We start from the raw sequence: 72,089 nt of genomic DNA, 5'->3' as shown, positions 1-72,089 counted from the left end.
TCTTTAACCACTGGACAACACAGCCTCCTTGCTCAGTATTGACTGGCTATGATTCCTTGAGCTTACTTCTGTGACTGTTTACTCACTTCTCATTGAATTGTAAACCCATTTATCGTGCATGTATAATATCTAAGATTAAGCATTACTTTTAGCACATTACAATACGTATTTAAAAGAAGGTTGGGATTTCATTCCACGATGGGACTTTTTTTTTTAAAGTGTTTTTTCCTGTTTTAATTAAATCCATGGCAATGCCTTGTTGACATTACATCACTTGTGATATGATTGACTGGAATAAACAAAACCAGAAAAGTGTTTCTTCATTTTCTTATTCTGTACTCCCCAGTATTTCCCCATTGTGTCACAGTGCTGTGGTGCTAATTCTGTGGACATGGTCTCATAGGCATGTACACCCATATGTACTGAATAACACAGCTCAAAAACACATGGGGGACTGTCACAAGGATGGCTGGTGGATGACGTCACAGACCCAGAAGGAGCACACAGACAGGCAGTACTGGGGTTGAAACTGAGGCGCTGCAGTGTTCAGTTTTATTAAATAAACAAAAATAAAGATTTAAACAAACAAAACACACAAAAGAAAAGGGCACGTTGGCCAACAAAACAGATTTCAATAACGAGTACCTTTTTGCAATACTAACACCGGTATCAATCGCCTCTTTGTTTTTGCTCCTCTCTACTTTGAGTTCTCCCTTAGCTCTTCCCCGTGCAGTAGACTGTAGCTCTTATTCTCTGGCCGAGGGTTAACTAGCAGTTATCTTACTACATTAAAATATCGGCTTTTCACCGGTCATATTTACAATAACATAATACACAAAAGTAAATAATAACAGCGCACATATACTATATACATAGGGGACGGGCACTTTGCCACTGGGATATACCTTAAACCCACCCACACAAAAGGTTGTCATCATGATGGTATATGGCCAGATCTCCCATCAAGACACTACTGTATATCTGATGAAAACACAACTCCTTTTCATGTGAGTTATCAAACTGCATCTGCTGTGCACTACTACAATATAAGCACACAAACCGATTCTGCCAGATTTATTTTGTCTTCTTTTGCAGCATAATTCTCGTCCTCAACCATTTCCTGGAGACATCTTTGAGTTTCCCAGGTCAAAGCATTTTTCCCACTTTGGCATTTATTATGGTGAGAGATATGGAGTTCCCTATGTGGCACACTTAACAGCCCGTGGTAAGTTCCACAGTATTAAGTGAGGCTTTAAAATGTATGTTCTTATTACTGGCGTGATGAACTGGTCCCTCCTTTGTCATAATTAAAATCATTAAGTTCTTGGCTTGTTTTTACTTAGATTCAGCATACTACAGAGCTATACTGTAGAAGATCATAAAAATGATCTGATTCTTCCTGTGCTGTGCTGTAAGTCACATGGTTTAGACCAGTGGTTCCCAACCCTGGTCTTGGGGACCACCTGTGTCTGCTGGTTTTCATTCCAACTGAGCTCTCAATTACTTAACTAGATCCTTAATTGAACTTATTTGCTTAATTAGACCTTTTTAATTGTTTTCAGCTCTTAAAAAGTTGCGGAGTTCAAGTTACTTATACAATGCTATACCTAACTTGAAATCTGCAACTGTTTGAGCTGACAACAAGTTCAATTAAGGGTCTAGTTAAGTAATTGAGAGCTCAATTGGAATGAAAACCAGCAGACACAGAGGGTCCCCAGGCCCAGGGTTGGGAACCACTGGTCTAGATGACTGAAGTGAAATCAACCTACACTGGACAGTGATTACAGTAGGTGTCAGGAAGCATCTTTTCATTTACAGTATATCTATCAGGGCAGAGGAGAGCGCTGCGTGTAATTAGTGGGGCAGGGCAAAGTCCTGCTGTTAAATATATTATTGCGGGGTGTATTATGACTTAAAAAAGAAATGTATTTGTTTGGGATTAAAAACATGATGTATTGGTATTATTTGAATGTATTTTGTGTTTATTTAAAAAGTAGTGTTTTGTTTGTTATTGTTTGGCAGCGTGGATGGGGTTAAAGCCCCGTCCCACTAAACTCGTGTGGAATGTGACCATATCCTGATTGATTAATTTATTGCTAATCCGGAGATGGTCACATGTATAAAAACGCGCAGCTTTTGCTGGTCGTGGTGGGTGTTTGACAGGAGGAACAAGAGCAAGAGAGAATGAGGTAAAAAGTAGTACGAAAGCAAAACTGGATTATGGGATCAGTGAAGGTGACTGCTCAGACTGATCGAGGTCTTGTTTTGTTTTATGTGTTCGTTATTTGTTTTGTTTAAATATTTATTTTGCTCTGTGAGCATTGTTTGTGACTGTATTTTTTATTTTATTTTTGTTTGAATAAAAACGCGTACCAGCGCTTTCAACATGCAAGTACCTGCCTGTGTCTCTGTCAGCTTCCTAGTCTGGGGACATCATCACAAAGCCATCCTGTCACAGTATAGAATATTATATTAACAAATCCCAAATTAAAATCTAAAACCAAAAGATCTTACGATAGCTTTCGGCTATTAAATGCCACCTGTTGTATGGGGACTAGGTGGCATAGTGGGCTAATTCTCCAGTCCACATCATATCACCGTCAGACAATTTAGCACAACTGGCCATTCCAGTGTAACATTTCCATGTTTTACTTTCGATACCAGGAACAATGTTTATGTTTTCAGTATTAAAAATATGCCTCCTCATTTTCTGCATTTTCTTTAGTGTTGCCTTTCATTTATGACTTTAAAAAATCACATATAGGTTAAGTTGAGCAAACAGTTAAAACACAATAACATGCTGGTTAGCTTCCCAGGTGTGACAAGACCTTGAATCAAGTAGCACAGTTTTATATTAAAACCTTTAATTATATATATATATATATATATATATATATATATATATATATATATATATATATATATATATATATTCAGATTCCAATATCCTTCTCTTTGGCAGGGCACTGCTAAGAAATAAATAATATTTATTATTGTTATTTTTTTCTTTTTTTTTTTTTTTTGGATGTTAGGAGTTAGGATGGTATTTACTCGGGCATAGTTTTTAATGTTATTTCCGAATCTCTCCTTTAACATGTCTGAAGGGGACACTGTATTACTTAAAACGTGATTTAACGTCTTCAAACGTGTTATCAGTGAGCAGTTACCCTGAGATTACACACCAGGTTCAGACGCATTGATTGGACTACTGTATCCTCAGGCGACCTAAGACTCACCGTTTCAAAGGTGTCAGTAGTGCTCAACAGAAAATAATGCATACAGAAAAATATTGTATAATGGCCATGGGCTTTGGTTTTGCCCAGAGCCGTAGCTAAGCATTTAGCTACCGGGGCATAGAAATATATATATATAAATTGCATGCACCTCCGGTTGAAGCAACCGGAGATGAAGCAACCGGAGGTGGATGGAAAGACTCCATATCATAGCTACCGGGGCATACAAGACTCCATATCGTAGAAACCGAGGCATGTAATAGGAGTGTAGCGTAGTGGTTAGGGCTCTGGACTCCTGTTTGCAGGGTTGTGAGTTCAATCCCCAGTAGGGGACACTGCTGTTGTACCCTTGAGCAAGGTACTTTACCTAGATTGCTCCAGTAAAAACCCAACTGTGTAAAATAGTTAATTGTATGTAAAATAATGTGATATCTGTATAATGTGAAATAATGTATAATGTGATATCGTGTAACAATTGTAAGTCGCCCTGGATAAGGGCGTTTGCTAAGAAAGAAATAATAATAAATAATATATATTATTGTTATTTTTTATTTTTTTTTTTTTTTTTTGGATGATAGGAGTTAGGATGGTATTTACTCGCGCATAGTTTTGAATGTTATTTCCGAATCTCTCCTTTAACATGTCTGAAGGGGACACTGTATTACTTAAAACGTAAATTAACGTCTTCAAACGTGTTAACAGTGAGCAGTTACCCTGCGATTACACACCAGGTTTAGACGCATTGATTGGACTAATGTATCCACAGGCGACCTAAGACTCACCGTTTCAACGGTGTCAGTAGTGCTCAACAGAAAATAATGCATACAGAAAAATATTGTATACTGGCCATGGGCTTTGGTTTTGCACAGAGCCGTAACTAAGCATTTAGCTACCGGGGCATGCAAATATATATATATATATATATATATATATATATATATATATATATATATATATATATATATATATATATATATATATAAATTGCATGCACCTCCGGTTGAAGCAACCGGAGATGAAGCAACCGGAGGTGGATGGAAAGACTCCATATCAAAGCTACCGGGGCATACAAGACTCCATATCGTAGAAACCACGGCATGCAATAGGAGTGTAGCGTAGTGGTTAGGGCTCTGGACTCCTGTCTGCAGGGTCGTGAGTTCAATCCCCAGTAGGGGACACTGCTGTTGTACCCTTGAGCAAGGTACGTTACCTAGATTGCTCCAGTAAAAACCCATCTGTGTAAAATGGGTAGTTGTATGTAAATAATGTGATATCTGTATACTGTGAAATAATGTATAATGTGATATCGTGTAACAATTGTAAGTCGCCCTGGATAAGGGCGTTTGCTAAGAAAGAAATAATAATAAATAATATATATTATTGTTATTTTTTTTTTTTTTTTTATTTTTTTTTTTTTGTATGTTAGGAGTTAGGATGGTATTTACTCGCGCATAGTTTTGAATGTTATTTCCGAATCTCTCCTTTAACATGTCTGAAGGGGACACTGTATTACTTAAAACGTGATTTAACGTCTTCAAATGTGTTAACAGTGAGCACTTACCCTGCGATTACACACCAGGTTCAGACGCATTGATTGGACTAATGTATCCACAGGCGACCTAAGACTCACCGTTTCAACGGTGTCAGTAGTGCTCAACAGAAAAGAATGCATACAGAAAAATATTGTATACTGGCCATGGGCTTTGGTTTTGCACAGAGCCGTAACTAAGCATTTAGCTACCGGGGCATGCAAATATATATATATATATATATATATATATATATATATATATATAAATTGCATGCACCTCCGGTTGAAGCAACCGGAGATGAAGCAACCGGAGGTGGATGGAAAGACTCCATATCAAAGCTACCGGGGCATACAAGACTCCATATCGTAGAAACCAGGGCATGCAATAGGAGTGTAGCGTAGTGGTTAGGGCTCTGGACTCCTGTCTGCACGGTTGTGAGTTCAATCCCTAGTAGGGGACACTGCTGTTGTACCCTTGAGCAAGGTACTTTACCTAGATTGCTCCAGTAAAAACCCATCTGTGTAAAATGGGTAATTGTATGTAAAATAATGTGATATCTGTATAATGTGAAATAATGTCTAATGTGATATCTTCTAACAATTGTAAGTCACCCTGGATAAGGGCGTTTGCTAAGAAAGAAATAATAATAAATAATATATATTATTGTTATTTTTATTTATTTATTTTTTTTTTTGGATGTAAGGAGTTAGGATGGTATTTACTCGCGCATAGTTTTGAATGTTATTTCCGAATCTCTCCTTTAACATGTCTGAAGGGGACACTGTATTACTTAAAACGTAAATTAACGTCTTCAAACGTGTTAACAGTGAGCAGTTACCCTGCGATTACACACCAGGTTCAGACGCATTGATTGGACTAATGTATCCACAGGCGACCTAAGACTCACCGTTTCAACGGTGTCAGTAGTGCTCAACAGAAAAGAATGCATACTGAAAAATATTGTATACTGGCCATGGGCTTTGGTTTTGCCCAGAGCCATAACTAAGCATTTAGCTACCGGGGCATGCAAATATATATATATATATATATATATATATATATATATATATATATATATATATATATATATATATATATATATATATATAAATTGCATGCACCTCCGGTTGAAGCAACCGGAGGTGGATGGAAAGACTCCATTTCATAGCTACCGGGGGATGCAAGACTGCATATCGTAGATACCGGGGCATGCAATTATATATATATATATATATATATATATATATATATATATATATATATATATATATATAATTATTATTATTATTATTGTTATTATTTTTTTTTTTTTTGTATGTTAGGAGTTAGGATGGTATTTACTCGCGCATAGTTTTGAATGTTATTTCCGAATCTCTCCTTTAACATGTCTGAAGGGGACACTGTATTACTTAAAACGTGATTTTACGTCTTCAAACGTGTTATCAGTGAGCAGTTACCCTGGGATTACACACCAGGTTCAGACGCATTGATTGGACTACTGTATCCGCAGGCGACCTAAGATTCACCGTTTCAAAGGTGTCAGTAGTGCTCAAGAGAAAACAATGCATACAGAAAAATATTGTATACTGGCCATGGGCTTTGGTTTTGCCCAGAGCCGTAACTAAGCATTTAGCTACCGGGGCATACAAATATATATATATATATATATATATATATATATATATATATATATATATATATATATATATATATATATATATATATATATATATATAAATTGCATGCACCTCTGGTTGAAGCAACCGGAGGTGGATGGAGACTCCATATCATAGCTACCGGGGCATGCAAGACTCCATATCGTAGAAACCGGGCATGCAATAGGAGTGTAGCGTATTGGTTAGGGCTCTGGACTCCTGTTTGCAGGGTTGTGAGTTCAATCCCCAGTAGGGCACACTGTTGTTGTACCCTTGAGCAAGGTACTTTACGTAGATTGCTCCAGTAAAAACCCAACTGTGTAAAATGGGTAATTGTATGTAAAATAATGTGATATCTGTATAATGTGAAATAATGTATAATGTGATATCGTGTAACAATTGTAAGTCGCCCTGGATAAGGGCGTTTGCTAAGAAAGAAATAATAATAAATAATATATATTATTGTTATTTTTTTTTATTTTTTTTTTTTGGATGATAGGAGTTAGGATGGTATTTACTCGCGCATAGTTTTGAATGTTATTTCCGAATCTCTCCTTTAACATGTCTGAAGGGGACACTGTATTACTTAAAACGTGATTTTACGTCTTCAAACGTGTTATCAGTGAGCAGTTACCCTGGGATTACACACCAGGTTCAGACGCATTGATTGGACTACTGTATCCGCAGGCGACCTAAGATTCACCGTTTCAAAGGTGTCAGTAGTGCTCAAGAGAAAACAATGCATACAGAAAAATATTGTATACTGGCCATGGGCTTTGGTTTTGCCCAGAGCCGTAACTAAGCATTTAGCTACCGGGGCATACAAATATATATATATATATATATATATATATATATATATATATATATATATATATATATATATATATATATATATATATATATATATATATAAATTGCATGCACCTCTGGTTGAAGCAACCGGAGGTGGATGGAGACTCCATATCATAGCTACCGGGGCATGCAAGACTCCATATCGTAGAAACCGGGCATGCAATAGGAGTGTAGCGTATTGGTTAGGGCTCTGGACTCCTGTTTGCAGGGTTGTGAGTTCAATCCCCAGTAGGGCACACTGTTGTTGTACCCTTGAGCAAGGTACTTTACGTAGATTGCTCCAGTAAAAACCCAACTGTGTAAAATGGGTAATTGTATGTAAAATAATGTGATATCTGTATAATGTGAAATAATGTATAATGTGATATCGTGTAACAATTGTAAGTCGCCCTGGATAAGGGCGTTTGCTAAGAAAGAAATAATAATAAATAATATATATTATTGTTATTTTTTTTTATTTATTTTTTTTTGGATGATAGGAGTTAGGATGGTATTTACTCGCGCATAGTTTTGAATGTTATTTCCGAATCTCTCCTTTAACATGTCTGAAGGGGACACTGTATTACTTAAAACGTAAATTAACGTCTTCAAACGTGTTAACAGTGAGCAGTTACCCTGCGATTACACACCAGGTTTAGACGCATTGATTGGACTAATGTATCCACAGGCGACCTAAGACTCACCGTTTCAACGGTGTCAGTAGTGCTCAACAGAAAATAATGCATACAGAAAAATATTGTATACTGGCCATGGGCTTTGGTTTTGCACAGAGCCGTAACTAAGCATTTAGCTACCGGGGCATGCAAATATATATATATATATATATATATATATATATATATATATATATATATATATATATATATATATATTTATATATATATATATATATATATATATATATATATATATATATATATATATAAATTGCATGCACCTCCGGTTGAAGCAACCGGAGATGAAGCAACCGGAGGTGGATGGAAAGACTCCATATCAAAGCTACCGGGGCATACAAGACTCCATATCGTAGAAACCACGGCATGCAATAGGAGTGTAGCGTAGTGGTTAGGGCTCTGGACTCCTGTCTGCAGGGTCGTGAGTTCAATCCCCAGTAGGGGACACTGCTGTTGTACCCTTGAGCAAGGTACGTTACCTAGATTGCTCCAGTAAAAACCCATCTGTGTAAAATGGGTAGTTGTATGTAAATAATGTGATATCTGTATACTGTGAAATAATGTATAATGTGATATCGTGTAACAATTGTAAGTCGCCCTGGATAAGGGCGTTTGCTAAGAAAGAAATAATAATAAATAATATATATTATTGTTATTTTTTTTATTTTTTTTTTTATTTATTTTTTGTATGTTAGGAGTTAGGATGGTATTTACTCGCGCATAGTTTTGAATGTTATTTCCGAATCTCTCCTTTAACATGTCTGAAGGGGACACTGTATTACTTAAAACGTGATTTAACGTCTTCAAATGTGTTAACAGTGAGCACTTACCCTGCGATTACACACCAGGTTCAGACGCATTGATTGGACTAATGTATCCACAGGCGACCTAAGACTCACCGTTTCAACGGTGTCAGTAGTGCTCAACAGAAAAGAATGCATACAGAAAAATATTGTATACTGGCCATGGGCTTTGGTTTTGCACAGAGCCGTAACTAAGCATTTAGCTACCGGGGCATGCAAATATATATATATATATATATATATATATATATATATATATATATATATATATATAAATTGCATGCACCTCCGGTTGAAGCAACCGGAGATGAAGCAACCGGAGGTGGATGGAAAGACTCCATATCAAAGCTACCGGGGCATACAAGACTCCATATCGTAGAAACCAGGGCATGCAATAGGAGTGTAGCGTAGTGGTTAGGGCTCTGGACTCCTGTCTGCAGGGTTGTGAGTTCAATCCCTAGTAGGGGACACTGCTGTTGTACCCTTGAGCAAGGTACTTTACCTAGATTGCTCCAGTAAAAACCCATCTGTGTAAAATGGGTAATTGTATGTAAAATAATGTAATATCTGTATAATGTGAAATAATGTCTAATGTGATATCTTCTAACAATTGTAAGTCACCCTGGATAAGGGCGTTTGCTAAGAAAGAAATAATAATAAATAATATATATTATTGTTATTTTTTTTTTTTTTTTTTTTTTTTTGGATGTAAGGAGTTAGGATGGTATTTACTCGCGCATAGTTTTGAATGTTATTTCCGAATCTCTCCTTTAACATGTCTGAAGGGGACACTGTATTACTTAAAACGTAAATTAACGTCTTCAAACGTGTTAACAGTGAGCAGTTACCCTGCGATTACACACCAGGTTCAGACGCATTGATTGGACTAATGTATCCACAGGCGACCTAAGACTCACCGTTTCAACGGTGTCAGTAGTGCTCAACAGAAAAGAATGCATACTGAAAAATATTGTATACTGGCCATGGGCTTTGGTTTTGCCCAGAGCCGTAACTAAGCATTTAGCTACCGGGGCATGCAAATATATATATATATATATATATATATATATATATATATATATATATATATATATATATATATATATATATATATAAATTGCATGCACCTCTGGTTGAAGCAACCGGAGGTGGATGGAGACTCTATATCATAGCTACCGGGGCATGCAAGACTCCATATCGTAGAAACCGGGCATGCAATAGGAGTGTAGCGTATTGGTTAGGGCTCTGGACTCCTGTTTGCAGGGTTGTGAGTTCAATCCCCAGTAGGGCACACTGTTGTTGTACCCTTGAGCAAGGTACTTTACGTAGATTGCTCCAGTAAAAACCCAACTGTGTAAAATGGGTAATTGTATGTAAAATAATGTGATATCTGTATAATGTGAAATAATGTATAATGTGATATCTTGTAACAATTGTAAGTCTCCCTGGATAAGGGCGTTTGCTAAGAAAGAAATAATAATATATATTATTGTTATTTTTTTCTTTTTTTTTTTTTGGATGTTAGGAGTTAGGATGGTATTTACTCGCGCATAGTTTTGAATGTTATTTCCGAATCTCTCCTTTAACATGTCTGAAGGGGACACTGTATTACTTAAAACGTGATTTAACGTCTTCAAACGTGTTATCAGTGAGCAGTTATCCTGGGATTACACACCAGGTTCAGACGCATTGATTGGACTAATGTATCCACAGGCGACCTAAGACTCACCGTTTCAAAGGTGACAGTAGTGCTCAACAGAAAAGAATGCATACAGAAAAATATTGTATACTGGCCATGGGCTTTGGTTTTGCACAGAGCCGTAACTAAGCATTTAGCTACCGGGGCATGCAAATATATATATATATATATATATATATATATATATATATATATATATATATATATATAAAACGTTTTTTTACGTCTTCAAACGTGTTATCAGTGAGCAGTTATCCTGGGATTACACACCAGGTTCAGACGCATTGATTGGACTACTGTATCCGCAGGCGAACTAAGACTCACCGTTTCAAAGGTGTCAGTAGTGCTCAACAGAAAATAATGCATACAGAAAAAATATTGTATACTGGCCATGGGCTTTGGTTTTGCCCAGAGCCGTAACTAAGCATTTAGCTACCGGGGCATGCAAATATATATATATATATATATATATATATATATATATATATATATATATATATATATATATATATATATATATATAAATTGCATGCACCTCCGGTTGAAGCAACCGGTGATGAAGCAACCGGAGGTGGATGGAAAGACTCCATATCATAGCTACCGGGGCATGCAAGACTCCATATCGTAGATACCGGGGCATGCAATAGGAGTGTACCGTAGTGGTTAGGGCTCTGGACTCCTAACTGCAGGGTTGTGAGTTGAATCCCCAGTAGGGGACACTGCTGTTGTACCCTTGAGCAAGGTACTTTACCTAGATTGCTCCAGTAAAAACCCAACTGTGTAAAATGGGTAATGTATGTAAAATAATGTGATATGTGAAATAATGTATAATGTGATATCTTGTAACAATTGTAAGTCGCCCTGGATAAGGGCGTCTGCTAAGAAAGAAATAATAATAAATAATATATATATATATTATTGTTATTTTTTTCTTTTTTTTCTTTTTTTTTGGATGTTAGGAGTTAGGATGGTATTTACTCGCGCATAGTTTTGAATGTTATTTCCGAATCTCTCCTTTAACATGTCTGAAGCTGAGACTGTATTACTTAAAACGTGATTTAACGTCTTAAAACGTGTTATCAGTGAGCAGTTACCCTGGGATTACACACCAGGTTCAGACGCATTGATTGGACTAATGTATCCACAGGCGACCTAAGACTCACCGTTTCAACGGTGTCAGTAGTGCTCAACAGAAAAGAATGCATGCAGAAAAATATTGTATACTGGCCATGGGCTTTGATTTTGCCGAGAGCCGTAACTAAGCATTTAGCTACCGGGGCATATATATATATATATATATATATATATATATATATATATATATATATATATATATATATATATATATATATATATATATATATAAAATTATTATTATTATTATTGTTATTTTTTTTTTTTTTTTTTTTTTTGATGTTAGGAGTTAGGATGGTATTTACTCGCGCATAGTTTTGAATGTTATTTCCGAATCTCTCCTTTAACATGTCTGAAGGGGAGACTGTATTACTTAAAACGTGATTTAACGTCTTCAAACGTGTTATCAGTGAGCAGTTACCCTGAGATTACACACCAGGTTCAGACGCATTGATTGGACTACTGTATCCTCAGGCGACCTAAGACTCACCGTTTCAAAGGTGTCAGTAGTGCTCAACAGAAAATAATGCATACAGAAAAATATTGTATACTGGCCATGGGCTTTGGTTTTGCCCAGAGCCGTAGCTAAGCATTTAGCTACCGGGGCATAGAAATATATATATATAAATTGCATGCACCTCCGGTTGAAGCAACCGGAGATGAAGCAACCGGAGGTGGATGGAAAGACTCCATATCATAGCTACCGGGGCATACAAGACTCCATATCGTAGAAACCGAGGCATGTAATAGGAGTGTAGCGTAGTGGTTAGGGCTCTGGACTCCTGTTTGCAGGGTTGTGAGTTCAATCCCCAGTAGGGGACACTGCTGTTGTACCCTTGAGCAAGGTACTTTACCTAGATTGCTCCAGTAAAAACCCAACTGTGTAAAATAGTTAATTGTATGTAAAATAATGTGATATCTGTATAATGTGAAATAATGTATAATGTGATATCGTGTAACAATTGTAAGTCGCCCTGGATAAGGGCGTTTGCTAAGAAAGAAATAATAATAAATAATATATATTATTGTTATTTTTTATTTATTTTTTTTTTTTTTGGATGATAGGAGTTAGGATGGTATTTACTCGCGCATAGTTTTGAATGTTATTTCCGAATCTCTCCTTTAACATGTCTGAAGGGGACACTGTATTACTTAAAACGTAAATTAACGTCTTCAAACGTGTTAACAGTGAGCAGTTACCCTGCGATTACACACCAGGTTTAGACGCATTGATTGGACTAATGTATCCACAGGCGACCTAAGACTCACCGTTTCAACGGTGTCAGTAGTGCTCAACAGAAAATAATGCATACAGAAAAATATTGTATACTGGCCATGGGCTTTGGTTTTGCACAGAGCCGTAACTAAGCATTTAGCTACCGGGGCATGCAATATATATATATATATATATATATATATATATATATATATATATATATATATATATATATATATATATATATATATATATATAAATTGCATGCACCTCCGGTTGAAGCAACCGGAGATGAAGCAACCGGAGGTGGATGGAAAGACTCCATATCAAAGCTACCGGGGCATACAAGACTCCATATCGTAGAAACCACGGCATGCAATAGGAGTGTAGCGTAGTGGTTAGGGCTCTGGACTCCTGTCTGCAGGGTCGTGAGTTCAATCCCCAGTAGGGGACACTGCTGTTGTACCCTTGAGCAAGGTACGTTACCTAGATTGCTCCAGTAAAAACCCATCTGTGTAAAATGGGTAGTTGTATGTAAATAATGTGATATCTGTATACTGTGAAATAATGTATAATGTGATATCGTGTAACAATTGTAAGTCGCCCTGGATAAGGGCGTTTGCTAAGAAAGAAATAATAATAAATAATATATATTATTGTTATTTTTTTTTTTTTTTTTTTTTTTTTTTTTTTGTATGTTAGGAGTTAGGATGGTATTTACTCGCGCATAGTTTTGAATGTTATTTCCGAATCTCTCCTTTAACATGTCTGAAGGGGACACTGTATTACTTAAAACGTGATTTAACGTCTTCAAATGTGTTAACAGTGAGCACTTACCCTGCGATTACACACCAGGTTCAGACGCATTGATTGGACTAATGTATCCACAGGCGACCTAAGACTCACCGTTTCAACGGTGTCAGTAGTGCTCAACAGAAAAGAATGCATACAGAAAAATATTGTATACTGGCCATGGGCTTTGGTTTTGCACAGAGCCGTAACTAAGCATTTAGCTACCGGGGCATGCAAATATATATATATATATATATATATATATATATATATATATATATATATATATATATATATAAATTGCATGCACCTCCGGTTGAAGCAACCGGAGATGAAGCAACCGGAGGTGGATGGAAAGACTCCATATCAAAGCTACCGGGGCATACAAGACTCCATATCGTAGAAACCAGGGCATGCAATAGGAGTGTAGCGTAGTGGTTAGGGCTCTGGACTCCTGTCTGCACGGTTGTGAGTTCAATCCCTAGTAGGGGACACTGCTGTTGTACCCTTGAGCAAGGTACTTTACCTAGATTGCTCCAGTAAAAACCCATCTGTGTAAAATGGGTAATTGTATGTAAAATAATGTGATATCTGTATAATGTGAAATAATGTCTAATGTGATATCTTCTAACAATTGTAAGTCACCCTGGATAAGGGCGTTTGCTAAGAAAGAAATAATAATAAATAATATATATTATTGTTATTTTTATTTATTTATTTTTTTTTTTGGATGTAAGGAGTTAGGATGGTATTTACTCGCGCATAGTTTTGAATGTTATTTCCGAATCTCTCCTTTAACATGTCTGAAGGGGACACTGTATTACTTAAAACGTAAATTAACGTCTTCAAACGTGTTAACAGTGAGCAGTTACCCTGCGATTACACACCAGGTTCAGACGCATTGATTGGACTAATGTATCCACAGGCGACCTAAGACTCACCGTTTCAACGGTGTCAGTAGTGCTCAACAGAAAAGAATGCATACTGAAAAATATTGTATACTGGCCATGGGCTTTGGTTTTGCCCAGAGCCATAACTAAGCATTTAGCTACCGGGGCATGCAAATATATATATATATATATATATATATATATATATATATATATATATATATATATATATATATATAAATTGCATGCACCTCCGGTTGAAGCAACCGGAGGTGGATGGAAAGACTCCATTTCATAGCTACCGGGGGATGCAAGACTGCATATCGTAGATACCGGGGCATGCAATTATATATATATATATATATATATATATATATATATATATATATATATATATATATATATATATATATATATATATATATATAATTATTATTATTATTATTGTTATTTTTTTTTTTTTTTTTGTATGTTAGGAGTTAGGATGGTATTTACTCGCGCATAGTTTTGAATGTTATTTCCGAATCTCTCCTTTAACATGTCTGAAGGGGACACTGTATTACTTAAAACGTGATTTTACGTCTTCAAACGTGTTATCAGTGAGCAGTTACCCTGGGATTACACACCAGGTTCAGACGCATTGATTGGACTACTGTATCCGCAGGCGACCTAAGATTCACCGTTTCAAAGGTGTCAGTAGTGCTCAAGAGAAAACAATGCATACAGAAAAATATTGTATACTGGCCATGGGCTTTGGTTTTGCCCAGAGCCGTAACTAAGCATTTAGCTACCGGGGCATACAAATATATATATATATATATATATATATATATATATATATATATAAATTGCATGCACCTCTGGTTGAAGCAACCGGAGGTGGATGGAGACTCCATATCATAGCTACCGGGGCATGCAAGACTCCATATCGTAGAAACCGGGCATGCAATAGGAGTGTAGCGTATTGGTTAGGGCTCTGGACTCCTGTTTGCAGGGTTGTGAGTTCAATCCCCAGTAGGGCACACTGTTGTTGTACCCTTGAGCAAGGTACTTTACGTAGATTGCTCCAGTAAAAACCCAACTGTGTAAAATGGGTAATTGTATGTAAAATAATGTGATATCTGTATAATGTGAAATAATGTATAATGTGATATCGTGTAACAATTGTAAGTCGCCCTGGATAAGGGCGTTTGCTAAGAAAGAAATAATAATAAATAATATATATTATTGTTATTTTTTTTTATTTTTTTATTTTTGGATGATAGGAGTTAGGATGGTATTTACTCGCGCATAGTTTTGAATGTTATTTCCGAATCTCTCCTTTAACATGTCTGAAGGGGACACTGTATTACTTAAAACGTAAATTAACGTCTTCAAACGTGTTAACAGTGAGCAGTTACCCTGCGATTACACACCAGGTTTAGACGCATTGATTGGACTAATGTATCCACAGGCGACCTAAGACTCACCGTTTCAACGGTGTCAGTAGTGCTCAACAGAAAATAATGCATACAGAAAAATATTGTATACTGGCCATGGGCTTTGGTTTTGCACAGAGCCGTAACTAAGCATTTAGCTACCGGGGCATGCAAATATATATATATATATATATATATATATATATATATATATATATATATATATATATATATATAAATTGCATGCACCTCCGGTTGAAGCAACCGGAGATGAAGCAACCGGAGGTGGATGGAAAGACTCCATATCAAAGCTACCGGGGCATACAAGACTCCATATCGTAGAAACCACGGCATGCAATAGGAGTGTAGCGTAGTGGTTAGGGCTCTGGACTCCTGTCTGCAGGGTCGTGAGTTCAATCCCCAGTAGGGGACACTGCTGTTGTACCCTTGAGCAAGGTACGTTACCTAGATTGCTCCAGTAAAAACCCATCTGTGTAAAATGGGTAGTTGTATGTAAATAATGTGATATCTGTATACTGTGAAATAATGTATAATGTGATATCGTGTAACAATTGTAAGTCGCCCTGGATAAGGGCGTTTGCTAAGAAAGAAATAATAATAAATAATATATATTATTGTTATTTTTTTTATTTTTATTTTTATTTATTTTTTGTATGTTAGGAGTTAGGATGGTATTTACTCGCGCATAGTTTTGAATGTTATTTCCGAATCTCTCCTTTAACATGTCTGAAGGGGACACTGTATTACTTAAAACGTGATTTAACGTCTTCAAATGTGTTAACAGTGAGCACTTACCCTGCGATTACACACCAGGTTCAGACCCATTGATTGGACTAATGTATCCACAGGCGACCTAAGACTCACCGTTTCAACGGTGTCAGTAGTGCTCAATAGAAAAAAATGCCTATAGAAAAATATTGTATACTGGCCATGGGCTTTGGTTTTGCCCAGAGCCATAACTAAGAATTTAGCTACCGGGCATGCAAATATATATATATATGCCCCGGTAGCTAAATGCTTGGTTAAGGCTCTCGGCAAAACCAAAGCCCATGGCCAGTATACAATATTTTTCTGTATGCATTACTTTCTGTTGAGCACTACTGACACCGTTGAAACGGTAAGTCTTAGGTCGCCTGTGGATACATTAGTCCAGAGGTTCCCAAACTTTTGATTGCCGCGTAACCCCTTCCAGACCTATCACCTGTCTGCGTGCCCCTAGCATTCAGATTTATATGCTCATGTTGTTTTTAATATATTCTTTCATAACACATATTATACACACACAATAATATACTTACAATATAAATGACTATAATAATATAATTACGGCTTCTGATTTTAGGGTTAAACCGATAAAACACCCCTGATACACACAAAAAAAAAAAAAAAAAAAAATCTGTCTATATTGAACACCAGAAAAACACTGGAAAAATACTCAATTCACATAACTCAAAAACCTAATACATAAAAAACAAAAACAAACGACCTTTCCCTAACTTGTATTGATTAGTTCTGAATACTTTCTCGACTGGAGGCTTGTTCGCGGGATTTAAAGCTATATTACAGTTACGATACGTAGGATTTAAAACAGAATTGCAAATTGTGGCGAAATGTAAAAAAAATGCCTAAGCACAAAAAACCCAGAAGAATGTGTCCATGACCACAGGGATTTCGTTGTGGAAGACAACAAAGGAAAGAAGGTACAAAGTGTGGTACTGTACAGTTACTACTTTGTGACAGAAAAAAAAAGCATTTTGTAAAGTACAGTAACAGAAAACAATAATTTCATACAGTACATAAAAATCGAAAATAGCTCATAATAAGCACCAAAAAAATTTAATTAATAAAAAACTAAAAACATACGTCATAAATATAATGCATTTAATTCGCGTTGTGCAGTTATTGGTGGTGAGAGTTCTGTACGTCACTGTCCCTATGTATCTTTGTTCTCATTGTTACCACTTGGAGGTTTGCAATAAACGAGCACACCACAGCGTTGATCCCAAGTGTCCCGCTGCTGCGACATTGTCTTGCACGGCTCTCTGTTTGTTTCTCCATTTCACGGCAGAAATTAAAACGAATTTCCAATGCGTTTTAAAGTTTATTGTGAGTATGACAAGTCTTATGAAAATGCAAAAAAAAAAAAAAACTAAAAAAAAAATGTTCGCCATTACACAATTTGTCACGCGTACCCCCTAAACACGTCTCGCGTACCCCTGGGGGTACGCGTACCACAGTTTGGGAACCTCTGCATTAGTCCAATCAATGCGTCTGAACCTGGTGTGTAATCGCAGGGTAACTGCTCACTGTTAACATGTTTGAAGACGTTAATTCACGTTTTAAGTAATACAGTGTCCCCTTCAGACATGTTAAAGGAGAGATTCGGAAATAACATTCAAAACTATGCGCGAGTAAATACCATCCAAATTCCTAACATCCAAAAAAAAAAAAAAAAAAGAAAAAAATAACAATTATATATATATATATATATATATATATATATAATTTATTTCTTAGCAGACGCCCTTATCCAGGGCGACTTACAATTGTTACGAGATATCACATTATTTTACATACAATTACCCATTTTACACAGTTGGGTTTTTACTGGAGCAATCTAGGTAAAGTACCTTGCTCAAGGGTACAACAGCAGTGTCCCCTACTGGGGATTGAACTCACAACCCTGCAGTCAGGAGTCTAGAGCCCTAACCACTACGCTACACTCCTATTGCATGCCCCGGTATCTACGATATGGAGTCTTGCATGCCCCGGTAGCTATGATATGGAGTCTCCGTCCACCTCCGGTTGCTTCACCTCCGGATGCTTCAACCGGAGGTGCATGCAATTTATATATATATATATATATATATATATATATATATATATATTTGCATGCCCCGGTAGCTAAATGCTTAGTTACGGCTCTGGGCAAAACCAAAGCCCATGGCCAGTATACAATATTTTTCTGTATGCATTCTTTTCTGTTGAGCACTACTGACACCGTTGAAACGGTGAGTCTTAGGTCGCCTGTGGATACATTAGTCCAATCAATGCGTCTGAACCTGGTGTGTAATCGCAGGGTAACTGCTCACTGTTAACACGTTTGAAGACGTTAATTCACGTTTTAAGTAATATAGTGTCCCCTTCAGACATGTTAAAGGAGAGATTCGGAAATAACATTCAAAACTATGCGCGAGTAAATTCCATCCTAACTCCTAACATCCAAAAAAAAAAAAAAAAGAAAAAAAATAACAATATATATATATATATATATATATATATATATATATATATATATATATATATATATATATATATATTATTTATTATTATTTCTTTCTTAGCAGACGCCCTTATCCAGGGCGACTTACAATCGTAAGCAAAAACATTTCAAGCGTTACAATACAAGTAATACAATAAGAGCAAGAAATACAATAACTTTTGTTCAAGTAAAGTACAAGTTTGACAAACCACAATTCAATAATACAGCAGGTAATAGTGATAGTTACATCAGGATATGATTAAATAGTGATTGTTACATCAGGATGTGATTAAATACAAAGTACTACAGGTTAAAAACTTGGCAGATTACAGTATTCTGAAGTACAGGATTAAATGCAGTAAAATAGGGGCCGATAAGAGCAAAATAAAGCACATTTACATGAAGGGTGATAGTGTCCCAGGATACAAACAGAGGAGTTCTACAGGTGCTCTTTGAAGAGGTGAGTCTTAAGGAGGCGCCGGAATGTGGTCAGGGACTAGGCAGTCCTGACATCTGTTAGAAGGTCATTCCACCACTGCGGAGCAAGGGTGGAGAAGGAGCGGGCTTTGGAGGCAGAGGAGCGTAGCGGTGGTAGAGCTAGTCTTCTAGTGCAATACCACATTATTTTACATACAATTACCCATTTTACACAGATGGGTTTTTACTGGAGCAATCTAGGTAAAGTACCTTGCTCAAGGGTACAACAGCAGTGTTCCCTACTGGGGATTGAACTCACAACCCTGCAGTCAGGAGTCCAGAGTTCTAACCACTACGCTACACTCCTATTGCATGCCACGGTAGCTATGATATGGAGTCTCTCCATCCACCTCCGGTTGCTTCACCTCCGGTTGCTACAACCGGAGGTGCATGCAATTTATATATATATATATATATATATATATATATATATATATATATATATATATATATATATACAGTGCCTTGCGAAAGTATTCGGCCCCCTTGAACTTTGCGACCTTTTGCCACATTTCAGGCTTCAAACATAAAGATATGAAACTGTAATTTTTTGTGAAGAATCAACAACAAGTGGGACACAATCATGAAGTGGAATGAAATTTATTGGATATTTCAAACTTTTTTGACAAATAAAAAACTGAAAAATTGGGCGTGCAAAATTATTCAGCCCCTTTACTTTCAGTGCAGCAAACTCTCTCCAGAAGTTCAGTGAGGATCTCTGAATGATCCAATGTTGACCTAAATGACTAATGATGATAAATAGAATCCACCTGTGTGTAATCAAGTCTCCGTATAAATGCACCTGCACTGTGATAGTCTCAGAGGTCCATTTAAAGCACAGAGAGCATCATGAAGAACAAGGAACACACCAGGCAGGTCCGAGATACTGTTGTGGAGAAGTTTAAAGCCGGATTTGGATACAAAAAGATTTCCCAAGCTTTAAACATCCCAAGGAGCACTGTGCAAGCGATAATATTGAAATGGAAGGAGTATCAGACCACTGCAAATCTACCAAGACCTGGCCGTCCCTCTAAACTTTCAGCTCATACAAGGAGAAGACTGATCAGAGATGCAGCCAAGAGGCCCATGATCACTCTGGATGAACTGCAGAGATCTACAGCTGAGGTGGGAGACTCTGTCCATAGGACAACAATCAGTTGTATACTGCACAAATCTGGCCTTTATGGAAGAGTGGCAAGAAGAAAGCCATTTCTTAAAGATATCCATAAAAAGTGTCGTTTACAGTTTGCCACAAGCCACCTGGGAGACACACCAAACATGTGGAAGAAGGTGCTCTGGTCAGATGAAACCAAAATCGAACTTTTTGGCAACAACGTTATGTTTGGCGTAAAAGCAACACAGCTCATCACCCTGAACACACCATCCCCACTGTCAAACATGGTGGTGGCAGCATCATGGTTTGGGCCTGCTTTTCTTCAGCAGGGACAGGGAAGATGGTTAAAATTGATGGGAAGATGGATGGAGCCAAATACAGGACCATTCTGGAAGAAAACCTGATGGAGTCTGCAAAAGACCTGAGACTGGGACGGAGATTTGTCTTCCAACAAGACAATGATCCAAAACATAAAGCAAAATCTACAATGGAATGGTTCACAAATAAACATATCCAGGTGTTAGAATGGCCAAGTCAAAGTCCAGACCTGAATCCAATTGAGAATCTGTGGAAAGAACTGAAAACTGCTGTTCACAAATGCTCTCCATCCAACCTCACTGAGCTCGAGCTGTTTTGCAAGGAGGAATGGGCAAAAATTTCAGTCTCTCGATGTGCAAAACTGATAGAGACATACCCCAAGCGACTTACAGCTGTAATCGCAGCAAAAGGTGGCGCTACAAAGTATTAACTTAAGGGGGCTGAATAATTTTGCACGCCCAATTTTTCAGTTTTTTATTTGTTAAAAAAGTTTGAAATATCCAATGAATTTCGTTCCACTTCATGATTGTGTCCCACTTGTTGTTGATTCTTCACAAAAAAATTACAGTTTCATATCTTTATGTTTGAAGCCTGAAATGTGGCAAAAGGTCGCAAAGTTCAAGGGGGCCGAATACTTTCGCAAGGCACTGTATATATATATATATATATATATATATATATATATATATATATATATATATATATATATATATGCCCCGGTAGCTAAATGCTTAGTTACGGCTCTGGGCAAAACCAAAGCCCATGGCCAGTATACAATATTTTTCTATATGCATTATTTTCTGTTGAGCACTACTGACACCTTTGAAACGGTGAGTCTTAGGTCTAAGGCGTCTGAACCTGGTGTGTAATCCCAGGGTAACTGCTCACTGATAATACGTTTGAAGACGTTAAATCACGTTTTAAGTAATACAGTGTCCCCTTCAGACATGTTAAAGGAGAGATTCGGAAATAACATTCAAAACTATGCGCGAGTAAATACCATCCTAACTCCTAACATCCAAAAATAAATAAAAAAAATAAAATAAATAACAATAACATATATATATATATATATATATATATATATATATATATATATATATATATATATATATATATATATAATTGCATGCCCCGGTATCTACGATATGGAGTCTTGCATGCCCCGGTAGCTATGATATGGAGTCTTTCCATCCACCTCCTGTTGCTTCAACCGGAGGTGCATGCAATTTATATATATATATATATATATATATATATATATATATATATATATATATATATATATATATTTGCATGCCCCGGTAGCTAAATGCTTAGTTACGGCTCTGCGCAAAACCAAAGCCCATGGCCAGTATACAATATTTTTCTGTAGGCATTCTTTTCTGTTGAGCACTACTGACACCGTTGAAACGGTAAGTCTTAGGTCGCCTGTGGATACATTAGTCCAGAGGTTCCCAAACTTTTGATTGCCGCGTACGCCCTTCCAGACCTATCACCTGTCTGCGTACCCCTAGCATTCAGATTTATATGTTCATGTTGTTTTTAATATATGCTTTCATAACACATATTTATACACACACAATAATATACTTACAATATAAATGACTATAATAATATAATTACGGCTTCTAATTTTAGGGTTTAACCGATAAAACACCCCTGATAAAAAAAAAAAAAAAAAAAAAAATCTGTATATAATGAACACCAGAAAAACACTGGAAATATACTCAATTCACATAACTCAAAAACCTAATACATAAAAAACAAAAACAAACGACCTTTCCCTAACTTGTATTGATTAGTTCTGAATACTTTCTCGACTGGAGGCTTGTTCGCGGGATTTAAAGCTATATTACAGTTACGATACGTAGGATTTAAAACAGAATTGCAAATTGTGGCGAAATGTAAAAAAATGCCTAAGCACAAAAAACCCAGAAGAATGTGTCCATGACCACAGGGATTTCGTTGTGGAAGACAACAAAGGAAAGAAGGTACAAAGTGTGGTACTGTACAGTTACTACTTTGTGACAGAAAAAAAAAGCATTTTGTAAAGTACAGTAACAGAAAACAATAATTTCATACAGTACATAAAAATCGAAAGCTCTGAAAAAACGATTTACATAAAAATCGAAAATAGCTCATAATAAGCACCAAAAAAATGTAATTAATAAAAAACTAAAAACATACGTCATAAATATAATACATTTAATACGCGTTGTACAGTTATTGGTGGTGAGAGTTCTGTACGTCACTGTCCCTATGTATCTTTGTTCTCATTGTTACCACTTGGAGGTTTGCAATAAACGAGCACACCACAGCGTTGATCCCAAGTGTCCCGCTGCTGCGACATTGTCTTGCACGGCTCTCTGTTTGTTTCTCCATTTCACGGCAGAAATTAAAAGGAATTTCCAATGCGTTTTAAAGTTTTGTGTGAGTATGACAAGTCTTATGAAAATGCAAAAAAAAAAAAAAACTAAAAAAAAAATGTTCGCCATTACACATTTTGTCACGCGTACCCCCTAAACACGTCTCGCGTACCCCTGGGGGTACGCGTACCACAGTTTGGGAACCTCTGCGTTAGTCCAATCAATGCGTCTGAACCTGGTATGTAATCCCAGGGTAACTGCTCACTGTTAACACGTTTGAAGACGTTAAATGACGTTTTAAGTAATACAGTGTCCCCTTCAGACATGTTAAAGGAGAGATTCGGAAATAACATTCAAAACCATGCGCGAGTAAATACCATCCTAACTCCTAACATCCCAAAAAAAAAAGAAAAAAATAACAATAATATATATATATATATATTATTTATTTCTTAGCAGACGCCCTTATCCAGGGCGATTTACAATTGTTACGAGATATTACATTATACAGATATCACATTATTTTACATACAACTACCCATTTCACACAGTTGGGTTTTTACTGGAGCAATCTAGGTAAAGTACCTTGCTCAAGGGTACAACAGCAGTGTCTCCCACTGGGGATTGAACTCACAACCCTGCTGTCAAGAGTCCAGAGCCCTTACCACTACGCTACACTCCTTTTGCATGCCCCGGTATCTACGATATGGAGTCTTGCATGCCACGGTAGCTATAATATGGAGTCTCCATACACCTCCGGTTGCTTCACCTCCGGATGCTTCAACCGGAGGTGCATGCAATTTATATATATATATATATATATATATATATATATATATATATATATATATATATATATATATATATATATATATATATATATATATGTATATATATATATATATATTATATATATATATATATATATATATATATATATATATATATATATATTATATATATATATTTGTATGCCCCGGTAGCTAAATGCTTAGTTACGGCTCTTGGCAAAACCAAAGCCCATGGCCAGTATACAATATTTTTCTGTATGCATTCTTTTCTGTTGAGCACTACTGACACCGTTGAAACGGTGAGTCTTAAGTCGATACATTAGTCCAGTCAATGCGTCTGAACCTGGTGTGTAATCCCAAGGTAACTGTTCACTGTTAACACGTTTGAAGACGTTAAATCACGTTTTAAGTAATACAGTGTCCCCTTCAGACATGTTAAAGGAGAGATTCGGAAATAACATTCAAAACTATGCGCGAGTAAATACCATCCTAACTCCTAACATCCAAAAAAAAAAGAAAAGAAAAAAAATAACAATAATATATATATGCCCCGGTAGCTACGATATGGAGTCTTTCCATCCACCTCCTGTTTCTTCAACCGGAGGTGCATGTGTAACATGTGTAAGAAATTGCAATATTGTTATATTTTTCGCTTCCCATTATAGCGGGGCGGACGTTGCATGGGCGGCGCTGATTTTTCTTTTTGCTCACGGAAAGAACTTTTTATTTACCGCGTTGCTATCAACCAATGGGAATACATAAGCAAGCTGTACTTGCTCAACCCCAAACACAGATGCATGAAACATATAGGCTATGATTACTGTATATGCTATGTACCCTGTCTACTACACACATAGATGTGGTAGAGGACATCTACTATGAAATGAGTAGCCTATGTATTTACATAGAATGCACTCGCCTCATGACATATCTTATTGCCACTGACCTCTCCAGCAGCCAGCCTACTAATAAGATTATCATTTTTCACGGATTGTGCAGCCAGCTTCATCAAGGGACGGTAACCAAGTCCATCCAGGTCTTGGAGATGGAGTGGTAAATGTACAACCTGTCTGACCTGTTGAATAACTAAAGAAATAAATCAGAACGAAAACAGTTCTGGACGCTGCTGAGAGAAAACCGGCAAAACTGTTTCAATTCCTGAGTTCGGTTACCTACTTGTTTTCATTCTGATTATTTGTTTAGGCTACAGCGTGTCCGTCAGCTCAACTAGCGAATGTCAGTGCAGTGTGATTTTTGTTTTTAGGCGCTGTAGTTATACAATGTAGTTAATGCAACTGTGTGCACAAGTCCCTCGAAGATTAGGTACCATCGGCAGTCCTGCGTCAGTCAAAGAGTAATTACATTAGTCAGGATTTGTGAAATTAAATAAAATGGTTTGCTTTGCTTTGAACACCAAATGTGAAATGAACAACCATAAGTACGAATTAAATTATATATAGTTATTTATTATCATAATGTGAAATTGAAATCTGATGCGCATGTTAAAAGTTCAAGTCCTTTGCTTCGTATTTCCTTTTTTGTTTTTAAACGGAAGTGTTCTGAACTGAATCTCTCTTTTTAACTATTTTGCACAACAGTGTATTTGGTTATTGGATCTTCTGTTAAAAAAAAAAAGTTCTTTAAGAAATCAGGTTGCCAATTTCACCACTGTGACTATTCACCTTAAAAAAGTTACCATTGCCACCCTCTCCCGAAAAAAAATCCTGGCTACGCCACTGTTGCCAGGGTTTATTATTTAAAAATGCGCAGTTTATTTCAAACTTTCAAAACATAATAACATAACAAAGAGTGTCTAAGACCCTTCACCGTTATATTTGTTCTCGTGTGAGACTTTCACTTTTTCAGTTAGCGAAAATATGTGCTAAAACGGAGTGAATTTGAGCCCTGTTCAAATGGCAAAAAGACAGCTACGTTTCGAGTTTTTCTACAACAAAAAAGCTAAACCTCCAACGCCAGAGACATCAACAGAAACCGAACCTGACTCTTCTGTAGTTCAGAATGTTACGAACAGCACAAGAGTGTGACGATACTTCCATTTCAAACGCTCAGGTTAGTGCAGGTGTAGCTGTCTGTGGATAAGAGACTCTTGCCTGTAAAGTGTTGTTTGCAGCTCTCTTGATTGTGACAATCTGGCGTAGAACTGTTTGTGATGAAATATCTGGTAATGTTAGAAAGCTAGCTTAATGTTTACATAAAAATGGTTAAAATCGGGCATCGGGTTTCAGCACGTTTTTTTTTTGGGGGGGGGGGGGGGGGGGGGGGGGCTGTGCTCCACCAGTTTTTCAAGCCATGAGTCGCCAATGTCTGTACCTTATTTTAGAATGGCACAGTATTGAAAGTTTGTTACAGCTGCATAATACATTTTGGTAGAACTCAGTTGTTTGTATGGTTGTCTGAACACGGTTATAACAGTGTCTCACCAATTTTAAAATATTTATATAATATTATATTTATATAATACTTGTGTATGCAAATAAATTATAATTGTGAGATTTGTCCAATCATGTTGAGTTAATTGCTGTTTAATGATATATTGTTATTTTCACAATTATACAAGGTGTAAATTAAGTAACAGTAAATACTAAAAGGAATGTTTTTTCTGCTACCATCACCATGTTTCATTACATTGTCCACGTCTGTACATAAACATAAAAAATAGAATGTGTTAGATTATTATCATAACCCTGGTTACCTGAAATAGAAATGTAACCTCCTAAAGACCCGAAACCTGAATAAGATATACCAAAGCTGCTTTCTGATTCAGTGACGCAGTCATGGCATGTCACCAAGGGCACACAAGGACTGTGCTCCAGATCTCATCATAATTTTTCCTCTAAGCCTGCTGCAATCATGCACGCAGTGACCTTGAAGATTAATGGTTACATTTCTAACCTAACATTCACTTTCAAGTAATAAATGTAACCATTACCGTTATGGGTGAGTGTACCAAAGCCGTCGCAAGGGCAATATTGCAGACGACTGGAATGCTACAGTGCTACGCCGAGAGGCTGCCTTGTGCATTACCATATGGAACCCAGTAACAAGTAGCTAGGGTGAAAAATTTGAGGGAGAAACTCACCTCTATGTCTGTGTTGTAAGGGTCGACTGGGAAGCCCCCCCTTTACACTAGTTCCAAAACCAGGGTTTTAAGGATCCAGACCATCAGCTGAATGTATGGACTGAAATGAAGGCTTCATGAGTGCATTAAGCACCACATTTAGCCTCCAGCAATGCCCTTGTGAACGGGAGAGAATTAATCTGAACTGTAAATCTAAGGTTGGTGGTACCTGCAGGTAAACTGACTGCAGCTCTAAAACACGGATTTGGAGACCCTGCCAAGGGGGGTTCCACACACCTTGCGCACCCCTGCCATTCAACACAGTGCCCCAGCCCAGACTGACGTGTCCGTGGTGACGACCTCTCTTCTGGTGACACTGCCCAGTGCTACGCCAAAGCGTAGATGGTCTGGCTGTTTCCACCGAGACAGTGTCTTTAGACACTGTCAATATACGGTAGCAGTTCAATGCGGGCTGAAAAATCCTGCTGTTAAACAAGGCCTGCAAAGGGCAGGAGACCCAATGGAAGGGTCTGGGAAGTTGCTGCCATCACTACCAAACATCATGGCCCTGATAGGAGGCTGTCTGAGAAGTCGTGATCTGGCTCTTCACATGATTCACTGAAAGGCCCAACCATTGAAGGTGGCAGGTTACAAGTTCCATGTGGGCCTCTGCTTGTGTTGGAGACTGGGCACAAATGAGCCAGTCGTCCAAATAATTGATCACTATGATGCCTTTGAGTCTCAATGGGGCCAGGATAGCTTCCATGCACTTCAAGAAAGCATGGGGAGCTAGGGGGAGGCCAAATGGTAAGACACATAACTTGTATGCTGTTCCCTGAAAGGCTAACGCAGGTACTTTGACGTCCACCGTGGTGAACCAGTCGCCTGATTGACTGCAACAACTGTTGCATCGTCAACATTTTGAACCTCCTTCAGCTCAGATACAGGGTGACCAGTCTGAGGTTGAGGATCGGTCTGAGGCCATCATCCATTTAAATGCCTTGTGGATGCAGGCTTTTTTTTTCAGATCATCCTTCTCATGGTGGGAATGTTCACTGACCAATGTTCTTGCACCTGCCCTGCAGCACTGGCAGTGCCACTGATGGTTCACCCCTTGCAGAATGCTCCCCAGAGAATACATGTGAATTTTGTAACCAGAGATATAACAATGCCCTGACAGTGGTGTATGTACAATGTATCAAAACTTGGGCAGATCTCTACAATTTAAACAATTAAAACAGGACTATCTTCGATATACCTTTAACTACAAAAATACACTTGAAAATGCAAAAATACAAATTAATGATATAAGTGGCAGCAGTATTTAGATCCACAACTGTTTAGATAAATTCAGTAAACTCCTGCAAAAGCCACATGTGCCATATTTTTAAAGGAGCCTATGGCAGGGTAGAACAGAGCCCTGCATGTAAATAGGAGCCAGGGCTAAGCCCCGCAAGAAATGGATTATTTTGGAGTTTAAGAAGGGGTGATTTAATGTATTGTTTTGTGTGTATTTAAAAAAGAATGGTTTCTGTGTTGTATGACTTAAATGTATTGGTTTGTTTAAAATATGTCATATTTTAATTTAAAATATGATGTTATATTTATTTTTGTACAGTTAAATGCGGTCTGGCAGAGGCGATGGTAGCAGCTCGTCTCTGTTGGACACTTTGTGAGGATGTTAATTAGTTCGCTGCGGACTGATCAGAGTGGCTGTCGACCACGCAGATACCAATCTCATGCAGAATGTGACAATCTCCAGATTTATTAATTTATTACTAATTTGGAGATGGTCACATTTATAAAAACCTGCAGCTTTGGCTGAACAGGGTGAGTGTTTGAGAGGAAGGAGAAGGAGAGCGAGACCATGAAATATTTAAAACAAAAAACGAACGTAAAATGAAAATATCATCGCTGATCGTCCTGGAAAGACCAGCACGATACAGACTTTTTGGTGGAGGTATTATTTACTTGTGTTTGAGACTTTGTTTTGGTTCAACCTTTTATTTTGAATTATTTTATTTTGAATACAAACGCGCCACAGCGCATCAACCCGTTAGTACCTGCCTGTCAGTGTCTCTGTCAGCTTCCTGGTCTGGGTACGTCACCATTCAGCCGTCCTGTCACAGAGCCATTTTACTGTAGTGTGACATCAACTGTTAAATGAATACTTAATTCCAAAGACAAAAACTCATTCATTTTAATGAGTTACCGATATTCTGAGTTCATTAATCAAATAACTGTGGTGGAAAGTACCACTACAAGCATACTGCAACAATGGTTGTTTCTTCGCTTTTCAAAAACGACCCACACATACATTACCACCTGTTATTCTGACTAGATCTCCCGAGTTATCACATACCTTTTAAAACCTCAAGGCTTAAACAGGTTGCCTAGCTCAGACATACTCTTAAGATTCTTTCAGTAAGACTTATTTATTGAGAAGGCCGGTGCTGTTGGCAGCTTGTGAAAAACAATTACAACTCCTCCACTCCATTTACAAACAGCATACCAATACTCCTTGAAATATCTATGAAAAAGATAAATGGTGTTCAAAACTGTATAGTGCCTCATATCAATAGCAATTATCCATTACAGATTTGGAATCCCAATAAAGGTAAATGGCAGATATTCCACGTGTCACCTAAATAAATTAAAGAGAGCTTAAATCCAGAGGACGATTTGTCTGCTTCATGTACAGAGTTACCAGACATCTCAGGGAAAACTGGGATGCCCCAGTTTTCAGCTTTCATTTTTTGTCCCGGTCAGAAACTGTATTGTCCCAGTTTTGCTATTGTATTAAAAATAAATAAATAAATAAATAAATAAATAAATAAATGTAAAGTGCAGAACTGTATCAGTGTGCTCAGCAAGTTAACAGCAAAGTAATTTATTAAATTGTGTTAGTGTAGCAGACGTAGTTCGGTAGCTGCTACAAAATACTATTCACAGTGCTGCTTCAAACACCACACAGGACACCCGAGTGCAGATTCAGTTTTCTTTATTCTGTATAACAAAGAAATAATATCATTAACTGGCACATGTAGACTGTTCCCGACACTCTCTCCCCTCAGTGGAAGTAACAGCACACACGTGTGTGTAACAATTTACAATTACTACAATACAAATGAAAAAGTTTTCTGGATCGTGTAGTGGTATTAACATATATCTTATTTAAACACTGCAGATCATAGGTTTACAGTACTGTTTTTTCACACACACAAGCCTACTACTAAAGACTGATCACACTGTTGATTTACATTTGCTTAACGCAATTGCACAAAACAATATTATAAAAAACAAAATGAAGACAAATTGGGAAGCATACCTGTTGTGGTAAAGTATGAGGTAGAATAGCAGAGGAGAGATATATTGGTTGCCATATCGCTAAGAGTGTATACCCCATGTAACACTGAAGGTGCAGTGCAGACGGAGAGATGTAGCTCAGGAGGTACAGAAAACTACATCTCCCAAATGCAATCGTCTAATGAGGCCAATTAGGTATAACACATTAGTTAATTGTACAGCTGGTATAAAAAACCTTGGTTGTTGGTGTTAGCATGGGGGTGTGGTTGCAGACACTGCTGAAGGAAACCAAGGAGTAGGTACTTAAACTGGATATACAAAGGTAAAACAAAAAATTGCCTTTTGGTGTAGAAAGAGGGTAGCAGAAATTAGCCCTACTTCTTTTATAGTAAGGGACTAAATAGGTGAAATCACTCAAGTTAAGGCAGAATTCAGAGAGAGCTTGGTTTTTGTTAGAATTTTGTTCCGCGTATTGTTTGCATTTAAAGTGCCAGTCGCTCTAGTTCTGTGTTTTGGACTTTGAATACAAGAACATTTCAGTAGTCTGTCTATAACCCGGAAACCTCGGAAATTACATGACTTGAGCGAGGATAGCAGCCTAGCCACACTACCAAAAGGGGGCGCTATATCACCCTGTATAACAGAAATAATATCACTAACTGGCACATGGACTGTTCCCCACACTCTCTCCTTGTATAGATAAACACTGTTTGTTCACTCCTTATGTTAAATACAATTAGTTTTATACAACAGTGATGGTACTGTGAACTGGGATGCTAACGAAAAATATATTTTTTAACTTTTACAAGTGAAGGGAAGGGTTAATTACCTTCCCTGCCAAATGAGTTCACGTGTAGAATGTGCCTGAGCCAGATTGAATGATTGACAAGCAGTCGAGCTCAGGCACAGCTGCACACGAGGCAGGAGCCTCTCAGTCTCGGTTGGGTGTTCAGGGAGTAAGAACAAGACAGAACGAGAGAAAGAGGAACGTATTGAACTAAGCTAAATAATTGCTGTCAGGCTGGCTGCAACCCATATGCGGAAACACTAACGCAGAAGAGTGGAGACTGGGAAGCTGCAGCCACGGCGCCAGCACAAAAATCCAGGGCACTTTTCCCCTGCACAGCACAACACTGCACCACTGCGAACCTGGATATACACCCAGAGGACTTTTACGTGCACATGGGGAGTATACATATCGTGTTATCATTTGGCGGGTTGTAATGGCAGAATAGTGAAGACTTGGGAACTGTCGCAACTGAGCCAGCACACACCCCCGGAGCTCCACTACCCCTGAACAGCACTCAGCACTGGGAGCACTTTGTCGTGCACTCCAGTCGATACCTGTTTAATTATTGTCTGTTTATTTTGGTCACCGTGTCGTTTTGTATAGTGTTTTTGTGTCTGTTTGTTCAAACCTTTTACTTATAATTAAATACGCGCAGCAGCGCTTCAGCACGCAGTAATAATGTCTGTCTCTTCCTGGTCTGACATCACCACCAAGCCATCCTGCCACAACCTATGGGTGCGTTCACGGAGATGATTCTACACAGAATTAATTCCGTGAACGCATCCATTAATTCTGATTATGTGTATATCGCATGTTTAAAATTTAAATTTAATGGTAATAGCTGATCTATTTTTTTCTAATCTGTCTAACATGTTTTGATTTATACCACAACAAAAAGAAAACAATGAGTTGTTATGATCTGCAATACATACACCCGGTGTCTAATTTTTTTAATATGATTGTGCTATTATATACTGCTATTTTAACGGCTTCTGTGAAATGAAGAAGAAAAACGGCCCAGTTCACCCTGGAAATCTGGTAACCCTAAGATTGTCAGTATACATAGCTTTTTAGTTTTTTTTAAAAGTTGTGAGTCTAAGTTCACACAGGAAAAAAAAGACAAACAAATCACATGATAAAAAATACATTTCCTCTTATAGGAACTAAACTCAATCAATAGTAATGCTGCGACATGTAAAATGAAAGGTAGACGCATATAAAATCATCTAAACGTATAAATCATTTGCCTTTTCCATACACTGCATGCGTAATTATAGTAATACGAGTACAATCAGAGGTGTAGCCAGGCATACGCAGTGTATACAATTGTGTACAAAACTTGCAATGGGGGGGCAACATTTTGAAAGGTTTCCCATTAGCCTGTTTATTTTGTATGCTGAGTTTTTGCTTCAACTTAACCCATAAAATGCCTACATATTTGCCAGATGACTTTGAAAGATTCTCACATACTTTGCATTACACGAAAAATTTACAGCCACTCAAGTTTATGAAGAGATGGACGAGATAGTGTTGGCGCCAAGGTGGTACTGCGTGGCATACTCTGCTCATTCTGCTCTGAGTTGTTGTTGTTTGTCGGCATCGCATTACTCTTAAATTATTCTTTGACAAGATGAAGCCAGAAAGTAAAAAGTAACAATTGTCAGGTACCTTGCATAGGAAGGCAAAACGCGCTCGACAAGAGGAAAAAGTACAGCTGTCTAAGGTTTTGAGCTCTTTTCTGATACAGTAAGTGCAAGTATAAAGTATAAAGCTGCCTGGATTCTGTTAACTCCTTTAAAGGTTATTAGGTTAAGTTTCATTTCTAGTAGTTTCAATTTGTTATTTTTGTACACATGCGATTTTGTTGTGCAAAATATATTGTGATTATCTGTACTTTGGAGAAAATTGCTGAATTCGACAACGATGCAGTAAGATTTCTGTATTCCATTTCTAAGTTTTACTTCCTTGTCAGTCTGGTATGTGCAGAGTCAAACCTGCAACTCACAAAGCCGGAACATTCTCGACTTGATTCAAGCATGTGAAGAAACAAATGTTGTGTTTGATGTACTAAAAAGCATGTGACAGGATGCTACCACCATTCTTTCTAAACTCAATTAGGTGAAATGTCTAGCAAATTGTGCATTTGTTGAAGAATTCATGCCATGGATTTGTGGAAGACAAACTCAGAGGAGCAATGTTAGTGCTTTAAATCCACTAGATTACTACAAGAAAAATATCTTTATTCCTTTCTTGGCCCATGTAATTTCAGAACTGACAGAGCAACTCATTGAATGCCGCCCACGCTTGCTCAGTATTTCATACCAATTAAATTGCATGGTATTGTAAAATAAAAGCATGGCATGACCTGGAACTGCCAGAGCCCCCGACCGGATGAAAACGCATTTTTTGGCCGTGCGTCATTCCAGGTCTACCTGCCAGTAACGGCTCGAGATCCAGTGAGGAGAACAACATGGATCCGGCTACCAAGTCCAACAACTCATCATTTCCCTCCGTACCTCTCCTGGCGTGCCAGTGGCAGGCGGCGGGGATGCAACTTAATAGGTGTAACCTCCCCCGTATCGATGCGGTGCTGCACCAGGTGTGGCCGTCCAGCTCCCTCCTCAGTGGCGGCGAAGCCCTTCACAGCTGTGGTGCCAGGCAGCAGTCACTGCTGCATGAGTTGCATCCCCTCGCTGGCTTGGCTGCTGCTGTACGGAGGCTGACTGTAGGACCGGCTTGCGCTGGGCTGGTGATGGGGCTTCACTCATGGGGGGAGGGGTAAACACTTTTCATTCTGCGCTGCCGACCCTGCACTCAGATTGTGCTAATTAAAATATATGACAATGTGCTTGCTGTGGTGTATTTAATATCAAAAATAGCAAAAAGAAGATGCTGCAATTTAAATTTGTTTTTACTCAAAAACAAACAGTAACATGTAATCATAAGAGCTGTCTGTTACAGTACATGCTGTCAGATCAGGACTTGACTAATGCTGAAGCATCAGAGCTGCAACATGCTGTTTCTCGTATTACAACTGTACACAAGTAAAGGTGCGGTCACCAATTCCACACACATTTTCAGCCAGTCTTGTATTGCAGGGGCCTTGATGCTCCAGAAGTCCATGTTTCTTCTTGTTGATCTTGCCTTGTTGTGAGCAGTGCTGAAATAAAACTCCTTCATTGCACTAATGGAGTACTTTGTCAGACACTAATAGTCTAGCACATGCTTAAACATCCAAAATTGTGCCAGAATGCACCATTTAATGACTTTTTTTCAAAAATGGGGCGGACGACACCCCCCTCCCACACTTCGCCATCGGCCCTGCACGCCACGATGAGATCAGTGCCCTCTACTATCTTGTAAGTGCCACACACCTTAAAACAAATTGAAAACCCTGCATACGGGGTGGTGGACTGTCCGGCCAGCCACCTGGACTGCCATGGTTCCTCTTCCCTTCTTGTGCAGCATCTTCTATGATGTGTGGAGTAGTGGTTAGGGCTCTGGACTCTTGACCGGAGGGTCGTGGGTTCAATCCCCAGTGGGGGACACTGCTGCTGTACCCTTGAGCAAGGTACTTTACCTAGATTGCTCCAGTAAAACCCCAACTGTATAAATGGGTAATTGTATGTAAAAATAATGTGATATCTTGTAACAATTGTAAGTCGCCCTGGATAAGGGCGTCTGCTAAGAAATAAGTAATAATAATAATATATTTTTTATAAATCATACGATAACAAAATTACCAGCACAGAACCAACAGGCAACTTTTAAAGCTAAGCAATCTGCACCTGTGGTGTGCAGACCCAGTACCAAATAAAGCCTTATTTTTAAGCTTATATATAAGTTCAGAACACACAGGAGATAATATAATAAGACATTACTGATCCCACAGCCTTGATGTATCAATCTTGGAGTCTTAACACAGATATCAGTCACACAGTTTGATACATTGTGCACTATTCTTAGTAGAGATAAATCATTTTGTTTTATAAAGTACATTCTACTTACCCCTGCAATGATTGTTTTTGTAAACTTTTATCATGTCCCAAATTGAAGCATTTGTGTTCATCCATGCAAGCTAACCCCTCCCACTGGATAAGTAATGTAAGCAATTACTATATTTTGTTGATCTAGTCTTGTGATGCACGACATCTCAAGTGGTATAAAACACTCGGGTTGGGCCCCTCCGAAATGGCGCCCCTGCCATGCCCAAATCTCAAAATAGTGCAAAATTCAGCAAGGAAAAAAATTGGCATGACAGCGACGCGAAGCAGACAGGGTGAGGGGTCTGAGGCTAAGTGTGCAGACGTGGAAAATTATAGTCTTGTGCTGCGCACTGAGACCAGGAACCTACAGTTTGTATGCATGTATTGACCACAAACATTTGTTATGCTTTTTACTTTTGACATAAGCGACCAGCAACAGAAAAAATCCCCAAATGCGTGCTAAAATAGACGAATGAAAATTAAGCGACTGGTAAGCCCAATTCCGCTAGTTTTAAGCGGAACTGACATCCCTGCTTTGGTTACGTCGCCCGGAAATGTACGTGAAGAAACTGGCGGCAGATGCAAATTGTGTAGTGAAAGTTTTGACACGGACGGATTTTCATAACATTAAACAAATAATAATAGTCGGGTCCTGGTGAATGTATCTAATTTAAACAAATCCGGTAAGTTATTATTTAGCTTTTCAGAATTGGTTTGTGTGGCTATTGTGATAAGTTACACTACACAAAACTTACACAAAACGTGTTGTTTTTTATTTGCAAACAAGAGTATATATTTTTAGTTCAAAGCACAAGCAACATTAAATGGAGCATGGGCAAGTTAAAATGTGGAGAATCTACAGTATAGTGTTTTGTTCCAACTAAACGTGCTTAAATGTGACCCCATGTAGTGTTACTGAACATTCACAGCTGTGTCGCAGCAATTAAAAAACAAAAAGGCGGAAGCATTGGGACTGGGGAAAATGTATTTATTTTTAAAATAATTATGGACGGGACATTAGCATATAAACAACAGCCTAGAGATATTTACAGTAAAAACCTGAATTTTTGGTATCCATGTATTTACTGTATGACAGCATCTGTTTATTTCTCCAGGTTCAAGATGCTTTTAAATTCAGACCAGGTTGCCTTCATAGGGCAGGTGTTTGAATCATATGTGATTGAACATCACAAAAGCAATGTCCTCCAGATTCTACAGGAACCAGATGACGATGCGCACTATGCAGTTGTGGTGAATGCCATGACCCTTTTTGAGACCAACATGGAGGTTGGAGAATACTTCAATGCGTTTCCGAATGAAGTGCTCCCCGTTTTTGATAATGGTTTACGTAGAGCTGCCATGGCTGTTTTGCAGTCTGTTTCCAATCAAAGTGGCCACTCAATGAAACAAAATCTCCATGCTAGAATATCAGGTGAGTAGCTTTTGTTGTGACAATGTAATTGTTTATATTAACATTACAGAGTAAGTAGCGGGGTTCCGAAAAATATATGGTGTTACACGTCCCCACATGTAGCTACAACTGTTTGTCATGTACCTGTCATTTATTTTCATTGTAAACATCCTGACAACTTTTTACACTTATACCTTTTAAAGTCTGTTTCAAAGCTCTTTTCAAAAGGGCTGCTCGCACTGATAGTGTAAGGATTATTGTCAAGAATTTCAAACAGGTAACACAGCAATAACCATCCATGATGTAGTATGAAAAAGGAAAGCCAGAACACTTGTTGTAATGTGTTTTTAATCACTCTTCCTGCAGTGATTTAGAGAACAGATCTCAAACCCCAGTGCACTAGTGGCCATTTTGAAAATGGCTTTGAAACAGACTTTAAAGTTATAAGTGTAAAACGTTGTCAGGATGTTAACAATGACAAGAAAAATTACAGGTACATTATTTAAACAGGTGGACGTATAACAGTATTTTTTGCAATCCCGCTATTTACTTTTTAAAAGGACATTACATTTGGAGAGACTGCTCACATAGCAATACTGATCCCTAAATTCCTTACCATTTGAATCAATAAAATAGGACTCCCTATTACATACCTTTTCAGGCAAAATGACACCAAAATGCACTGGTAGTTGTACACAAAGAGGTTTATTTTTTTGTAACTATACAGGCCTGAAGTATTTGGATCCACAGCTACTGTATTTAGACCAATTATGATAGAACCCTGTATCAGTGAGATGGAATCTGTGGTCTGGATTCCAGTGAAGTTCTGGGGTAGAAGTTGGCACGTGTAGTTTAAAGTCTTTGTAGATGCATTTGAGATGATAATACATACAAAAAACATATACATATGCATTTAACATGCAAGGCTGGAAATATTTAAATTTCACCGAAAATGTAGAGGTCAAAGAGGCCCTTCGGTGAAACTGGGAGCATACTATACCAGGAGTGGAAAGACGGTGCCAGCCTAGCTTTAAGCCTTTGGAATGAAATGTGTGATCCTGAGGCTAACGCAAGATGCCACAGAGCTGATTTCTATTCTAATCAGGTCAGGTCTCTTTCAGGTTTGTAGTGCTCCTTCATGTGCTGTTTAAGTAACAGAACCCTGATTAAAAAGTTGTTCTGTATGTAGTGGAGGTGGTTACACTTTACATTTTTTCCATATAGCTAGAGAACCGCTTATCCAATTTTCATGAAACGTTATTTATTTGGCATAAGTTATTTAGAGTATCAGATTCTGGGGATAAATGGAGGTGTCTGTGTCAGTTTATTCATCATTTTTTACATATACCTGGAGAATCACTTGACAAATTGAGATTAAACATTGCATTGCTATATATAAATAACTACTGGTGAAGTCCTTTTCCTTAGGCTTCTTGCTATACTGAACATCAAAATAAACTTATCACTTATATTTGGATAAAATTCACTAGATATGATCGAAAAATGACAAACTCTGTTTTAGAGCAGGTGCAGTGAGTTTTTATTGTGCTGATTTAACAATTAACATCACAAAGATGATGCAAAATGATCTGTCGATCTTGGGCAGGTGTTGTGACTCTTGGACAGAGTGAGTCTGGTTATTCCATCTCGCCAGGTTTGAAATTGCTGGCTGTGAGCACCCAAGACGGCAAGCCACAGTACGCTGTCCTAGTCCAGCCTCCAACATGCCGATTACACGAAGGCGCTGCTCTTGACAGACGTGATATATTGTTTTTCTTTATTGTGATTTTCTTTATTGCTTTTATTCAAGCTTGCAATTCAACAGCTGAAATCACTCCATATCCAGTATCCAATCAACTGTCTCACTAATTAGATGATTAAGTGCATATGCTTCAGTCAGTCACTCAAGCGTGTCATGGTCAAGGATGAATGATTGCGTGATTAAAAAAAAATCCAAAAACATTTTGTCAATGTCCATCATTTATATACATTTTTTAAAAAATAAAATAAATGTGCTAAGTTTCTTTTGATGCTTGGTGTATTTGTTTTCCAAGCTCCTGTGTATTTACCATTTTTGTTTATTAAAGTTTTAATAAACTCAATGGGCAGCAGTGTGGAGTAGTGGTTAGGGCTCTGGACTCTTGACCGGAGGGTTGTGGGTTCAATCCCAGGTGGGGACACTGCTGCTGTACCCTTGAGCAAGGTACTTCACCTAGATTGCTCCAGTAAAAACCCAACTGTATAAATGGGTAAATGTATGTAAGAAATAATGTAATTGTATGTAAAAAAAAATAATGTGATATCTTGTAGCAATTGTAAGTTGCCCTGGATAAGGGCGTCTGCTAAGAAATAAATAAATAAAGTGAAAAACAAATTAAATGGGGCTGTACTATTGTGCTACTATGAGCCATTGAGAGGTGTATTGTCAAAATATTTGAGAAGTAGTTTTAGGTTTCTTTGTGCTGCAGTAAGTAAATAGTAGTAAGATGTTTACAAAATGTCATCTCTGTAGGCTTTTTTTCCTTTTCTTAAGGACAGTCCTGTAGGTTTTTGAATAAATGTGATTTCTGGCTTGTGCCGCTGCAAATAAATAGATGTGGCATTTAATTATTTTTTTTAAAACATTTCTCCCCTCAAGGAATTTCTGCCTGCTTTTTTTTTTTTTTTTTTTTTTTTTACTGTGTTTTTATTTATTTTTTTGCAAATTAAAGAAACCTACAGCTCCACCTAGTGGTGAAAAGTTAATCACTGCTACCTTAAAACTCCTTTTAATACTTATTTTATCATATGAAAAATGTATACACAAAAAGTTGTTTTATCTTAAAAACAAGGCGCATAGAGTTAGAAGTTCATCAATTATTCCCCAGTATTAGGAGAAAAGGCGATAGAGAAAAATAACACCAGAAACAAGGTACATGACTAGATGACCATGCCCTACTTTATACAGTAATATGTATAAAAACATGACAGTAATTTCATTGCTGGGTTTAAGGGGATTCTTGAAATAAATAAAAAAAAACCTTATTGCCACCATTAATTAAACAATGTTATAATACTTTCACTGCCGTCTGTTATTCTCTGTGTATAGGTGACTTGGGTTTCTGGAGATGTTCAGTGTCCCTAAAGGTGCTCATAAAGATGTTTCTGATGTACAGTTAACTATCAAGTAATTTATTTTCTTTAACAAACCCCATATTTACTAGAAGTCTGCCGAAATATTTACCTTTTTTCATATTTTAATTATTGACTTACAAGTAGAGTTTGACAAAGTTCAGTAAATGTTTGTCTCCCAAAAGCTTTTGTAGCTTTTTAGATTCCACATAGCAGCCAATATGCCAGTCCGCCATCTCTACTTTGTGTATGTTGCTAAAAGTAAGACAGATTTTATTCCTGTCTTTCCTCCTTTTTTGCAGCTTTACCGGTTTGCCCTGAGTTGACGAGGGAGCACATACCTAAATCCAGAGACGTAGGACACTTCCTGTCCGTCACTGGCACAGTCATACGCACCGGCATGACGAAGGTGCTGGAGTTTGAGCGGGACTACATATGTAATAAGTGCAAGCTTGTCTTCTGCGTGAAAGCAGACTTCGAACAGTATTACACTTTCAGCCAGCCCGTGTACTGCCCCAATGAGGAAGGCTGTAACTCCTCCAAATTCACCTGCCTGTCAGCAAGCTCTTCCACACCTGCCACCTGCAGGGACTACCAGGAAATCAAGATTCAAGAGCAGGTGAATGTAGACAAAGTGTAACATTCCCAAAAAAATAACCAGATTGGAGGGCAGAAAACCCATAGAAAATTATTTGATACACTCAAGTAGTGCATTGTCTCCACCCGGTAGTGACAAAGAGCTATAGACCAAAAGGACATTTTGCATTGTTAGTTAAATCATTCAGGCTTGTATGTTCTGTTATGCTAAACTGTTGCCATTACAAATGTGAATGCTTACACTGTATCTGTTCTGCTGTGTTATTCCTGTGCACAGGTTCAGAGGCTGTCTGTCGGAAGTATTCCACGGTCTATGATGGCAGTACTGGAAGACGATTTAGTGGACAGTTGCAAGTCTGGTAAGTGATCGATTTTTAATTCAATTGTAAAAAATATTTTATTAAAGCTTTGTGATTAACATTTTAGAAAATAATCTGTCACAAGAGGAATCTCTTTGCCACTGACTTTCCTTATGATTCCAAATCTGTATATCCTATGAAATACAGGCAGTCAAACACAGCAACCTGTTGCTGAATGATGCTTTTGAAGTCAGAGTTGGAGAGGAAGTTAATTGCATTTTTTTAATTAAAAACCTGGACCTTAACCCCCAAAGCGCTTGTCATACAATAGCTATAACTAGCAGACACCTGGAGTGTACTTGGGGACCATTGTCTCCCACTCTAATATGCTCAGTCAAATTAATCCACTTTGAAGACTTACACACTGGATGGACCCTGTAGTTTTGGTGTGTACTTTCTCAGAAAGATGTATACAGGGTATACATTGTAGTGCAAAAGTCCTCTGGTCTCAACCAATGACAACATTAAGTGATCACAGCATTTTACTGCATATACTGTAGTTGTATATTGGTCATTTGAAAATGCATGTGTAATCTAATCTATAATCTAAGAATTCTGGGTATTTTGGCTACTACATTGCTTCATTCATCTTTTTTACTGTCGTCTTTTCAATGAGGTGTTTCATAATATTATAGTATATGCAGGATTCCAAATTCTCAAACATGACATGAATTGTAAGACAAAAAAACATTTTACATGCAGTCCTTTTTTGTTGTCCATAGCAGGCATCAATTTGAGGTGTATGGCCACACAACATGTTTTCACCCTGTGGAATGAAAGTGTTGATCAGAGGCTAACCTCATTATTGACCTGACTCTGGATTTGATGTCTTGTTAAACCCGTGTGCTCCACAGGAGACGATGTTACAGTGTATGGCGTTGTGATGCAGCGATGGAAGCCCCTCCATCAAGATACACGCTGTAACCTGGAGATAGTTTTAAAAGCCAACTTCATTGAAGTTAATAATGAACAGCCTACAGGTGTGGTTATTAATGAGGAAGTTCAGAAAGAATTTGAAGACTTCTGGGATAAATACAAAAATAATCCTTTAGCAGGTATTTTTTGATATGCTTTTTTAATTACAATGTGAATACTACTTTTGTGCTTCTGTTATGTCTGTATGTCTATACTTGCACTACACAACAAATAGCACCATTCTCCAAGTGATATTTGGGAGAGAAACTGCTGAAGATGGGTAAATAAGAGATTCACTCCTAACATTTATTTTCACAAGAGATTACCATCTTGCCCATACATTTATTTTTGTGTGAAAGTACAACTATGGCCAAATGTTTTGCATCGCCTAGAATTTTAGTACTGAGACATAATAAAAAATTAAAAAATAATAAAAACTATGTGAACATAATTTGGATCTTTTATTTAACATCATATAATCAAAAACTACAAAATGTTATCGTAAAAGTCTACCAGAAGCCATAATGGTTGTACAGTATTTTGTTAGATTTTGAAATGTCACATTTTTCAATTTGTCAGTTTTTTGTTAAGTATATGGAAAACTACAAAGCGGTATGTAATTCAATATGTTGACATAACATTATTCAGCAGGTTTCACTGGACTTTATGAAGCACAATTTGTTATTTCTGTAGGGTGCTGCAAAACTTTTGGCCATAGCTGTATTGGAGAAGCAAAATGAAAAACATTTCAGTACAAACAGTGGGATTTAAAATGAATAAGAAATGCAAATACATGATACAGTTATCTCTTTGAGATCACTATAGGAAAATGTATGTTGCAAAATGACAGTACCACTGAGTGCCGTTTCAGGAGCGGAAATCCTTTTCATATGTATTATTATTATTATTTATTTCTTAGCAGACGCCCTTATCCAGGGCGACTTACAATGGTTACAAGATATCACATTATTTTTACATACAATTACCCATTTATACAGTTGGGTTTTTACTGGAGCAATCTAGGTAAAGTACCTTGCTCAAGGGTACAACAGCAGTGTCCCCCACTGTGGATTGAACCCACAACCCTCCAGTCAAGAGTCCAGAGCCCTAACCACTACTCCACACTGCTGCCCTGTAGTATTGCTTTAATAAAAAATGAAGTAAACTTCTCATTTTGGATGGTGCTCTTCTGTTTGTAAAAATACAAATATTAATTGCAATCTCTTATTTTTTTTATTCCGGTTTTAAAGGTAGGAATAAAATTCTGATGAGCCTATGTCCCCAGGTTTTCGGCATGTATGTTGTAAAGCTTGCTGTTGCCATGGTGTTGTCAGGAGGTGTACAAAGAATTGATGCATCTGGAAGTAAGGTCAGAGGTCAGTAGTTGAGTGCTTTCTTTTTTTTATGAGCCATCCATAACTAACTCATTTTACCCAAGATGAATTTGCTGCTAGTGTAGTGAGCCAGAGTGACTAGGGGCAGACTTTTTCACTAAGATTGAAATGAGACTCCCATGTCATTTAGTGGCAATGATTCTTGTTAAAAAAATAAAGAAATAAAGAAAGAAATACATTTTCACTCTTTCCATACCTATTGCTTGCAACAGATGTGATTAGCCAAGCTGCTATGCAAGGTTTCCCTTTATGCTTTCAGTATTCCAGTGAGATATGCGGTACTGTCTTTGGATTGAAGACCTGTTAAGTCCAGACAAAGCTAGTTACAAGAACATGCACATTTCTTTCTTTTTCAGGTGAGTCCCACCTTTTACTAGTGGGAGACCCTGGAACTGGAAAGTCTCAGTTTTTGAAATATGCTGCAAAGATTACTCCTCGGTCAGTCCTTACTGCTGGGATTGGATCCACCAGTGCAGGTACTTCTATTAGCCCTCCCATGTCTTGCAGCTGTGCGTTTTCATTAGATGTTTCCCATCCAAGCACTGACTGGATCCAACTGAACTAACAGCATTTTGCGAGCCATTGTTTTATTGTGCATTCAGAACCCCCTCTAGGTCAATCGTGTGAGCAGTACCCTGGTTACAAACCATGCAATGCTGTGCCAAGCTATTCTGTTTACACCTGATAATGCAAGCGTAAGCACTGAAAGATCTGATAGACCTACAACCAAATATGTCATGTTTATGTAAATCAAGTGGAAATCAGATTAATTTGCTGCAGCATCTGCACAGAGAAATGAATCAAGTCTCACATTAATATGCAGGCTTAGGTGATGAAAATATGACATTTTAAAATGACTTTAGCTAAGTTCTGTTTCATTCAGTTCAGAAGTAGTGCTCCTTGTATTATCATACCCATATCATTTCAGGGTTGACTGTTACTGCAGTGAAGGAATCTGGAGAATGGAATTTGGAGGCTGGCGCTTTGGTGCTGTCTGATGGAGGGCTGTGTTGTATCGATGAGTTCAACAGCATCAAGGAACACGATAGGACCAGCATTCACGAAGCCATGGAGCAGCAGACAATCAGTGTAGCCAAGGCTGGGTAAGGTCTCGGTCTGTGATTAAACTGTTATGAACTGGCAGCTTAATATTGCTGTAAAGTCTCAAAACATTTTACAGCAATGTTTATTTACATAGCTAAATCAAACATGTAGTTCTTGAAGTGCGATTTTAGAAAGTCAGTTTCAGAATGCTTAATAATACTGCAGGAGGTCTTGGAGCAGAGCAGCTATAAGGCTCATCACTCTGCAGATGCCTTGTAACTCTTGGTTCGCAAAGCAAACCAAAGTTTGATGACCAGAGACTATTTGGCTGATAAGGAGTAGATCAAAATGTATAATTGGAGGGGGGTTTCCAGTAAAAAAGCAGAAACTTAAAATGAATTGCTATATTCTTTACCACAAGAAGCCTTAAGTTGAAAGTACTATTTTTTTGCATCCAACAAAAGGGAATACTGATCCTGCCGTATTATGGAGATGAAAGATTACTTTATCACATTTGTGATTTGTGATATGTGATATAAATGCTTACATTACTGTATCAGTGGGCCTGTAGGCTACATTTAGGGTTACCAGATTTCCAGCTTGAAAAAATTCACTACTGCATTTTCTAAACCGTTGGAAGCACACAAGTATGATACTGTAGTATTATTTTTCATGGTACATACACAGAAGTAGGCCTATTTCATTACATGTCGATAACTGTACCTTTTAAGTGTATAGACATCCTATCGTTAAGATATCGTCTGTAGTATAGACTGTCCCTTGAAATTCTGACTCGCTCTAAAGCAGCACAACACATTTCTGTCCCAGATGGCTTTCCATAGAGATCACTATGCGTGTGCGCGCATAATCTGGTTTGTTTACTTTTTGCTGTCAAAAACTTTTAAATAGAGGCTCAAGAGTTGCTGTGTTGATTCTGTGTATTTTTTAATGTACTGTATATTCATCTCGCATATCACATGGAGCTCTTTTTCATTTGCCATTTCTTGAAACTGTTGCGCAAATTTCGGTGAGACGGTAAATAAGTGCAAGGTGTTTGTCATTTGTAACGAATACAAACATCTGATTTTTGTATCAGAATACATGCCCCAGCACTCATAGAAATATGTTTGTTTTATTTGTGTTTGTGCTACGCGCTGTTCAAGTCGCAATGGACCAATCAGAAATAAGGTCAAAGGTAGTGGCTGTCAGACTGATACTGTCTCGCTCACGCAGAGATTACCACAGAATTAAAAAGTATTGACATGAGAATTTAATTATTAAAGTCGAAAAATATAATGTTCTTTATGATGCCAATGTCCGTGGTAATAAAGACAATAAAAAGGACGCCACATGGCAAGAAATAATAGAACAATTTTAAATTTATGGTATGCTGTCAATCCTTTATTTCATCTTAAGTTTAGTCAGTGACAGGGAGCACCACACACTGGTTTTGTATTTCTGTAAAATGACGCTTCTTTGTTTTAATAATGTTGGTCAATAATAATCACATTAGCTCTTTAACAAGCTGGTGGTATTCCCCTAACTCTCTTTTCTTTTTGTAGTGTTTTAAATGTTGAATTCGTGATACGCGTATGTATTTAGCTAAATCTGGACTTGTTGTGATTAAGGAAAAAATACGTGATTTACACGAAATTGGGAGGAAAAAAAACACCTGTTAAAATATAAAGTTAAGGTCTAACGTTTTAATATGTGTTTTTGGGGGGGGCAACAAAATGTATCTGTACATCTGTAATTAGCATTAGCTTAAATACATCATGGATAGCTATCAATGATAAAATGGGCTTACAGTTTGACAGGTAACGAGATACTTTTGTTTATGTACAGTGACAAATAATATTACAGTATCATACTTTTGTGTGCTTTCATCTGTTTTTTGCTGTACTACTACTAGGTTATTTTTATAAACTCGGTGTGTGAGATTACCACGTCTCTGTAAACGGGGTAGCATGTAGGCTAACTACTGTGATTACATGGTGGTAACAATAGATAATAAAATAAATAGTCTATTAATTATATTACTTCATTGTTATAAAATTATTAAAACGTTCTAATTATGGATGTAGCTTATGTTATTGAAACTTTTATTTGTATTAACCTAGTGTCACTTTTAATAAAGAATATTTCAACATTAAAAACTTATATATTTTTAAAATAAAAAGTCAACGTGACGTCTATTTGTTTCGCATGACACCTGTCGGTGCAGTTTAACAGATATCCTAGAGCGGCCTTCTCGCAGACAAGCCGGGCTCTAAATTTTAAAACCTTTAACACCACAGTAGCCCCAAGCGGGACTTGAACGTTTCATGATGTATGCCTAGTCCCGATCAAGATGGCGGCATTAATGGACTTTTTTAGATTGAAAACTACTCTCCACGCCTGCGCAAAGTTCATGGGAAATTTAGTCTTAGCATTGAAAAAGTGATGAACTACACTGATCCTTTATCAAAAACTGTTGCCCATCCGGTTTTAAGTCTTTGCGCATCTTTTTTTAAAACCAGTATTTTAAGAAAACTGTTTAAAATCTTAAAATGAAAATAGCAAAAGGCATGTCACACAAATAGGATCTGCATGTCTTGTAATTGTCATTTTAATTAACCTGGTAGTTTTAGAGAACCACGAGTGTGAATATTTTTGTAATGTTACTCTATAGGGGAAAATGCAAGTTCTGTTTAACCTCTCTGGGGTGACCCGTAAACAGCTAAATTGTTAGCAATGCACAAACATGGAAACAAAAAACACTCCAAGGTTTATAACTAAATAAACAGTTTATTATGTTGGTCAGGATAAATGCGCCACGCTGGATTTTACCACAACTCCGATTACAATGCACACGAGACACTTTGCAGACACATGTTTGGCGATCATTTAATGTAGATAAACATTCCCGTTCCAAATTCGTATATACATCCATAGCACACTATCACCAATCCTTGTACAAAACAAGACAACAATTATGATTTTTACACAACTTTAACCCCTTTTTATACAAGCTTAAAACCACAGTGTCTTGCCACTTACAGGGAGGGAGAGAGCATGCTTCAAATTAGCACTTCCGTAAATAGTAGCACGCTTTTCCCTTTCTACTCAGAATGCACTTTTAATGCATGATTAAATTGTAAAAAAAAAAAAAAATGTATCTGCGATCAACTCTTTAGTTGACTAATCAGTGTGTGTTTATATATAATGTGTGTGTGTGTGTGCTTGCATGTATATCTATATATGTGTGTGCCTATGTATTGGATTTATTTGCATCAGAGCTATAATCTTCCTGTACTAAGTTTAACAATGTATTTGGGGGGTCTCCCAAGTGGCGCATCCCGTAAAGGCGCTCCGTGTGGAGTGCAGGATTCGCTCTATAGCCTGGACGTCATCGGTTCGAGTCCAGGCTATTCCACAGCCGACTGGACGGGAGCTCCCAGGGGGCGGCGCACAATTGGACGAGCGTCGCCTGGGGGGAGGGAGGGTTAGGTCGGCCAGGGTGTCCACGGCTCACCACGCACCAGCGACCCCTGTAGTCTTTCCGGGCGCCTGCAGGCTTGCCTGTAAGCTGCGTTGTCCTCCGATGCCGTAGCTCTTGGGTGGCTGCATGGTGAGTCCGCAGTATGAAAAAAAGCAGTCGGCTGATGGTACACACTTCGGAGGACAGCGTGTGTTCATCTTCGCCCTCCCGAGTCAGCGCAGGGGTGGTAGCGGTGAGCTGAGCCTAAAAAATAATTGGACATTCTAAATTGGGAGAAAATGTTTTAAAAATATATATTTTTTTCTTTTCTTTTCTCTTTAGTATAGTGTGCAAGCTAAATACAAGGACCACCATCTTGGCAGCAACTAACCCCAAAGGCCAGTATGACCCCAATGTGTCTGTATCTGTAAATGTAGCCCTCAGCAGCCCACTGCTGAGCCGCTTTGACTTGGTCCTGGTGTTGCTGGACACTAAGAATGAGGAGTGGGACCATATCATCTCCTCCTTTATACTCGAAAACAAAGGTATGCATAATAATCTTCTAACACTTACCTGTAGTTGTATATCATTTTTTCCTCATGACTAATTAAATAAATAAATAAATAAATAAATAAATAAATGTTGGGGGTCCTCGAGTGACTCACCTGGTAGAAGCTCAGCTGTGTGGTGTGTAGGGTGAATCATACAGCGCAGGTTCGCGTCCTGGCTGTGCGAAGTAGGCCTGTCTTTGCTGGGGACTCCGAAGGGAGTGTTGCATTGGCTCTGGTGCTCCCGTGGATTAGGGAGGTAAAACCGGCAGGGACTGTTTCTCCTTATCGCTCTACAGCGAACCTTGCTGGCAGGTGCCCAGTGAGCTCAGAGCAGACACCTGCAGGGCTGGCCTTTGTCCTCCAGAGGTCGGTGGCTAGCTAACATCCGCTCTCGAGTTCCTGGGTGAAAAAAGAAGCTGGCTTGGTCGTGGGATCAGAGGACGCCCACTGAATCTTCGGGTCTCCTGAGCCATGTGGGGAATTGCTGCGGTGAGGAGAAAAGCGGGGGAAAATATTATAGCTGGACACATTTAAAATAAAAAAAAGAAATATATATTGCAAAAAAATATATGAAAAATATATATGTCGGATCTTTCCTATAATAAATAATTCCAAGCGTTGCATCTGGTGCAAGCCCAACACTGCACATCACCCAGTCAACACCATCCCAAGGGACTGGGAAGGAAATTCACATTTCAGCAGGATAAAGACCCGAAGCACAAAGCCAAAGCCACACAGGAGTGGTTGAACAAGAAGAGAATTCATGTTGTTGAGTGGCCCAGTTAAAGTCCTGACTTGAATCCAATCGAAAATTTATGGTGAGACTTGAAGATTGCAGTCCATCGACGATCCCCAACAAACTTATCAGAACTGTAGCAATTTTCCCGTGAAGGATGGGCAAAAATGTCACAGTTTTACTGTGCAAAGCTAGTAGAGAACTATCCAAAAAGACTCATAGCAGTAATTGCTGCAAATGGTGCTTCTACCAAGTACTGACTTAAGGGACTGAATACTTATGCAACCAGTAAATTTCGTTTTGTACATTTTCTTTGCAAGTTTTGCTGACATTTAACCTCCTCATATAAGTGTTCAGTTTAACCACTACAGCTTTGTATAAAAAAAAGTTTGTTTGAAAAACTGTGCACAGATTATTTGTAATTCAACAAAATGTGACATTATTGGTAGGGGGTGAATACTTCTGCAAACCACTGTATATAGTGTTTTAGGTTTTTGTCTTTTATAACAGGGATAAAATCGGTACAAAATAGTTTTTAATTGAAACATCGGTAAAAATCGGGGGGAAAAAACACTTTACATGTGGAATATGATGAGTAGCAGTTCTGGTTTCTGATTAATAATGTCCCTGGGGGCTCCCGAGTGGCGCATCCAGTAAAGGCGCTCCGTGCGGAGTGCAAGATGTGCCCTATAGCCTGGAGATTGCAAGTTTGAATCCAGGTTATGTCACAGCCGACCGTGACCGGGAGTTCCTAGGGGGCGGCGCACAATTAGCTGAGCACTGCCCGGGTCAGGAGGGCTTAGGTTGGCAGGGGAATCCACAGCTCACCACGCATCAGCGACCCCTGTGGCCTATAGGGTGCCTGTGGTTCTGCAGTGGAGCCGCCAGATCTGTGTTGTCCTCCGACACTATAGGTCTGGTGGCATCGCAGTGGATCTGCAGTGTGAAAAATGACGGCTTGGCAGGAGCACGTTTCGGAGGACGCGTGTTCCAGCCGCCGTTTCCCGAGTCGGCGGGGGGGTTGCGAGCGGTGAGCCGAGGATACAGATAATAATTAGGCATACTAAATTGGGGAGAAAACCGGGGTAAAAAATTGGTGACGACTACATTTATAAATAAAATATACATAATGTCCCTGGCATGTAAAATGAAGCAGAATCTGTGCAAGTCGAAGCCACATTTTCCAAAGTTAATTGGTACTTTGCAAACGTTTGGGCAATCGCTGTGCTGACGGAAATAGTATCTACAGAAGGTATGAACATGACATCAGCACAAAACAAGCCAGGTTTATTTGCCTTGAAATCATAAAAAAGGAAAATTGTCAACTAAAGCATCACCATTTTCTGTAAAATATTTACGATTAAGATTGTCGGCGTTTGGCAGTGTTTTACTACAGACAGTACTGTCGCACAAAGTCACCAATACATACCTCTCTGCAATAAACAGTGGCTGTCCAGCAAAGCACATTGAGACTTTCACCATGCAATACTCGACCTACGGTTGAAATGGAAACCCCAGTCCCACTTGCAGCCAATTCACTTTGAATATCTTTGGCAGTTAATTTTGGTTTGTTAGTAACCTTCCTCACAATTCTTCTACTTGTTCTTGGTGAAAAAACCTTCTTTCTTCCAGACTGAGGCAACATTGTGACAGTACCATGAATCTTGTACTTCTTGATTTAATAGAATCAATAGTTGAAGTTGGGATACTCAAATGGTTGGAAATCTTCTTGTATCCCTCTGCCTAAGGTCTTTTTCCCATATTGACTTATTGGTAATGACAGCAATCATCCTATTCACCCACCTGAATGTTCACCTACAATCCAGCATTTCCTAGACGTTTCTAGAATTAGGTTCTGCATTATCATATTGAAATGTCTAGCACCTTGTAGACAATACTATCTTAGCATCAAAGGGTATGAATACTTTTGAATTAGCATTTTTGGAGTTTTGCAAAAAAAAAAAAAAAAATGCTGAAATATTTTTTGTAACTTTTTTTTTCTCATCCACAAAAGCAAAACTAAAATATTACTTCTGTTAATCATAGTACTGTACAAACAAAACCAACTACAGTACATCTAAATGGAAGCCTACTTTATTTTAAAACAGTCCTTTCAGCTATGTATTTTTTGACATTTGTATCTTTTTTTGTGTTCCCTGAAAAACGGATAAGGGTTGGAACGGGCCAAAATGAAATAATCAGATATGCGTTACACTCTTTTAACCGTCACTGAAGTCAGAATCTTACAGGGTGGGATATGCAAGTGCTGACTGTAGTTTAATTATTTTAATAAGTTTATTTCTATTCATAATTAACCAACAGGTGCACCCAGTGTATCTGCCAAATTGTGGAGCATGGAGAAGATGAAAACATATTTCTGTCTCATTAAGGCATTGAAGCCCAGAATGTCTGAAGAAGCCAATGCTATCCTAATTCGATATTATCAGCTGCAGCGGCAGAGTGACGTCAGAAATGCTGCCAGAACCACTATTCGCATGCTAGAAAGCTTGAGTCGCTTAGCAGAAGGTGAGATTTATTTTATATTCCACCCGATGTCTGTCACAGTGCCTTGTGTTTCAGAAAGTTGTATAGTTTTCAAATCCCAGCCCCTGCATGAATACAAATAGTGGGGTAGATGCACTTCTTCATAGACAGATTAATTCTAAAATTGAGTCTTTTTGAAGTGAAGTTACTTCCAGGTCAGGGATCGATGACCCAGGAATATCAACAGCACAGCTAAGTCATTTCTCAAGAGTTCAATCAAAGGGTACATTTAAGGGTTTAAGCCTCCAGCATCTTCAAGAAGTAACAGCATTGGTAGTGAGAGCAAAGTTAATTAGACTTATTGTAATGATGAATACCTACCAGTGTGTGTATACAGTGCCGTGAAAAAGTATTTGCCCCCTTGTCTGATTTTCTGCATTTTTGCACATTTTTCACATTGTATTCGGTCAGATTTTTTTGTGGGTTGTAGTAGTATATAGAGGGAGTCTGAAAGAAAAAATGACACCAAAGTTTGGTGCTTCTTTCATTTGTTTGGTGTGCAAGGTAATCAAACATGCAATCTTCAGGTGTGAAAAAGTTATTGCCCCCCCCCCCAGTTAACTCAACCCAATTAAAGGGATAATTAGGGTCAGCTGTTTGAGTACTTTGGTTAACAACCAGGCCTGATTTGGGCCAGCCCTGCCCAATATAAATCTGATTAACTTTGGCCCTTACCATCAGAGTGAAGTTGTCAGCACACAGGTTCTAGAGCAGGGGTGGGCAATTCCGGTCCTGGAGGGCCGGTGTCCCTCCTGGCTTTTGTTGCAACTTTGCCTGAATTACTTAATTGGACCAATTATTAACAATTATTGGTCTAATTAAGTAATTTAGAGCACAGTTGGAACAAAAGCCAGGAGGGACACCGGCCCTCCAGGACCGGAATTGCCCATCCCTGTTCTAGAGGCACATCATGCCACGAACAAAAGAAATTCCTGAAAACCTCCGGAAAAAAGTTGTTGATGTCTATCAGTCTGGAAAGGTTTACAAAGCCATGTCTAAGGCTCTGGGGCTCCACCGAACCACAGTCAGAGCCATCTTGTCCAAATGGAGAAAGTTTGGGACAGTAGTGAATCTTCCCAGGAGTGGCCGTCCTGCCAAAATCTCTTCAAGAGCAAAGCGTAAAATCATCCAGGAAGTCACAAAGAACCTTAGAACAACATCCAGGGATCTGCAGGCCTCTCTCGCCTCGGCTAAGGTCAGTGTTTATGACTCCACCATCAGAAAGACACTGGGCAAAAATGGGATTCATGGCAGAGTAGCACAGCGGAAACCATTGCTCATTAAGAACATGAATGCTCGCCTCAAGTTTGCCAAAAAACACCTGGATGATCCTTAAGAGTTCTGGAACAATGTTCTATGGACAGATGAGTCAAAAGTGGAACTTTTTGGCCGATATGGGCCCCGTTATGTCTAGCGAAAACCAAACAATGCATTCCACAGTAAGAACCTCATACCAACGGTCAAACATGGTGGTGGTAGTGTCATGGTTTGGGGACGCTTAGCTGCATCAGGACGCAGCTGGTCATGCAGCAAGACAATGATCCAAAACACACAAGCAAGTCTACATCAGAATGGTTGAAGAACAAGAAATTTAAAGTTTTGGAATGGCCTAGTCAAAGTCCAGACCTAAACCCCATTGAGATGTGGCAGGACCTGAAACGAGCTGTTCATGCTCGAAAACCCACAAATGTCACTGAGTTGAAGCAGTTCTGCATGGAGGAGCAGGCCAAAATTCCTCCACGGCGCTGTGAGAGACTAATCAATAACTACAGGAAGCGTTTGGTTGCAGTTATTGCTGCTAAAGGTGGCGTAACCAGTTATTGAGTCTAAGGGGTTGATTTCTTTTTCACATGGGGGCATTGGGTGTTGCATAACTTTCTTTAATAAATAAATGAAATATGTATAAAATGTGTGTGTTCTTTGTTCACTCGGTCCATTTTATCTAATATTAGGTTTTGGTTGAAGATCTGATAACATTCAGTGTCAAAAATATGCAAAAATGCAGAAAATCAGACAGGGCAAATACTTTTTCACGGCACTGTATAATATATACAAAAAAATGTTAAGTAGGTTTTGTTTTGATTCTAGCTCATTCAAGGCTGATGTTCAGGGACATTGTGACAGTGGAAGATGCAATCGTTGTTGTTTCAGTCATGGAATGTTCAATGCAGGTATGTTTCTGGCCTTGCTTATGATAGAGCAGTCCTAACCAATGACGTCATCGTCTTCTTGCTACTTCAGTGACTTGCATCTATTCATCATTTTATTTATTTTAAGTTGGGGCATGTTCTCGCTATGAGTTGCACACAACACAAGGAGAAAGCACACCCCAAATTTGTTTGTTCTACTTGAGCTGGGATGACCCTGCTTTTTGCATGTCCCTGGAGCAGTGTGGAGAGTAGGGGTTCTACTGTACATTTATTTACTTTTTGTAGGGAAAGAAATCTGACATGATTTTTTTTTTTTTATCAAAAATACTTTATATGTATAAAAGAAAATAATGTTAATACAATTGTATAAACATTAGATATAAGCAAGCAAAGACGTGCAGGTCACTGCATGCCCTAATGTATACGTTTGTATTATAACACAGACGTCCATGGAGTCAAATCAGAGGATTGACTAATGATTCAAACAAAAACGTTACATTAAATACTATGAATATATTGGCATTTCCACCCCATTTCTTATACTCTCTTCCAATCAGTATGGATCCACTTTGCTGTCACACACCTTCAATACACCTCCTGGTAAGGGGGGAAACTCGCCCAAATCTATCACATTCTATAGTGCGTCACATTTAAGCATTTTAACCTAATCTGTTTCAAACTAGTCCTTTGTTTGTGGTGTTCTGTTTTCACACTGTGTGTCTCCATTCCTCCACCCATCTTGATTAGACACCTGGTAACTTTGGCACTCTGCCCGGATGCCAAGATACGAGAGACTGCAAATATCTAGTTTCTTTTTTTTAGAGAGACAGGAAAATTGCAGAGTCTTGCTTAGCTAGTTACATGTGCTTTAAGATGTATTAAAATATGAGAATATCAAAACTCATACAAATAATCAACTACATAATTAATACTTTATGAAGAATGTCATCTCCTACAACTTTTACCTCAATTAAGTTTATAAAAATATTAGTTTTTTTTTTCTCCTAAATGATTAATGTTAAAAATGTAAACTCTGTCAGCTCTTACTTTATTTTAATTTAGGGAGGGGCTCTTCTCGGTGGTGGGAATGCACTGCATACTTCTTTTCCAGAGGACCCATGTGAGCAGTATAAAATGCAATGTGAGCTTCTCCTTGAAGGATTGGGGCTGCAACATCTTCTCAGTAATGAGCTGGAACGCCTTAATAAGTAAGAAACAAAAATGCACTGTAACGTGTTATAGGCTGGTTATCTCATTTTTCGGCAGACAAAATAATTGTAATACAATTTCAAAACATTTGGAGTTGCCTTTACCAATATAATCTGAAATGTACTTTTATTTACAAAAAAAATGAGTTGGCCCCAAATTGCAGAAAGAGGCTCAGAGTACAAATATTGTGTTTTTTTTATGGCTTATTTTGGCAGATCAGACTGATGACATCAGATCTAGAATACATTTCACTCTTTCATACTAAATTGATTGCCCTATGCAGTAAGGTTAAACCCAGATGTAGAATAAAAAATATATTTAAAATGCATAATTCTTTGACATTTAGTCCTGAGTGTGTGTTTATTTTATTTTTGTTAAACTTTCAGCTTTTTGGTTAATAAATATATCCATTTTTTTAAATACAGTTGTAACAGTGGTGTATTTGTGATTCTGTATTCCTCAGGTTACAGAATAATTGTGCCGGTCCTTCTAAACAAACAGAGACTTCTGTCCATGAAGAAGGATTACATGATAATTCAACTATTCAAACAGTAAAACCATCTGCAACAGAATCCAAGACAAACAGCAGCTGTGAACATGGTCTGGAATGGTTCATCTCTTTGAAAAATAGAACCGAGACAGAACCGAATATGCATGTGTCACCAATACAAAAGGTGCCAGAGGAGGGTTACAATGAGAAAACTTCAACTGAATCAGGTGATTCACTTCATAATAACAAGAGCATTCAGGATCTGTCAAGTAGCAACACAGCAGTAAGGACAGCTCTAAGTGATAGGTTGGCTGCACAAGATAAACTGGCTAGTTCTGTTGTCAAAGAAAGCATTGGTTCAAAAAAGGACAGCAATACAACAGCCACAGAGTATGTTGTAACAGTAAAGGGTTCTAAAAATCTACACAGTAAGAGGAAGAAAAAGATCAAACATCTTTGTCAGGATACAGAAAGCCATGAAAAGACCACTGATTTAAAATCGGACCATTCTGGTTTATTTGACCAAAGTCATGATGGATCAGGCTACCCCTCTTCTGCTGACAAGAGGCTTTCACACAGCACACCGCTAAGATGCGTTCCTTCGGTGAGAAGAAATAAGAAAGCCCAGATTGACCACACTGCAGGTCCTCCTGCACCAGATACTGATGAGATCCCTGACTTTCTCCGGTCAAAACTGAGTTGTTTTGTGTTTAAACCAAGAGAGAAATTGTCTTATTCTGATGATTGTCATAGTGTATGTAATAAGCGGGATCAGTTATTACAGAAACTAAATGGTAATGATATGGGTCATGCTGACACCACTGAATCGAGGGGAGACCAAGTGAAAAGCCACGCACCAAGTGACCCCAGCAGAGGTGTGGTGTCCGTCACTAAATTATCAAAATTTGGTAAATTTTCCTTTACGTCCCCCACAGAGGAGAAATGTGTTGACCAAACCGTTGTTAAACAACAAGGGCAAGCACAGGTGTACATGGGACAAAATACAGACACATACAGTACTGGTAGTTCAAGAAAAAGAAAATCATTTCAACTGGGTTTTGCTGATCCAAGAAATACCATATCAAGCAAAGCTCTCTTTTGCTCTTCACCGCTGGATGATGAAGCCTTAGATGTTGACTGGGAAGAAGAATTCAGGAAAAAATGATAATTACATCAGTGTGTGCTTGGAGATTTATGACAAGTCTGGAAGACTTTGTTTGTTTCTACTTCAGACCAAGAGGTACATACCAAAAGTCTGGTGTGTACACTTGGCACAATTTGAGGGCTACTAAAATGTATGTACATTTTCAAAATTGAACGAAAATAAAAACTGAATAATGTAATGCAAATTTTACTTTTCTTGTTGGGTTCTTGATAGGCGTTATAATCAATACATTTAACAAGCCTGTAAAGGAAATATCATTTTGTATACAAGCATTTGAAGTAACTGAATTTTTGTTGTATTTTTCCATTAAAAAAGATTCTTCAAACTGCTCATAAATCATAGTACTGTATTTACATAAAGGTAGCCAGATTCCCCCAAGAGACTACGCTGTGTTTCTGCTCAGTGAACTGAGCATGGAGCTGCTGTCAAGGTCACAGAAAAGCCCCAAGGAGTTCTTCACTGAGGTTTATGTCAAGAACGTAATGCGTGTAGAACAGGGATTTTCATTATAGGCTCATTGGCTGCACTTTCTTAGCACAGGTAAGAATGGTTTTTGCTTTTACTGACTAACTCATTTTGAGTCATGATAGTTGAAGTATGTTTAAATTTTAACTGTTTTAACGTGTCAGACAATTGCAATAACAGCTGAAAATACTGCTTGGAATTGTCAAACCATGAGTTCTTACTTAGTCAACGTCTGTTTTACCTTTCACAAATTAAGTGTGGCATTGAATTCATTAAAATGAGGCATGACTTGCATGTCAGAATCTTTAAACCTTTTTTGACTAAGATAATGATCCTTTGTGACATTGTATCTTATTTTTTTAACTTTTTTTTAATAGAGCATGCACTGTACACAGTTAAGTATTGAATGTTCAAGGAACAATATTGTTATATAGAGAGAACAATTACCCCCTGCCCCGAGTTATTAATACAGGAGACATGGGTAATAATGTTGTGATCGGGTAACATGAGCAATTAACTGCTCACTTCTACTGTGGATGAAGCAAGGGTTTTATCAATTATGAATGCAAAATATCAATGTTATTTGCACCTAGCTCAGTCATATATGGAGTAAGTCATATTTACTGTACATCTGAATATAACACTGCTGCCACTTTATATTGTATCTTGTTTTCTGTAACTACTTATGACCACCTGGATGATAATGCCAAAGAAAATACAAGGATCTATTGTGGTTAGAAAATGTTTAAATTTTTAAATAGACCCTTGTTTGACAAAGGGTTTTGTTGGTTTTCATCATATAGACCTCAGCTATGGTATTCATTCAGCTATATATGTATTTTTGGTTTTGCATTAAACTCCAGCTCACAACTGAGACTACTGTTTGCCCAACGCTTTCATTTTGAAAAACAATCTTAAGATCTCCCACTATATATAAGGAACAGCCTTCTCTTAAGACCATTTCACTTCCTTTTTAATGGTCTTAATAATTCCATAGCACAAAATGGCGATTTAGAGACAGGATCCGTCAAGTATTTTACATCAACACAGAAAAAAAAACTGAATAAATAACAATGCGAGGCAGTGCATTAGTAGGAGTGAAAGATAAATGTTCGAGTTCTGAAATTATACTGCAGGGACAAACAATGCCTGGTGGAACATATGCGAGTCATTCTAGAACTGTTAGCGATGGTCCCAAGTGAGTACTTAAAACACAGGAAGGGTTACTTTTCTGTAGCTTCTGGACTAAAATAGTATTTTAGACTCAAGGGCAAAAAGATACGGAGTACATTTTAAAGAAACAAATATTAGTGAGCTAAGCCGGTCGTTTTATGATAATTAATTGAAAGGCAAGTGCCAGGTGGCTTTTATAACAAGGAATGTAATCTTGTTCAGGGAAATCCATTGGTAGTTTTGTCAGGGTATTCCAAATACGATGTTATGAAAGCTTATCAAGGCAATCATCCACAGCTCACCCTCAGTATCTCTCTTCACATGTTAAAACTGTTACTGTCCTACTGAATTCACTACCTCTGCAGCATGTATAGACTCATACAGATCTAAGAACGTCACTTAAAACTAGTATACTATTGTGGTGTACTGTATGAAAGATGACTCAACTCAAAACAACAAAGAAATCTCACTTTATGACTGAATGCTTGAAACAGATCTTGAAGCTGTTTGTAGTAAACTAGTTCATGTATTAAAGGGTACATAAGGACCTTTTTGTTTAGTAACTTTAACACTTTAACTATTTACAATCTTGAAATAAAAATTGAAGTATATATCTGAAAGGTTATAGATGCAGTTGCAAAACATAAGTATTGCCAGCAGGGGGCAGTGAAACCTTCAGTGAATCTTTAACTCAGCTGCTTGTCTTGCAACCACATAAACAGCTAAATAGAAACAAGAGGTGCCCTAAAACGGAGATACCTCGTAACCTAAACAATATTTCTGTTTGTGTAATTGGTAGTTTTTTCATTCCAAAATATGTTTCTTCATTTTGTAAAAACTGGTTTAGGAGAATGACAGTCATGATCATGCTTTTGATAAATCTTTGCTTCTCCTGTTTTTTATGGTCAACTATGTGATTAACTGCTCTAGGCTTTACTAACTACAGTGTGCAACATGTTGATTACGTGGCATGTTCCATGGAGCAGCTTAAGCATAAGCTTGCTTCATGATTTGCATTTTTCTATAATAGTTTCCAATAAATTGCCTTACTAGAGCTGTAGTTCAAATATTGTTATAATTGCTGGAGTAATTGTAATGGTATATGTGCAAAATACTACATTAGTAATATAATTGGTATAGCCTTCTGTTATCACAGTATCCTCTTGTAAACATGTTTTTTTTTTTTTTTTTTTTCCCCCACAATAAACTGAAGAGACAGGAATGGCTCAAACTCTTAGGCCATGGATTTTATACATTTGTTAGTTTTGTCTAAAATATTTCTGCACAGTGATATTTTGATTAACAGTATACCACTATAAGCATTGTCTAAGCTATTTAAATAACTAACGAACTGGTACCTTATCAATAAAGGGTATTGTAGGGACAGTATCATTGTAGGGACAGTATCGGTGTATTACCTTCAACATACATATTGCACAACATGGAACATATATGAGGTTGAGGTTTTTGTGCTAGAACACTGCCCAGGGCTCCGTATGATCTAAATCTATGTCAGGAGTCATAGAAAGCAAGGAAATTCAAAAAGAGAAAAAAAGAAATAGTTGACACTAAAGGCGAATGTGAAAACATATGCATGTTCTTGAACAGTGACCTAGATTCCTGGCTTGCTGAAATGCATTACTCTCCAGCTGCCAGTATTATTCTCTGCTTACCTAGAGTAGAACTAGGACACATAATAATTGTAGTACATATTGCAAGCTTTGCAAGAGCCTTACAATAATATGGAGAAGAAGTTATTTATTTATATGTGAAAGTCAATTTTGTGTGTAGGTCAAGCAGTAGCCCGCAGTAAGGAAAAAATAATTATGGCTTTATATCTTCAATTAATATTGTGAAATTTCAGTATGTGCAGTTGTGGACATTTCACCTGTGCAACGATCGTAACTTATTATTTATTTGTTTATTATTATTATTATTTGTTTATTTAGCAGACGCCTTTATCCAAGGCGACTTACAGAGACTAAGGTGTGTGAACTATGCATCAGCTGCAGAGTCACTTACAACTACGTCTCACCTGAAAGACGGAGCACAAGGAGGTTAAGTGACTTACTCAGGGTCACACAATGAGTCAGTGGCTGAGGTTGGATTTGAACCGGGGACCTCCTGGTTACAAGCCCTTTTCTTTAACCACTGGACCACACAGCCTCCCCTATATACAGGAATAAAATAGTAATTTAATGACTGGTTGGTTTGGTTCTCTTGCCTTGCACATTTCAGTGCCAAAATAGACATTATTTAATAATGATTCCCCCAGTGTTAAGTGTACAAACTGAAGTATGCACAAGACTTTTGAGTACAGAGCACTTTAGATTAATGTATCTCTTCACAAGATCTGTCCATTTTCAAGGACATCGCAGCACCTGGTCATGGCGCCAAGTAAATAGTCCTTGGCTATGACCCACCTTGCATCCTGTCAAAATGTGCCTTAATGTTGCAGGTGATGAACACAAAGACTTGAGGGATCCTCTCCTACCCAGAGGTTTAGGTTCTGTGGTGATGGGAGTTTAGCTGCAGTATGCCTTTACCATAAAGCCCCAACTCTGCTGAGGCAGCTTGGAACTCCCAACGATTTCCTGACGTATGAACTGATTAAAGCTTCCAGCTTCTCTACTTTTGTCAAAGAAACCTTGTACACAGTCATGAATTATTTATCCCATTTTTTTTATCTCGGTAAACAAATGAAACTAGGCATTCACTGAACACATGATATGAATATATTTCAATGTTTTGTTATAACACTTGTTGATAAAGCCATTTCATTCAAAACAGTCACATTATAATCTGTTCTCCAGCACTTTTCCTCAGGGTGTTTACACAATGCAGTGTAGCTCTCCATTTAGAAATAATTAAAACCTCTATGTGGGGCTGTGGCAATGTGCCCCGTCCCTGTGTGCATTTGTGTGTTGCGTGCGTGTGTTAATGTTGGTGTATAGAGATTGGTACACGGGATATAAACGGGTCTGTGTTTCACGTGTGTTTAAAGTGTAGATTTGTATTTAGGCACGGGATTGCACATCACGCACGTGCATTTAAAATATAATATGTGAACACGGGGTTTCACGTAATGAATTCACGTGCTGGGATTCAAGTGAATAATTAATTAGTAATTGAATCCCAGCACAAACAGTATAAATAGATGCACGTTTAGTCACTCGTGGTTGGTGTTCGGTGAGTGGAGAACGGGAGAGAGAGAAGGAGAAAGTAAAAGAAAGCAGAAGCGTAAAGATAAGTGTTATCCACTCACCGTGTTTGTTCGTCTGTCCTGCACCGTCTGTTTAGTCTTTAGTCGTTTTGTATGTCTGTTTATTTTGGCGCAAGTGCCGTGTCCTGTTTTGTGTACTGTTTAAAACCCTTTTATTTGTTAATAAACGCTGAGTGCAGCCATTGCACTCAGCTCATCATCAACCACTGTCTTTGTTTGGATTCCTTTCTGGTCTGACGCAACCCACTCTGGCCGTCTTTGTGACACGTGGTGTCATCGTGGGATAGCCGCGCCTCCAAGCGTCAGACCAGGAGGGGTTTTGTTTAAAAAAAAAAAAAAAAAAAAAAAAAAAAAAAATGGCAGAAGACGCCATCAAAGTGCGGGACTGGATGCTGGAAAATGCTGGGCTGGAGGCCCAGTCTATACCAGTAGTCGTCCAGTTCCTGCAGTTTATGGATAGGGAACGATGGGAGGCTTATGCAAGGGAGCAGACCGTAAGCACCTGGGAGGAAGGTGTGGGTTTGGTCCTCAGCTACCTGGAGGCAATTATAAGTGGAACAGCAGCCCAGGTAGCAGTCCCACCAGCAGAGGAAGAATGCCTGCTGTCCCCGTCTCCACCAGCAGAGGAAGAATTCCTGCTGGTTTTGCCTCCACAGCCCAAGCGGGAGGAGCCTGAGCGTCCACAGCCCAAGCGGGAGGAGCCTGAACGTCCTACGCCTGAGTGGGAGGAGCCCGAACGTCCTACGCCTGAGTGGGAGGAGCCCGAACGTCCTACGCCTGAGTGGGAGGAGCCCGAACGTCCTACGCCTGAGTGGGGGGAGCCCGAACGTCCACAGCCCAAAAGGGAGGAGTCGGTGCGTCCACAGCCCAACAGGGAGGAGTCGGTGCGTCCACAGCCCAACAGGGAGGAGTCGGTGCGTCCACAGCCCAACAGGGAGGAGTCGGGGCGTCCACAGCCCAAAAGGGAGGAGTCGGTGCGTCCACAGCCCGAAGAGAGGGAAGTCGGGGCTTTCACAGCCCTAGGACCCAAGCTGCCAGCAGAGGGTGAATACCTGCTGGTCCCACCTCCACCAGCAGAGGGTGAATGCCTGCTGGTTCCACCTCCACCGCAGTGGGAGGACTGCTTGCCCCTCCCACCTCCATCAGCAGAGGGTGAATACCTGCTGGTTCCACCTCCACCGCAGTGGGAGGACTGCTGGCCCCTCCCACCTCCACCAGCAGAGGGTGAATACCTGCTGGTTCCACCACCGCCAGGAGCAGAGGAGCTGGAGCTGCCTCTGTCTCCACCACCGCCAGGAGCAGAGGAGCTGGAGCTGCCTCTGCCTCCGCCACCGCCCGGAGCAGAGGAGCAGGAGCTGCCTCTGCTGCCCGTACCTCCGCAGGGAGTACGGTGGCCGGAGCCCCAGAAAGGGGAGCTGCCAGCCACGAAGAAGGGGGAGGAGGTCTGGAGATCACCAACCCCAGCAGCAGTTTCGCTGCTGGAGATCGTGGGGGAGGTCAGGAGACCTGCTCCCACTGCAGCAGTTTCGCTGCCGGAGATCGTGGGGGAGGTCCGGAGACCTGCTCCCACTGCAGCAGTTTCGCTGCCGGAGATCGTGGGGGAGGTCCGGAGACCTGCTCCCACTGCAGCAGTTTCGCTGCCGGAGATCGTGGGGGAGGTCCGGAGACCTGCTCCCACTGCAGCTTCTTCGCTGCCGGCAGTACTGAGGTCGGAGCCCCACCAAAGGGAGCTACCGGCTACAAAGACAGGGGGAGAGGTCAGGAGACCACTTTCCCCAGCAGCAGTTTCGCTGCAGGAGTGGACCAACAGGCTGTCAGCCGTGCCACTACCGGCAGGGGTGCTGACAGCATGGCCAGCCATGGGCCCACTGAAGCCTCCCTTCCCAGCCCGAGACTTTGTCCTGGACTGCTGGATTTTTAAGGGGGGAGGTGGCCGTTGAGGCCATGTGTGCTGCGCACAAGGGGGGGTATATGTGGCAATGTGCCCCGTCCCTGTGTGCATTTGTGTGTTGCGTGCGTGTGTTAATGTTGGTGTATAGAGATTGGTACACGGGATATAAACGGGTCTGTGTTTCACGTGTGTTTAAAGTGTAGATTTGTATTTAGGCACGGGATTGCACATCACGCACGTGCATTTAAAATATAATATGTGAACACGGGGTTTCACGTAATGAATTCACGTGCTGGGATTCAAGTGAATAATTAATTAGTAATTGAATCCCAGCACAAACAGTATAAATAGATGCACGTTTAGTCACTCGTGGTTGGTGTTCGGTGAGTGGAGAACGGGAGAGAGAGAAGGAGAAAGTAAAAGAAAGCAGAAGCGTAAAGATAAGTGTTATCCACTCACCGTGTTTGTTCGTCTGTCCTGCACCGTCTGTTTAGTCTTTAGTCGTTTTGTATGTCTGTTTATTTTGGCGCAAGTGCCGTGTCCTGTTTTGTGTACTGTTTAAAACCCTTTTATTTGTTAATAAACGCTGAGTGCAGCCATTGCACTCAGCTCATCATCAACCACTGTCTTTGTTTGGATTCCTTTCTGGTCTGACGCAACCCACTCTGGCCGTCTTTGTGACAGGGGCATGTTGACTAATATCAGAGCTTCAGGCAAAGGAAGAGATGCAATCTTATATAAATACTGTTAAATTAGCAAGCCATCAATAAAACAGGCACCATCTGTAGTAACATCAGCCCGTTCATTGCTGCGTGTGAGATGTTGCACTTCCTAAGCTCATAATGATTGCTTGAACTCCTTGTTCTGAAATTGCAGTGGTGCTATGTATTGAAAAAGTGCTGGTGAAGGTAATTGTTGTGGGCATTTGGTTGTGCAACTAATATTTTCCAGGATTCATGGGATTGTGTAATGTTCTTATTTATGTAGTGCAAATGCAGATGTGTGAAATGTATTTATTCCCACTGGAGTTGATATTTAATTGAAGATCTTCTTGTCCTCAGAGCTACACAAGTGTACACTAATTCACCTAAGTTGACCCGTTTTCTCTTGTTAATTTAGCCAAATGTATTCCGTGAGCGTACGTGTAGAGAGAGAGGAAAGCTCCTTTGGACCAACACCTGACTATTCAACTGAAATGGAAAACAGCCCGGATTAATAGCTCTATGTTAATATCTGACAAATTAAATTAGGCATTCAGTTTGGTTTTCCATCAACAGGCAACTGATTTAGAGGTTCCTCCAGATAAATGTGTGCGTCCCAGGAGGCGCTGTGACTCGGGTAGTCCTCTTAAATAAACTAAATTATTTTTAAAAACCTAACCAAGTGACATTCATAGTTTCTATTCAAAACATGACTTCTGACCAATTGGAATTAAAGATAACCAGACGGACACATACAGAACACAAACACACCTTTTTACTGTTAAAAGACGTGGTTCTGAAGCCTTTTCCTACATGCACAATCATTACTATATTCAGATGGCCTCTAGCAATATAGTTGAAAAGGAATACCTGTTCACCCCTGTTCTAAACCCATATGAGTCTAAACTATCTAGCTACTGTGTTGTTACAAAAGGTTTTTGTTGAACAACTATATGCGGTAACAGTGCTAAGATGGAACAACATTCTTCACAAAACATGTCTCCTAATAAACTAGTTGTCATAAAAATGATTTGCACCTTTTTAAGTAGACCCTTGTACAGAAAAAATAGCATTGTTTTTGCCTTTTTAATATATTGTACTGTCCTGTAAAACACTTTATGTCTATATGGTGTTTTTAATATAGACCTGAATAACAAAACCCCTCACTAGAAAGCAGTTTCATGTAGAAATTAAGGTTTGAGGTCTTTGTTTTACAGTACAGCGTCTGACAGCTGTACCTGTCTTTACATAAATTTGTGTGGTTGGTGTGATATTGATGCAAAAAAGTAAAGTGACATTTCACATGTAATGTTATAGGTTGTGGTAGTCGAGCTTAGATGTTGTTTCCTCAGTAAGGCCTTTCATTTGGAATCCAGGATTGGGCTGGTCAATGTTATTCAACCATAGCAGATGCAGATGTAGATGCTCAAAATTGAGTTTTGAGATCGAAACTACAAAGACAGTGATCTCTCTTTGAAGAACACAGCTCCATTGTGGAATCTAGGTACAACAGAGTGTTAGCTGCCAGCAGAGTGTTGTGTGTTTTATTTTTATTTTTTTTTAAGGTGCTGCTTCGAATCTTGTGTTGAATCAGTTGTATGAAGCCAGTGTTGAAGGACTAAATAACTTTCCAATCTGATCAAACACAAGATCCCAGACAGTAACCTGTTGATACCACAGGGGTTTCATTTAGATTTCTTAAAACATTTTGTTGTATTATGTGTTACTCATAAGTGACTATTTATGTTGTCCAGTAAGACAAATTTAGAATGTTTCAAATCTTACAACCAGGCAATAGGACCACAGTGCATCATGAAGCCAAAATCCTACCCTACCTAGTATTGGTAGAGTACAAAGTATAAACATTATGATGTTTTGTATTACAGTATTTAAAACTGTTAATAATTTTAAAAATATTACAAACTTTAATTCTGTGTCTTGTTATTGAAGGAGTTTATGTGGGCCCAAATCTATCACAACCAGTATGTTGTATAAAACAAAAAATGAATGAAATGCTGCCTTTTGCATTAGATGAGAAAGATGACATAAAATTATCTGTTTTAACACACCGTTGTTTCTGAAATTGCATCTGATCTGCAGTTATTTTTACAGGGAACCAAAATAACTGTTTGCTTTGTATTGCAGCCAAAGCCAGTTGCTGGAGATCTCTTAATGTCAAGGACAGGTGTTGGCTTATTTAAATCCAGCACCCATAGGTCCCTTTTTTGTCCTGCACATTACTGCAGTTTAACCTGTAAATGTAAAGGCTTTGCAAGTTTAGGTAGATTGGTCATTCTGCTTTCAAGTTGGCTTTCGTCATTTAAGTCCTTCAACAAGACATCGTATTTCAAATATGTGAATGTTTTTCTTTTAGTGGCAACCAGTAAACCCTCCCCTTTGATGTTTTGGTGAGTGTTTTCTCTTTTATTTTGGATTTATTTATTTTTGTGTGAGATGGCAAAGAATGCTTTGGACTAAAAGGCCCCGAACACATTTTCTACACTGACATGTCAAATGCTCCTTTTATCACCTTTGTACTGATGAGTATAGTTGTAAACTTAAGTACCTCACATATTACATTGTCAGTATAAAGTTGTTCCTAGACTATTCCTGATTAATGAAGCATGCTTCTTTTTATTAATCTAGTACGGTTTTCAAAATTGTATTTAGTTTTTGCACTGCATTTTCTTTTTCTTTACTAGAATCACATTTACCTTTTCCATTGGGGTTTAATACTCAGAGAATTTCATTCTGCTTTACATTGTGGGTCATTTTAATTGAGTCCTGTGCAATAAGCAGTGCCTAACATGGAAATGAATAAAAATGGGGAGGATCATAAAATGCATTAGATCATGACTACATTATTTGGGCATGAGGTAATAATGTTTCTTATATCAGATGCCAAACTGTATCTTTGTAAAGCGACACGATTTTCTGTACATGTTTTTCTTCTCTATTCTGCTCTTTGTGTAGTTTGTTGTTTCCAGTATCTAGCTGTTATGCAGACTTCAAGATCGGTTGTTGTTAGATGTTAAGTTACAGTTTTTTCAGTCACTGTCTCATGCCTGCATTCCACATCTTTTATTGATCTTTCCAGACATGTATGACAATCTCAGCGGTTGACTACATGACTGATGAGGGTCAAAAATCCTTATCATGGTTCGTAATCTTTACACCTTATGTCTACAGTGATGCTTTCATGGTGCTGTATCGTACCTCCATGCATACCAGATTACAATCATTGGTTACCAGTTTGTAACACGTTGGATTTTAAGATTATTCTCCTGAACAATATAAGGCCTGGCCTGTAGCCACCTTACTTGAAGGCCTAGTTGTTATTCATGATCTGATTTATTTAGGGTTGTTGCATGTGCTTTTAACTCCTATTCCTCGAACCTCTGCAGTACCTTAGTTTCCAGTGTTTTGAAGTCAACTTTTAAAATCTTGTTTTAAGGATTCATGCTAATTCTGATACTATAGTGCCCTCTGATCAATTTCTTTTGAAGGTGCTATATAAAGATTTTGTTGTTGTTGTAATCAGTCACCATTTAGTGTTTTACACTAAGTAATGTAAAAATCCAATTGGAATCAGGTAATGTAAACAGTAACAGCTTAAAGGGGAAGTGATTTTTAATCGTGCAAAAATATCCTTTTACTGATTCTGAATTGTTATATAAAAGTGGGTAGTCTGACCAGATATCCAAGAAGCTGTTTGTCTAGAAGTAGCTATAGGTTTGTTGCATTCAAGCGCTTTACAAAATGTAACCCATTCCAGAAATGAGACTGATTACTAGGCTTTAGAAAAAGAAGCAGCTTGATTCCATTAAGGGTTTAACAAAATACCCTGCTGTGGACAGCTTACAGGGTACTGACAAGGCAACAGAAACATGAAGCAGACACACATGGAAAATAAAAGCAGATGGTAAACTGTGTATATAAGGATGCAGTACAATCTGTTAATGTACTGTCACCTCAGTTCTGTTGAAATATTATATATTGGGCACTTTTCACAATAATTTATTTCAGGAGTTATTTAAAGACAATTTTAAGTATGTTTTGACTATAAATAAAGTTAGATTTTTCATGACGCTTTCCGATATTGTACATTGCATGTTGCACAGTCATCCAATGAGTCTTAGTCACGTCTTCAGTAAATGGGTGAATGTACAGTACCATGTTAAGGGAGACATTTAGCTGATCGCGTTTTAAACATTACATTTTTACACTCTAATTACTGTTTATAGCAGATCTCTCTCTCTCTGCTGTATGCTTGAATAAATCTAGCACTTTCAGCTAGGCTGTGCCAGTGTGCAAGCCTACATGGAGGTGCTAGGGAGAATGTATTTGTCAATCAGATGTTATCTTGGTCCTCCAGGTGTAAAATCACAGATTTTGATTTAGTCCTTTATTTCCATTGTCCTTGTTGAAGGTTTGCATATCTATTTGGAAGAAGTATGTACTAGAAATGTCTTTGTGGGTGTTGATTTTAAATGTCACCTTAGCACTTGCAAAGCAAGTGGTTGACTGAAATTGAGTTCCTGTGCTAGATTTCAGTTAAGTTACCCAGAAACACCACAGTTTCCTGTCAGCATTTTTGCAGAACATGCAGAGGAACTGATGAAGAAAACACGTAAGTCACATACCTGCTAATTATTATCAGCCTTTATAAACATTTTGTTATCCAGTCTCATTTGGATTTGTCACTTCTATGGTGCCTGTACTTTACAACTTACTTCAGGTGACTTCAATAGAACTAATGCTTGTCAGCCAATCAGTATAGGTCTGTGTCAAAGGTGTAACAAAAAGAAGCCATGTCGCTTTTGCTTTAGTATGACTTGCTTGAAATTATTTTTAATTGTGTACATTACATTTTTTTTTGTCAAATACAGATCATAGAACGTAAACTAGCTGCAGAAATGTACAAATAGCAATAGGCATACGCTACATTCATATTTTAAAGGTATGTTGAAATATATATTTTTTGTTTTTATGTTTTTGAACACCGTACTATTTACGTCTGTAAAAACAATGGTAATGGATTGAACTGTTTCTGCACCTTTTGTTACGGTCAGGCAAAGTCATTGATTTCCTGGCACTGTAACAGGAAATACAGACAATTTGCTTGTCTGTATAGTGCAGATAAGACACATACATACAGTGATTAAGGCATTTCATTGCCAAAGGAATGTGTTGTATTTTATTTTTGATAGTGGTTTGTAACATATTACGACATTTAAACCTATTGTACACTCTAGAATAAAAAAAAAAAAACAAACAATATTTTGAGTTTCGAATGTACTAGAGTTTGTTGTGTTCAGTCCACTGGGAGGAAATGGTTTGGATTGTTTTGGTTGCTATGCAGTTGATGTGCCTGTAATATAGGAGCAAAGCCAAAATAATATTTCTCAGTTCACAGTATATGCAACCAATACTTAACGTAGCTGGTCATGATGTTTTTTAACTAGTGTGGCATTAATAATTATCAGTGATAGTAACTATGACACTTGTGGCTGTGAAGGCACTGCTTCTGAAAGTAACATATCATATTTCAAAAGCTAATTTTAGACCAATTTTAAATTCACCCTGAGATGGCCAAAAAGTCAAGTGAATGAACACAGTGAATGCTATTCAGACAATGGTCAAGCCTTAGAGAAGTTACACAGCAGAGACAGTGTATTGTGCTGAAAAATTCTGGTTAGAGACACAGCTGTTTAATGTCTAGAGACAGATATCTGTGGCAGGGTAATGCACATACAAAACCAAAATCAATCTGTTTTCATTAAACATGAGAATTAGCTACTGTAGCTATGTATCTGAAAGTGTCTGTTTTTTAAAATAACAATAACTGTATAACCCTTAGTCCAAAACATTATTTGTAATACTATAGTATTTCTAACATTGTATTGATTGGGTAGAACATCGAATACAAGCATTCTGGGCTAACAATAGTAGTTTGGTTTTCGTAATAGATATGCTATCTAACTTATAGTATCATTTTAATTCCAATAGAATGTTTTGCATTAGTGTGGTAACATTGTGTATCAAAGGTGTTAAAAGGCACGATCCCAGTTAAGTTTATGAACACTGAAACATCTCATCTCTTGAAGAAGAAATTATGGGGGGGGGGGGGGGGTGTAGGTGGGAGCAAGCTGTACTGTACTTTTTGAATGTTTGGTGGCTTGTGTCTGGCTTTTGGTTGTTAAACAGTCTGAATCTCATGCTGCTTTAATAAGAATTATTTTTAATTTATTAAAAGCAAACATGTTCAATAATATCAATGAAACAGAACAGGGTTAGGCTCCATGTCTGTAGCTCTATTTACACAAGTGTATTGGTAAAAACTGTTTTTTTTTTCTTGTTTTTTTTCTTTGGGGGGGGGGGGTTATACCTCAATTAAATATGAAAGTTAATTAGAAGGGAAAAAATGACATTTTGTTATTGTTTAAAACTATATTCTGTCAGGAATATTATTTGCATAGACAATTGGACAAAGGCTTAATTTCTGATTAATTGAGTAACCATGGACAATTGCACACGGATAATGTATTACACAGGATTTAATTACCCAACAAGCATCTTGCCAGCTGGAAAGCATGTCGTTCAGTATTGCCTCAGACAGTAAACTTAATTCAAGCAATGGTAGACTTTATTCCAGATTGTTTGCCACTGTGGCATTTTGATGGTATGATGGTATATATGCCTTTCACCTGAGGATACCCAACAATGTCCATGCTGACATGCATAAATAAACATTCTGGCGTAATGGACAGTCTGAACTTAAAAGGGCCCGGGAGAATGGAGTGTTAGTTGCCCACTCAGTTATTCCTGTGAAGGAAAGTCCAGTCCAGAGATGAGGAACTCCGGGAACATAGTGTGGGAAGCAGGAACTGCAATAGTCAGTATTCTGTATGATACAGAGAAGGCTTTATTTTTTTTTAAAAAAGGCTAGTCTTTTAACCAGTGCTTTCCTCAAAAACAATGACCAAATTGTGGGCTTCAATAAGGACTACACAGAAAGCAACAACCAGCCCAAAATGGCATGAACATTTACAGACCTGAGAAACAGTGGCAATTTCCAAGGCTTCGTATTCATAGGTTTTCAAAACTATCCCAGCATGCCAGTCAACAACAAACACCTTGTAAATAGTTTTAATTCAATTACTATTTTTACCCTTCCTCAGAACTAAGGTGGGATTCACTGTGTTATTTCCTTGTTTATGGCGGCATTCAATCAACTACTGCTGTATATAAATATTTAAAGGCCTAACGAATGTTAACATGATTTTTGACACTTTTGGTAATGCAGTCTTTCTACTATATATCTGGAAGTCTGATTGAAAAGTGCCATGGGAATAAGATGGGTCATAAAGTGCATTTGTATTTTGTAATTAAATCTACCAGTAAGTGATTTAAAGTCCAAAATGTATACTTGTCTCAGCTGATCATATTTAAATATAGCCAGCCATATTCTTGGATTGGCATAGGCTAGCATTTTGGGGTTGTTCCTGAAAAAAGCAAGGAGCTGTGTCTCAAGGGTAGGGCAATAGTGGTCAGCTTCCTGTGAATGTGGAGAGCCGAGCGGCAGTTATAATGACACCGACAAGCACCTGAAGTCATAGTTCATGCTGTGCTCAAACAGCTGCTCTGGGTTACTAATGAATCGAATAATTTAAACCTGTCAGTGATTGATGTTAATTGCCTCCTGATTTAGATTTACACTAATGAGTTCATCCAGCATTACATTTCAGCTATATTTTTTATTTGTGCTAGCCTGTCCCTCCCATATGTACAAACACTCATTAGAAGCACACTTCCCTGTCACACAGCCAATACACTGGACGAGACTGAACAGTGTCCCAGTGAAAACACAGCCACAGGAAGGCAGTAAAGCACAGGAAACTGTCAACAAGAAAGGTCATAGAACAGGGGGGCAGCCTAAAGTGTCATTTGTAATAAACAACAATAAAGAAAAAAAATCTTGTTTTTTCTTTGTGGGTGTCACTTTAATTACTATGGATGTTAATGAACCATTCTGCTGTGGCTTTCAATACTAATGTATTAATCTTAATTGCTTGGAGGCTTCCCC

At 38.4% G+C, this 72,089-nt stretch overlaps 1 protein-coding gene and 1 long non-coding RNA gene across 2 annotated transcripts; one reads left to right on the top strand and one right to left on the bottom strand.

Annotated features, from left to right (window-relative positions):
• The first annotated feature begins 35,686 nt into the window (after nt 1-35,686).
• On the top strand, nt 35,687-58,545 carry LOC117410918 (DNA helicase MCM9-like). The gene is made up of 13 exons (XM_034017871.3): nt 35,687-36,097; nt 36,530-36,846; nt 40,239-40,555; nt 40,811-40,892; nt 41,747-41,947; nt 43,058-43,183; nt 43,558-43,677; nt 44,130-44,304; nt 48,048-48,250; nt 51,315-51,518; nt 53,625-53,707; nt 54,749-54,894; nt 55,359-58,545. Exons 2-13 carry the CDS (start codon nt 36,537-36,539, stop codon nt 56,548-56,550), a joined length of 3,159 nt encoding a protein of 1,052 aa, XP_033873762.3. The 5' UTR covers nt 35,687-36,097; nt 36,530-36,536; the 3' UTR covers nt 56,551-58,545.
• LOC131737313 (uncharacterized) lies at nt 46,974-54,797 on the bottom strand. Its single transcript, XR_009328929.1, has 3 exons — nt 54,734-54,797; nt 48,371-48,740; nt 46,974-47,969 (listed from the first exon to the last, which is right to left on the bottom strand). It is a non-coding gene; the product is annotated as an uncharacterized LOC131737313 (long non-coding RNA).
• Nucleotides 58,546-72,089: the final 13,544 nt, after the last annotated feature.

This window comes from Acipenser ruthenus, chromosome 6, assembly GCF_902713425.1.
Source record: "Acipenser ruthenus chromosome 6, fAciRut3.2 maternal haplotype, whole genome shotgun sequence".
Taxonomy (NCBI): domain Eukaryota; kingdom Metazoa; phylum Chordata; class Actinopteri; order Acipenseriformes; family Acipenseridae; genus Acipenser; species Acipenser ruthenus.
This window is presented reverse-complemented; position numbering and strand designations above follow the sequence as displayed.

Coding starts and splice junctions, on each gene's coding strand:
- LOC117410918 (XM_034017871.3), top strand. CDS start 36,537: ATGCTTTTAAATTCAGACCAGGTTGCCTTCATAGGGCAGGTGTTTGAA. Junction 40,893..41,746: donor AGTGGACAGTTGCAAGTCTG/GTAAGTGATCGA, acceptor TGTGCTCCACAG/GAGACGATGTTACAGTGTAT. Junction 54,895..55,358: donor GAGCTGGAACGCCTTAATAA/GTAAGAAACAAA, acceptor TGTATTCCTCAG/GTTACAGAATAATTGTGCCG.